This window comes from Tachysurus vachellii, chromosome 9 (genome assembly GCF_030014155.1).
Source record: "Tachysurus vachellii isolate PV-2020 chromosome 9, HZAU_Pvac_v1, whole genome shotgun sequence".
NCBI classification, from domain to species: Eukaryota; Metazoa; Chordata; class Actinopteri; order Siluriformes; family Bagridae; genus Tachysurus; species Tachysurus vachellii.
Window position 1 is genome coordinate 17,137,093 of NC_083468.1, and position 60,948 is coordinate 17,198,040.

General features: G+C 38.0%; 4 protein-coding genes across 8 annotated transcripts in view; 1 reads left to right on the forward strand and 3 right to left on the reverse strand.

Annotated features, from left to right (window-relative positions):
• Window positions 1–2,316, reverse strand: part of si:ch211-216l23.2 (uncharacterized protein LOC565061 homolog) — a 10,439-nt gene extending 8,123 nt beyond the window's left edge. Inside the window, exons 1-2 of the mRNA XM_060877986.1 lie at window positions 2,088–2,316; window positions 1,673–1,744 (exon numbers count right to left, since the gene is read on the reverse strand). Of these exons, the coding sequence (XP_060733969.1) occupies window positions 1,673–1,744; window positions 2,088–2,314 (299 nt within the window). The 5' untranslated portion in view covers window positions 2,315–2,316. The remainder of the gene's footprint in view (window positions 1–1,672; window positions 1,745–2,087) is intronic.
• Window positions 2,317–2,742: 426 nt separating this feature from the next.
• On the reverse strand, window positions 2,743–15,604 carry rspry1 (ring finger and SPRY domain containing 1). The gene is made up of 15 exons (XM_060877989.1): window positions 15,272–15,604; window positions 14,083–14,581; window positions 12,312–12,364; window positions 10,530–10,642; window positions 9,754–9,880; window positions 8,668–8,726; window positions 8,458–8,524; window positions 8,239–8,370; window positions 6,982–7,097; window positions 6,756–6,899; window positions 6,458–6,569; window positions 6,088–6,190; window positions 5,782–5,934; window positions 5,542–5,646; window positions 2,743–3,793 (listed from the first exon to the last, which is right to left on the reverse strand). The coding sequence occupies exons 2-15, from the start codon at window positions 14,316–14,318 to the stop codon at window positions 3,697–3,699; spliced, it is 1,617 nt and encodes a 538-aa protein (XP_060733972.1). The 5' UTR covers window positions 14,319–14,581; window positions 15,272–15,604; the 3' UTR covers window positions 2,743–3,696.
• A 4,579-nt stretch (window positions 15,605–20,183) lies between these two features.
• psme3ip1 (proteasome activator subunit 3 interacting protein 1) lies at window positions 20,184–29,283 on the forward strand. Of its 4 annotated transcripts, XM_060877993.1 has the most exons (9): window positions 22,361–22,458; window positions 22,754–22,832; window positions 22,948–23,069; window positions 24,704–24,802; window positions 25,231–25,351; window positions 27,405–27,539; window positions 27,877–27,971; window positions 28,406–28,561; window positions 28,941–29,283. In XM_060877993.1, exons 3-9 carry the CDS (start codon window positions 22,955–22,957, stop codon window positions 28,943–28,945), a joined length of 726 nt encoding a protein of 241 aa, XP_060733976.1. In that variant the 5' UTR covers window positions 22,361–22,458; window positions 22,754–22,832; window positions 22,948–22,954; the 3' UTR covers window positions 28,946–29,283. The 4 variants fall into 4 exon arrangements, with proteins under 4 accessions (XP_060733975.1, XP_060733974.1, XP_060733976.1 ...); XM_060877992.1 differs by lacking the exon at window positions 22,361–22,458 and adding an exon at window positions 20,184–20,215 and having other exon boundaries at window positions 28,406–29,283; XM_060877991.1 differs by lacking the exon at window positions 22,361–22,458 and adding an exon at window positions 20,196–20,305 and having other exon boundaries at window positions 28,406–29,283.
• Window positions 29,284–29,472: 189 nt separating this feature from the next.
• cpne2 (copine II) lies at window positions 29,473–60,340 on the reverse strand. 2 transcript variants are annotated; one of them, XM_060877987.1, is made up of 16 exons: window positions 60,040–60,340; window positions 52,206–52,408; window positions 50,337–50,516; window positions 49,831–49,905; window positions 49,662–49,733; window positions 49,487–49,570; window positions 48,938–49,027; window positions 48,331–48,429; window positions 46,209–46,295; window positions 45,676–45,735; window positions 42,225–42,358; window positions 42,032–42,086; window positions 41,438–41,489; window positions 41,154–41,287; window positions 30,741–30,977; window positions 29,473–30,172 (listed from the first exon to the last, which is right to left on the reverse strand). In XM_060877987.1, the coding sequence occupies exons 2-16, from the start codon at window positions 52,377–52,379 to the stop codon at window positions 30,065–30,067; spliced, it is 1,641 nt and encodes a 546-aa protein (XP_060733970.1). In that variant the 5' UTR covers window positions 52,380–52,408; window positions 60,040–60,340; the 3' UTR covers window positions 29,473–30,064. The 2 variants fall into 2 exon arrangements, with proteins under 2 accessions (XP_060733970.1, XP_060733971.1); XM_060877988.1 differs by lacking the exon at window positions 60,040–60,340 and adding an exon at window positions 59,921–60,016.
• Window positions 60,341–60,948: the final 608 nt, after the last annotated feature.

Sequence of the window (60,948 nt, forward strand, 5' to 3'; positions counted from 1 at the left end):
ATTTCTAATTATATACTTTATAACCTGGAAACCATGCTGATAAACTTCAAACGGAGAGAGAGAGAGAGAGAGAGAGAGAGAGAGAGAGAGAGAGAGAGAGAGAGAGACAGAGAGAAAGAAAGGAAAGTTTATACATATTCTGTATTTTTTCAGATATTACTTGTTACTTTATAAACAAACAAACAAACAAACAAATAAAGAGACCACAAATACTATGTGAAATATAAAGCTCTAAGGCTTTACGGGTAATTTTAGTGTTTTGTAGTTTGTGATGTGTTCAATACCCGTCTATTTTAGTGTTGTGTCGTTTGTGATGTGTTTAATACCCGTTTAGTGTGTTGTGTAGTTTGTGATGTGTTCAATACCTGTTTAGTGTGTTGTGTAGTTTGTGATGTATTCAATACCCATTTATTTTAGTGTGTTGTGTAGTTTGTGATGTATACAATACCCATTTATTTTAGTGTGTTGTGTAGTTTGTGATGTATTCAATACCCATTTATTTTAGTGTGTTGTGTAGTTTGTGATGTATTCAATACCCATTTATTTTAGTGTGTTGTGTAGTTTGTGATGTATTCAATACCCATTTATTTTAGTGTGTTGTGTCGTTTGTGATGTATTCAATACTCGTTTATTTTAGTGTGTTGTGTCGTTTGTGATGTATTCAATACCCATTTATTTTAGTGTGTTGTGTCGTTTGTGATGTGTTTAATACCCGTTTAGTGTGTTGTGTAGTTTGTGATGTGTTCAATACCCATTTATTTTAGTGTGTTGTGTAGTTTGTGATGTGTTTAATACCCGTTTAGTGTGTTGTGTAGTTTGTGATGTGTTCAATACCCGTTTATTTTAGTGTGTTGTGTCGTTTGTGATGTGTTTAATACCCGTTTAGTGTGTTGTGTCGTTTGTGATGTGTTTAATACCCATTTAGTGTGTTGTGTCGTTTGTGATGTGTTTAATACCCATTTAGTGTGTTGTGTAGTTTGTGATGTGTTTAATGCCCATTTAGTGTGTTGTGTAGTTTGTGATGTGTTTAATGCCCGTTTAGTGTGTTGTGTAGTTTGTGTTGTGTAGTTTGTGATGTGTTTAATGCCCGTTTAGTGTGTTGTGTAGTTTGTGATGTGTTTAATACCCGTTTAGTGTGTTGTGTAGTTTGTGATGTGTTTAATGCCCGTTTAGTGTGTTGTGTAGTTTGTGATGTGTTTAATACCCGTTTAGTGTGTTGTGTAGTTTGTGATGTGTTTAATACCCGTTTAGTGTGTTGTGTAGTTTGTGATGTGTTTAATACCCGTTTAGTGTGTTGTGTAGTTTGTGATGTGTTTAATACCCGTTTAGTGTGTTGTGTAGTTTGTGATGTGTTTAATACCCGTTTAGTGTGTTGTGTAGTTTGTGATGTGTTTAATGCCCGTTTAGTGTGTTGTGTAGTTTGTGATGTGTTTAATACCCGTTTAGTGTGTTGTGTAGTTTGTGATGTGTTTAATACCCGTTTAGTGTGTTGTGTAGTTTGTGATGTGTTTAATGCCCGTTTAGTGTGTTGTGTAGTTTGTGATGTGTTTAATACCCGTTTAGTGTGTTGTGTAGTTTGTGATGTGTTTAATACCCGTTTAGTGTGTTGTGTAGTTTGTGATGTGTTTAATACCCGTTTAGTGTGTTGTGTAGTTTGTGGTGTGTTTAATACCCGCAGGAGAGAACAGACAGCCGCCTGCTGCTCCTCACACTGCGCGCCCACGACGACATCAACAACCGGCAACTGAGGGACAACACAAGCTACCAGTTATAACCAGTTATAACCAGTTATACACTGTACACCTTCATCCAGTGTAAACACCAACAACACAACTACACCAGTGACTTGTGCTTACTATACATCCTACTAGCAATGTAATGTGTCAGTTAATTAGGCAAATAACATTACAGTTATGAAACGTTATGTGGGAAGATAGATAGTCAAATATGTTCCTTTTAAAGTTAGCTAACAAAAAGCTCCATATTGGTCACTTATAACAGTTAATATAAGGATTTAAATTAGCTACAGCTAGCTGAAGGGTCCAGTAGTGCTAGCTAACATCAAGATGCTATTTAAAGTAACATACCTGGTGTCAATGGCTTGCAGTTCTGATAGTAGAAACAAAATAAACACCCTCGAAACTTTAGCAAAATCAGGAGAAATTAGATAAAAACGGAGCGCAAAATTTAAATAAATCATTCGCTGGGCTATTTTTCCAGCAATGAAGCAAGTCTTCCTCGGTCGAATTTGCTGAAGGGGTTTGATGTAGTGTGTAGTGCCACCTGCTGTACGACGAGGGCAAATACTGAACATCAACATCTAATGGATCAACTTGCACTCTCACCATTATTCAGTGTTTAACCCATCCACCCACCCCTCAATCCCTCCACCCATCCACATTTATCCACTTTATTCCGGTCGATGGATCAGGAAACATTGGGTGTAAGTTGGAAATATATCTTGAATAGGACAGCAGTCCAACACAGCTCTTAAACGGTTCCACAATTAAAACTTGATTGAAAATTTAAATTTTTAAGATATTCTTTTACTCAAACCTCTCACTTTTTACTCATTTATCTTAGCCAAGACCTGGGGCCTATCCCAGGTGTAGAATTCACCCAAATGATTAAAACTAAATAATCCATGTTGATTTTTACGGTTTTAAATGTAGCTTTCAGCATTAAAAAGTAGATTTTTGAGTGAAACCCTTACGAAACCCATAGATAATTTACAGCAACCAATTATGCAACACGTAAATCAGACGTTTATTACAAACATTACAGGTCAGAAATAGAAATATTCTGAATTCAGTCCTTTGCAATCTTTGGGAGCTCATGTGATTTCAGCCTCATTAACTGCTTCTCAATGTTAAAATTGTACTCTCCATGTCTATGACAGAAATATGTGCATCTTCCTTACACAACAAAAGTAAACAAGGCAAATGTCTGCATGAATTGTTGATCCAACTGCTGAACAGCACTGCACCCTGAATTTGTGTGGTTGCAAGTCAAAGATTAATCTTTGCAGTTTTTGAATAGTTTTGCTTTTGATACCAAATTGTATATTCGTTGTATACAATAAAAATGTGCATAATCCAACTTAAAATCATCACAGCTTCTCCATTCATTAAGAATTCCATCCCATTGATAATGCAAGGGACTCATCCTACAATTGTTTCAAGTACAACAAAAACAGAGCAAACGTTCCCAGAAAATATTACGTTCTCTCTGTGTCTCTGGGAGTTGCATCAACCGGAAGGGGAGGTTAAGGAACTGTGGTCTGTGTGGTTTAAACATAAGAGTCACAGATACATACAATACATCTGAAACACAGATATGTAGGCACCTTTAATTAGTGCCCATAGGAGGGGAGTCCGAGGCAGATTCTTGTGTACAGAATGCATGTACAACTAGACATGCATTACTTGTCGTGTTCCTGGAACTGATGCTTTGACCTTCGGAGAAACCTTTCCTCACTGACTGGGAGTGACCATCTTAGAGTCCACATATTTCTTCATTTCTTCTTCTCTCTGCAGGGGAAAGCCTCAAGCTCTCCTTCTTCACAGCCTTTTGAGCTGTAGCATCCCACCCTGAAACACCCTTGTGATTCTATCGGTCAGCCTGGATCTCTGGAACAGAACTTGGATGGGATGGAAGCTAGGGGGAGTGTCCGTGTCTTGTCTTTATGAGTTGATGTCAGGACACATGTGAAATGAGTCTGACTCGTGTCTGAATGTCCTGACGACATAGTGGGCACGTATCAAGCTGTAAGGCACACTCCATACAAATCCCACTATGGAGAAAAAAGAATCATTTTGGTTTTTCAAGACAGTAAACAGTCAAGACATTGTTGTAAAAGATTTGCTTTAGGAAGTGTTTACCATAGCTACAATGACACAATGATCAATATACACAATTAAACCAAAGGTATTAAACACAAAATTTGTATAGGTCCAGTTAGATCCCATGTATTGCTTACAAATGTTTGGACAAGCAACTATCATGCCTGAATGTGGACAAAAGTTACATTTTAATTCTTGACTCCATTGATAATTAGTGCGAACAAAAAATAAAACCAGTTGAAGTGCTTATATTTTGTGTCAGAGGAAAAAAGTGGAGGTGTCTGTTTTGAATTTAAACCAGGGAGAATAAACACTACTTTTATCATTTGACCGTGAACACTTTATTATTAAATGAGCCGTCAAAAATCTATAAATATCTTTCTGAACCAATGGCTACGGCCATGGAACCTTTGCCCCTGAACTCCTTCAGATAAATAATTGACATTAATGTTATCTGATGAGTAGAAGCAAAGGATCTGCTACAGACGCTGTTCTGGCTGATGTTTGGAACACTAGGGTCACTGAACTATTTGTCCTTTTATATATTTATCTGGGATTGGATCTGGAAAACAGTCTGGCGTTTGATGAGCCAAGCTTTACATGGAAATGGGTTAGACAGATTGTACAAAAATTGTAATAAATATGGCACCAATATAGCTGGTGAATCTAAAAAGGGTCAACAGAGGGTCAACAAAGGGTCAACAGGGTCAACTAGAAGGTGGCCAGTAATGTGTGTATACTAGGGCTGAAACGATTAGTCGACATTAAAAAAAAATTGTCGACAGATATCTTTGTTGTCGAGTAGTCGTTTGTTCTCACGTGTCCTAATGTAAGGGGCCTGCAATATCGCGATTTGACCGCTACGGCGCTGTAGCGCTAGAGTGTAATGCAGCCCTAACAAATGCGGTAGAAGAGAACTTTTAAAAGAAGCGCAAATTATGACGGAGTGCAAGCGAATGCGAACAAGCAAGGTGTGGGAAAGTTTTACAAAAACTTCCAACCAAAAATGCAGTTGTGTGCAATACATGCAAGGCAGAACTTGCGTTGTGAACTCTGCTGCAGGAAACATTTGCTCACAAAAAAAGAGCAAGCTTGTCACGTGAACATGTTGATATGCCTATACCTTTCTTCATTTTAATTCAGCACTTATTTGAAAATCCAAAAAAGGCCAGTGCAGAAAGGACACTGTTACATACTGCTTTTCATTAAACTGAACACTTGTTTTACAAATGAAGCTCTTAATACTGCTGCCAAGATGTTTACATTCAAACATATATATATATATTTTGTTTTTGTCTGTAATGCAGCTTTTTTTCATTTGTGTAAAATCTTTTTTTAATTAAAAGATAACAGAATATTTAAACAGTGCTTAAAAAGAGAATGACCTGTTTAGTTGGCTCAAAGTTCATTAAAACAACCATTTCAAAAGCTGAAGTGATTTTCTTTTTTTACATAATAGTTAGAATATGTATCTCAATGTTTTAACTAATTGAAAAAGCTGAATAATCGTTCAAAACGTACTGATTAGTCGTCAATGACATTGACAATAATCGATGATTAGTCGATTAATCGTTCTAATAATCGTTAGATTAATCGATTATCAAAATAATCGTTTGTTGCAGCCCTAGTGTATACAGATTTCAAACAATTCTATGCCCTTAACCCAAAAGCTATATCTCTACAGTCATTTGCTCTGTACCTGTGTGTACATGGTCTCAGCTCTGTATCTGCCATTTGGTCACAGCAGAGGGTACAGCAGTTGTCTCTGATGCTCACCTGCCTTAAAAGGGCTAGGCGTCTGTGTCTGAGACAAAGTTAATGGGGGGAAAAAAAAAGACAGACAATCTTATTGAAGGAGTAATACGAGATGTGTGTGGCTGTAACCTACTTTCTATATAACAGCCTCAAAATGCAAACGGCATTAGACAGCTAAATGTACCTGGGCAGGATTATCTTCTCATCAGATGCAAGAGAGGCAAATTCATTAAAGGTGCTGAACTTTACAGATGGGGGGTAGCGGAATGGCTTGGCACCAAAGTTGAACTCACATTGTTGGTAGGACATGAAACTGGCTGCTGCAAAGAAGCCAGAACTGAAGAAGAAGAAAGACACAGAGGGAATCAACAAAACACAAAAACACAGTATGTACACAGCACTCCTTCATTAATATATTCAGACAGCAGAGTGTATGCTGACCTTTGCTTTCTTTTGAAGTAAAGATTAAACAGAAGACTGCTTTACTTACATGGCAGAGGAGAACACCTGCTTTTCAGGAGGAAGTTGGTGTCCATTCAGATAGAAAATCATCTGCTTCTTGCTGAGGTCCAGTAAAAATCCTATGGCATCACCTGCAGAACAAAAACATGTTATCTCCTCTTCAAAAGGCTTTTAAAGTGGCGAACACTACTGATGGACCTAGTCAGTCATTTCATTTTCTCACCAGCAATATAGCATTAACTGTTGAGTAAAACCTGAACAATGGCACTGACAACTACATTCTGAACTGCTCAGCTGTTTGTTAAATACTGCAGTTCAACTGGGAAAATGTGCAATATTATAGTTTATCATGTACGCTTTCCTAGTAATATTATCTGAAGAGGTTGTGACATACTGACCTTCTTTCCAGCAGGGGTGGGAGTGTGGTTTACTACGTGCATTGTACCAAATCAGCTGCCTGCAGCCGTCATATGCACAAGAGTACTCATCATCTCCAATCCCATAGCCCTCCTGTAACACACACGGACACGGTAAATTACAGGCAAAATATCAACAGCAGTTAAATCTCCTGACTAACACGGCGACAAAAAAAAAAGTAAGCATTAATCTGGATCGTATTCACTGTTGAAAATCCAAATCAGAATCTAATCTGGCTTCTACAAAAATATCTTAAGGTTGAATTAGACGGGAACATACATGGTTGAGGAACTTGCTATCCTTGGTGGCCCAGCCGATCTGCATGACACCCGAAGTGATCACCGTGACCTCATAGTACCAAACGCCAGAGTCCACACAGAATGTACAGCGCACACTCTCAAATGATGATGCGTCGCATCGTGCCTGAGGGAAATGTGAACAGTCATGAACGTTTGAGAATTTCAGGAAGCTTAATTAAAGGAATCACTTCTTGCTTATTGCTCACCTCCAGTCCACTGGGAGAGATCTTAAGATATTCACTGACATCATTGCTGTTAAGCATGGCGTTGATGTTGTTCAGATTGACCTTCTCATAAGTGAAATGTCGACCCTCTTTTAGAACTACGACAACAGACAAAACTATTTGGTTATGTTATGTATCAGACTGCTGTTCTTTCACAGGTCTACATTCTGCACTGTACACCCTGAAATCAATTTAATTTTTAGTCACTTTTAGTCCATCACTTCTCTGATATATTTTATGTTTACTGGTGGCCTAAAAATGTCATTGTGTAAATAAATAACAGTGAAATTAAATGTAAGATCTATAAAGTAAGAAGAAACGTAATCACTAACTTTTTAAAAAATGGACGGTTAATATGTTACATTTACGGTAATATGTCATTTGATTAAAAAACAGGCTGTCGGTTAATTTTAGCTTATTTATGTGTATACTGGGTTATATGGGGGCGTCATTTTTCTCAGAAGATTTTTTGCTGTTGTTTTTCAACACTAACCAAAGACTGTGCAACCTGGATCATCAGAGTAAATAATAAATAAAAGCAGCATACTGAAGTCTGATTCAGTATAAAAATTTGCTCATGACTGAAGGAAAAACAAAATGAATCATGCAGAAAAGGGCCTGTCAGTGACTCACCAAGAAGATGATCAAAATGATGGGACTTCATTCATTCATTCATTCATTCATTCATTTTCTACCGCTTATCCGAACTACCTCGGGTCACGGGGAGCCTGTGCCTATCTCAGGCGTCATTGGGCATCAAGGCAGGATACACCCTGGACGGAGTGCCAACCCATCGCAGGGCACACACACACACACTCATTCACTCACGCAATCACACACTAGGGACAATTTTCCAGAGATGCCAATCAACCTACCATGCATGTCTTTGGACCGGGGGAGGAAACCGGAGTACCCGGAGGAAACCCCTGAGGCACGGGGAGAACATGCAAACTCCACACACACAAGGTGGAGGCGGGAATCGAACCCCGACCCTGGAGGTGTGAGGCAAACGTGCTAACCACTAAGCCACCGTGCCCCCATGATGGGACTTGTAAATACAAAATATGACCTTTTTCCCCCCTTAGGTCAAGTTTTAATTGTTTAAATTCCCACAAACAAATGTAAACCTCAGTTTAAAGTTGTTCAGTGACGTCACTGAGAAATGAAGTGAATAACTGCAAACTTTGGTGCACATAGTTTTAACCACCAAGCCCCTTGAATGAAAGCTAGAGCACTTACACAGGTTGTCCAGGCTCCACTGTGCGCAGAAGCCGACTTGGCGTTTAAGGTAGTCCAAGTGATCTGCCCAGGACTCCAGGACTGCTAGACGATTGCTGATACATGACTCTGACACAGTCAGTTTGTTCTCACCTGAAAATGCAAGAACGATTACCCATAGCAATTCTTCACAGATAAAGGCTGTGAAAAGAAAATGGGAGAAAAAAAAAAAAGACTTACTGGTTTGGGAGAATTTCTCCAGAGCAATAAGAGCAAACAGCATTACAGTAGGGTGAGCCTCAGAACTCTGAAGATATAAAATGAACATAGCAAAACAAAACAAAAAAAAGCATAACACACAGGTGAACCAAATAACTCCTCTAAAGTCAGTGCCCTGTGAACCATATTGGCACTATTTGTAAATGGTGTGTCATCAAAATTGCTTCTCACCAGGCTCTCCAGTAAATACTCCAGGGTTCCTGGGCTGAGGAGCGCAATGCTAGCAGGACCTACAAGACAAGAATACCAACTAAATCACCTGGGATTATCCAAGAACCATTCAGCTAGCAAAGTGAAATTAAAAAAACCTTTTTTCGACTTTGAACCAGTGGACAGCAAGACAAGGGCACAAATCCCAGGGTACATGCACTGTGAGTATGTGTGTGTGTGCATATTTAAAGGACTCGGCAGATCTGTCAGCACTGAAGACAGTCAGTCTCTGAAGCACACTACAGTATTCATTTTCATAGCCAGCAAATAACTAACACAGCTATTTCTCTGTAGTTTTAGCATCAGTGAACAGCACAGAAAATGAATGTACATCATGTGTCCTGTATGAACATGTATTGGTGGGAGGTGTACTGGTTTAAAGGAGACACCAGTCAATCGGTAGTGATATACAAATTCAGTCTCTATTTCCGTTGGTAGTCTGGGAAAAACCCTTCGATTATGTCAACTAAACTGTATATAGTTCTGAAAACATGAGCTCCTGAACTGAAATGTGTTGAAACCTGAACTGTTTCTCTTTTGCATGCGTCTGAATCACAAGCAAAGTAATAGTGGGTTAAAACCTGGATAATCACAACTGAATTTAAAGATTTAATTCTGACTGCAGCAAGAGTAAAAGACATTTTGAGAACTGGCATCGGATTACAAATTAAATCGATTACACTTATGTCCATTTTGCTATGGAACGGTCTTGCATTCCCAGTGTGAGGGTATCAGCTAACAATGCCTCCAACATCATTAGTCAGACTGACTACTTCAGCAACATGATCTATACAAGCCTCCTTAAGCTTGCTAATTTCCAAAATATCAAGAAGCTGCTTATATATGGTCATGTGGAGATAATGAGCCCCAATCGAAACTCATTGGAACTGATATGGACCTTTTAGAAGGCTATTTAGAACATTATTTACTGCCATTTTTCCCCCATGTATTTTTACATTTAAAAAATTGCATCGTCACATACCAGACACAGATGCACAATACGTGCTTGGACCTTTTTGTGTGTGTTTATGTATAAGACCAGTTTACCAGCAAGTTTCTCAGCGAGGCAGCCCAGTACTGCAGTGGTGTTGCGGTGCTTAGCAGGGACGAGGGCATCCTGGCGAGCCACAGTGCCACTCAGACTCAACATATCCGACAGCTTCTGCAGAGCATCCTGCACAAAGGACCTTGTTACAGCAGGCTAAAAACAGTGCTTACATAAGAGATCATATTTAAGGGGTCACCACACAAGTATTGACACCTTTTGCACCTTTTGTAACTGTATAAACAAAAGTGATGTATGTGCCATCAAAAGCAATACTCGGAAAAATATACAAACCAAGAACAGTGTCTTTTCCTAAACAAACAACATAAATAAACAGACACTCACTGTCCTTTTGCTCATGTCAGGAAAAACATTACAGTTGTCTGATAATGATCTTATAACGTTATTTTCCTTTTGAAGATAACAACAACTGACTGCTCCCCCAAGTTAATGGAAACGTTTCCGTATCTAGAACCCTATCTAAGTCCCACTGATTTCTGTTCCTTTTTTTTTTTTGGTGAAGTGGAAAACAGATTAAAAAAAGTAAATATAATAGCAGCCCACTGTAGGAAATAACATGAGAGAGAGAGAGACTTCACAGAAAAGAAAGTCACTACCATAAATAAATCAGCTGGATAGCTACTGTGGCATAGTTAGTGTAATTAAAAGTCATAGACATGTGTTGTGAAATGAGCACCGTGACTTTATTATGCATTTTACCTACCGCCTAGTGATACTTGTGGTGTTGATGGGTGTGTTAATAAGCATTCATACTCACTTTGGTGGGCAGAGGACATTCGTCCAGGAGCAGCGTGATCACAGCCGGACCCAAGGGGTCATCCAGAGGAATAACTCGGATCAAAGACTGCACCACCTCTAGCCACCCGTCATCTGCAAAGGTACAATTTAGTTTATGATGCACCCAAATACAAAAAGGTTTGTCTTCTGTCTAAGACATGCCTAGAAAATTAACATTGTTCATGTAAGCCTACATAATGGCTGATAATGATGTGTCATTATTTCCAAAAATAAAATATGAATCATTATACTGATATTCAGATGCTAAATGCTGAATCACTTCCACTTCAGTTGCTTTTCGCACCAACTATGCTAATTAACATAGCAACATGTTCTGTTCTAAAAGTGAAATTATTAGGATGGACACCACGCTCAACTGCCCACAGAAGAAGCAGTCAAATGATGACAAGTTTATATTTAAAGTTCCAGCCGGAGCAATTGGAGCTTGGGAGAATTATAATGTTGTTGAATTGAAATGCCTTATCAAATTATTCTAGGTAAGAGTGGATGGAGGTCACTGGTCCCTCATCTGTCTGACTTGTCTGGAACACTCTCTGTCTATACCTTTACCTCTGCTGCTCTCGAATATTTTTGTATTATCATTTGCCTAAGGTAGAAACTTGTACGTATACAGTAGCTACCTTACTGTATGTTTACATGCACAATTTCTTTCCTCCTGTTCTAGAAAATTATCACATGCACACCAACGAATAAAAAAATGCAAATACATTTTGTAGTGTCCACATCTTAACTAAAACTAGCTTTGTCTCTCTCTCATCTACTGTGATACTGTGGCACCTGATGCCACTGTTTGAATGCTGACCAGGGCAAAAGATGAAATTTTTTCCACAAAAATAAAAATAATGCATTTGCACATGCTAAAGCTTTGACAGCACATTTTGCCTCTAAATGCACACTACACTCATAATTTCACATTCCCTGCTGATTCCCTATAGCATCATCAATTGCCTCAAACTGACTTTAAGAAGCATTATCGTGTTCTGCTTAAGCTGCACTTGTCTCCTCCACCAATCTGACCAGACGCCTTACGTCACTACAGCCAAATCACGTCAGCTCCCAATGCAACAGATGCAAGCATAAATAAAGTAAACAGAATCCCTGACAACCGGACACAAGGAGAAGCAAGAACAGAAAGGACACAGTTGTCAAGAGCATCTCGGACCCTGCCAAATTCTGCTCCACTATTAGATCAACTATTTAACTATTAAGTTAAAACCTGATAAATAGTGAGCCCAACAAAGAGCAAGAGAGCATTGAGTGTATTCCATAATCATCATAGCAAAGAACACGTCATTGCCAAGATAAATTACAAAAATAATCATATAAAATCGCCTTTATAAACTACTACTTTATAAAGGCAGGGATAAAAAAAAATTAAATAAAAAAAAAAATTAAAAAAACAACTACAAACTAAATAGTGAGCAATAATAACAAAGAGCACAGGATATATAAACATTGGAACTATAGTTTAAAATCAGCAGCCTAATGGAATTCTAAGTGCTGGTGAGTCACAAATCATCTTCAGCAACTACAGTAAATCTAGTTTTGCCATGATTACAGTAGCATCAGTTAGAGCTAAACAGTTTTGAGTTACATAATAATTATTTAATCAGTGAATGGACAAAACACAGCATGGATACAGTTCGCAAATAAATAGATCACACCAAACAAAGCCCTGAAAGTGTGTGTAGGTGGGTAAGTGATGGGGGGAAAGTGGTGCGACACTGGATTTCTTACTTACCGGTTTCAGCCATCTCATGCAATGTTATCATGGAGTAAGGAGGCTCCTGGTCACTGAAACAGGAAAAAAAAACATGGAATATAAATTAATCAGAAATACACGATCAATAACAATAATAAACATAAATCATTTATTAAAGTGATGCCAAGGGAACCAAATAAGATGAAGAAGTGAGGGCTGAGGTTGCTTATTCACAGCCTCTAAATATCACAGTCTGTTGTCCGTTTCACACTGAAGACAGAAAAGCGTCAGTCTATGTACATTTCAATAAAATCATACAAGTCCTTCTCTTATTTACAAAAATCAATAACAACAACAACAACAACAACAACAATAATAATAAGTCGTTCTTTGAACTGTCATCCACGGTAAACATCTACCTAGAACATCCTATTCATTCTTAGCTGGGAACAAAACATTAAATCCTAATACTGCAATAAGTGTACATGAAGGAGAATGATGGACAGATTGTGAAGGAGAGAGAGAAAGGATTTCCCCATTCATCCCCCTGATTGCTCCTGGAATGGTAAATCTGTGGGGTGACAGAGGAGCTCCTCTCAGGGGAAACCCTCTGAGACACAAGCCCCACCTCACAAGACACCAAGATGAGAAAGGAGCACAACTGCTCAGCATTGTTTAATATCAGCTGGGGTGTTATCCATCCCATAAATCAGAGAACTCTGTAAGTGAAGGTTTTATCTTAGTGCCAGCATCTTGGCAAGAAAATGAGCTAAAAGAGCAGCTGATAGGAAGAGGAAGAACGAGCAAGGAGGCAAATTCCCTATGGCTTTTAGACATAGTGACTCTGCTCAATGCTAGAATAATAAGGATGTGAGGGCTGAGGTTGCTAATTCGCGGCCACTAAATATCACAGCCACTTGTCCGGATCACACTGTGATCACTGAAGACAGAAAAGCATCTGTGTCTGTGTACATTTCAAATAAAACCATGTACACATTCTCTTATGTACAGAAATGCTTTATGGTAGCACAAAAGCATTTCTAATAGCACAAACATCTAATTTGATAGTGGCCTAAACTGAAATCTCTAATCCCAAACCAAAATAAATTCATTTGCAGTGAATGTTCACCACATCAGCGTAGGCATGTGGATATCTGTGTAGGCTGTCCAAGTGAAAAGGTGAGAAAATATACATAGAGGGAATAATGTGCTGACAAGCTGCCAGTGCATTACAGCAAACATAAAGGGCAGCTCATGGTGAATCACTGTCTAGTCTTTGGCAATAAATTAAAATGAAAAGAAAGTCTGTGCGAATAAATGAATAATAAATAATGTTTAAAGATAACACTGAGTGTACTGTACTGCTCTTTGAGCTGAGGAACTGAAAGCTGCTTTTTGGAATTATCACAGAAAGCTCTAATATACAGGCACTACCTCTTGAGAATAAGCATATAATTCTGTTTTTTCAGACTGGTTCAGAAGCAAAGAAAAATGTATCCCAACATACATGAGATGATGAATGATACAGAAAAAACTTTCCTATAAACATAGTTAGAATATTTTACATTGCATTAGCAATATGATTTGAAACATATTATTTAAACTTGTGGTAAATTATACGAGATAATCTGTGCCACAGCCTACATTAATTTTAGAAATAGTTGTTATTTAGAATTTTTTTTGCATTGTAGAAGCCTCATCTGCAACCTGAGACTGCACAACAGCTAATATAAGCTCATTCTTCAGGTTTCACAATGCTAATTTAATCAGCACATTTTCACTTCCTGTAGAAAAACTAAACTTTTCTCACTTGTCAACAAGTGTCCTGATAACAGCCAGTGTATCCAGCACCAGACCGTCAACGTTCTGCTTTTTCCGGCGTGGCTCGTGAGGGCCGCGACCTCGTCTGGGTGGTCGAACTGGGTCTCGTGGCCGACTGCCCCTAGCCTCAAGGGGCTCAGAGTTCTCCACCCGTCCAAGCTGCCTCCGAGGCGGCACTCCCTCCTCCACGTCACTGTCCTCTCTGCACACACAACTGTTTCCCATGGCTCTGTGACCCACAAGACTGCGCCACAACTGGACAGATCACAGCTGTTCGGCAGTCAGTTGCAGAACCCGTGCAAGGCTCCTGCTGGCACAGAATGCAATTCAGGTGCCTATTATCATATCACTTGGGGAGGTGCCTCGGGACAGGCTGCGTAGGGACGTCTATCATCGTGCTACTGCAGACCATCAGTACCCGAGTAGAACGAAGCCACAGAGTCAGAGCTGCATACAACAAGCATCATACAGCAGTGAGCGCTTCAATCCTGTGGAAAGAAAAGAAAAAACAGCACTAATTATAGTGTAGAACTGAGAAAGCTGGAAACGAGTTCAACCTGCCCCACCATATAGTACTCCAGATACATCCACAACAAAGACAATAAATACTATTGAAAGACACTTTGTGTGTCTTTGTATTTGTATTTGTTATTTAGAACAACAAACGTGTGAGTAGTATAATAGTAGTCATCAGTAATACACCCAAACACGGGATAAATAAAACAGTCTTCTGCTCTTAGAGTGTTTGTTAGTGTCACAGTTCGTGATCAGACTGACTTTCTGTTGATCTTTCCAACACCACAGATGAGACTTATTTATGCTCGCGTTTAAAAGTTTTTAAGTGTGACAACAACGAGATAAGATGTACACAAACTGCATAAGAGGTCAGCTAACACAAAGCTAACTCAGTGTGCTATACGTCTGCGTGTAAACCAGACGCTCCACCTTAAGCTATGAATAACAATGACTACTACTAGCTCGAGTGCTAACTGTATCTCACTGTATCTAAAGCTAACAAACTAGCCGCTTAGCCACCTTCTTTAACATATACGTTAAATTTACGGTTAGTAAGTTCTACCAAATCTCTACAATCATTTGAAACAAAAAGGAAACGAGCAGTAAAGACGGAGCAGTAAAGACGAACCAGAAGTTGTATCGGAACAAAACGCGTCACTTACCGGATAAGAAGCAGGCAGAAGCTCAGTGAGTGACTGCGGCCTAAACCCGACTCATACAGGAAGTGTATCACTGCGGCTAACGGACTGCTTACCGTTAGCACGGTGCTCTAAACGACACCAGTCGTAAATACAACAAAAGCAACGTATCTTATATTATATAGGAAACCAATCAGTTTTCGAACGTGGTCGATTGACAGACATAATACGTTTCTTCTGTCTCTGGAAACTCGCTTATACAGAAAACCCCAGATAGCTTTAGCTGTTCTTGGGAGCCATAATTCCTGTTTCTGTTTCTGTCATAAATGTGTAGAGACTCATTCAGTCACCCGCACAGAGGAGCGGCACAGAGAGGGTTGCCAGGTATGCAACAAATTATACCTCCTTTCAGTGCTATGCTCACCGAGACAAGCACACACACACACACACCTCCCTTAGTGTGAACGCGTTGTGTACATCAGCATTAACAGGTTGTTTTTTAATGTTAATACATATACTAAGGTATTATAAATAGAAAAAACAGCCGACAAGCTGTTTTGTGTATAGGAATTGTTTGTTATGATTTTTGTGGTAAACTTTACCTCCAGGTTTACCTCAGAAGTCTGGTTATTTACAATATTTTTTTTATATATAAAAAATAAAAATTCAACTATTTGTATCATTAAAGGCAAGGATTTTTATTCAAATTTAATTTTTTTTTAAGATTTAAAGCTTTTATTGTCATATGCACAGTAAGGAAACAAGTTTCCCAGTGCAATGAAATTTTCTTTGCTGTCCACAGTAAATGCTCAACAAGTACAGAAAAAAAATAATAAACTATGTAAAAAATGTAAATTAAGTAAAAAAAAAAAATCAAAACACATAAATCAAAACATAGTATAAAAATGAAACTATGCAGCAGATAGACTATGTAAATATAGAAATATCGACTGTTATCTGTATGTACAAGTGTACAATGTTGAAATAAAACATGTATTGTAAAATGTAGTAAAATGCCTTTGTCCGTATTATAAAAATATAATCAAATAGAACATGAGCAAAAAGAGGGATTTAAAAATGTAAAAAATTGAATACAATACAATGAAATCAAATAAAATAGACAGAAAAAAGGTTAAAATATAGTGGAGTAACAAAAAATATAATCAAATAGAATATGATCAAAAGAGGGACTTAAAAATTAAAAATACAATCCAATGAAATTAAATAAAAGAAAATAAATTAAAAAAAATATAAATAAAAAATAATAAAGAATTAAAAGAGTAGAGTAGCAAATTTATTAACCTGCAATTCATTACTACAAGTTTTTACTTCAATTCAAGCAGCCTTACTGAAAAGAAAAAAGTATCTCTTAAATCATCCTGTCTTTAGACATCATATCTCTATTAATGGCAAAGTTGACTTTTTGTTATTTTCATTCCCCTTCTAAGAAAATCAGGACTCATAGTAAAATACAAGGTCCAGAGTTATAATTCCAGCAGTGTACTAGCATTCAGGTCAAACATGACTTGAATGCAGCAATATTTAAAGTGAGTACAGCAGACTCTAATGTTGTGATTGAATACATTTTTATCGCTGAATTTCTGAACTCTGACTATACAAAAATACAGAAAATACCCCCTTGATTTGGAAGGTGTCCTCAATCCCAAGTTCAGCATATGGCATCCTGTCAACACGGCCGTTCATATGTTAACTGTAAAACAAAATATCACTTCACTGGTTCATTCATTCATTCATTCATTCATTCATCTTCTACCGCTTATCCGAACTACCTCGGGTCACGGGGAGCCTGTGCCTATCTCAGGCGTCATCGGGCATCAAGGCAGGATTCACCCTGGACGGAGTGCCAACCCATCGCAGGGCCAGGGCACACACACTCATTCACTCACACACTAGGGACAATTTTTCCAGAGATGCCAATCAACCTACCATGCATGTCTTTGGACCGGGGGAGGAAACCAGAGTACCCGGAGGAAACCCCCGAGAGTGCAAACTCCACACACACAAGGTGGAGGCGGGAATCGAACCCTGACCCTGGAGGTGTGAGGCGAACGTGCTAACCACTAAGCCACCGTGCCCCCCGGTTAACAATATTTAATATAGATCAATAAACATCTAAACATTCGTTGGTTAAATAACATGAACCATACAGTTTGCTTTTATAAATAATATCATAAACTCAGGATTACTGACATCAGCTTGCCTGGAGGTGTCTTTGTTTTTCCCACTTTTAAGTTTGAACATTCTGAGCTTGGAAATTATGTAATTCTCAGTTTAGTCATCTTGCCCAGAGAGGTAGTTTAGAACTGAACAGATCTATCGTTATGGGGGATAATACTAAATAAAATAAATGTGGTGTTTAAACATGTACGCCTATGTATTTACATCTACAGCATTTAGCAGACACTCTTATCCAGAGTGACTTACATTTTTATTTTTTAGTTGAATATCACATTAGAATGAGCATATATTTGATTATACTCCAGCATTTATATTTCACAAGATGTGTGTGTGTTTTCTTGTAGTTCATTTTTAAATGGATTGTCCTAGGCCCAGGTTATATGAATGCACAGGCCTAAATCAGAATTAGCACTGTCTCTATAAAACGCTGAACCTGGCAACACTGAGATTCATCACCACATGTGATGCCATCACATATTTCTTAGACACAGCTGCAGCCAAGTGTTACAGCTGTATGTGTGTAGCTACTGCTGTGATCTGTAACCCCTCCTAACAACCACAAACAAATATTATAATTACCACCTGAAATTATTAGCACTTACTATGAAAGCAATAGTTATGTATTGAGTCATGACAAACTACACCCCCTCTGAGACTGCCAAGGTGACAATTATTGGTAATAATTATTAGGTAATAATTATTTGAGGCATTTTTCTATATTAAGATTTTTATAATAATTTAATTGCTACCTTGCATTATGAATATATATATAATTGTTTTCATTTTGTAAGTTTTTTTATGTTTAGTTTTATATATTATATACGTATATATATATATTCATTCATTCATTCATCTTCTACCGCTTATCCGAACTACCTTGGGTCACGGGGAGCCTGTGCCTATCTCAGGCGTCATCGGGCATCAAGGCAGGATACACCCTGGAACGGAGTGCCAACCCATCGCAGGGCACACACACACTCTCATTCACTCACGCAATCACACACTAGGGACAATTTTCCAGAGATGCCAATCAACCTACCATGCATGTCTTTGGACCAGGGGAGGAAACCGGAGTACCCGGAGGAAACCCCCGAGGCACGGGGAGAACATGCAAACTCCACACACACAAGGTGTATTAAGCTGTTTGTCTGTCATTTATATTATGTGTGTGAGTGAGTGTGTGTAAGTGTGTGTAAGTGTGTGTGTGTGTGTGTGAGTGAGTGAGTGTGTGAGTAAGTGTGTGTGTGTGTAAGTGTGTGTGTGTGTGTGTGTGTGTGTAAGTGTGTGTGTAAGTGTGAGTGAGTGTGTGTGTGTGTGTGTGTGTAAGTGTGAGTGAGTGTGTGTGAGTGAGTGTATGTGTAAGTGTGTGTGTGTGTGTGTAAGTGTGTGTGTAAGTGTGTGTAAGTGTGATTGCGTGTGTAAGTGTGTGTGTGTAAGTGTGTGTGTGAGTGTGTGTGTGTGTGTAAGTGTGAGTGTGTGTGTAAGTGTGAGTGTAAGTGTAAGTGTGTGTGTAAGTGTTTGTGTATGTGTGTGTGAGTGTGTGTGAGTGTAAGTGTGTGTGTGTGTGTAAGTGTGTGTGTGTGCGAGTGTGAGTGAGTGTGTGTGTGAGTGTGTTTGTGAGTGTGTGTATGTGAGTGTGCGAGTGTGAGTAAGTGTGCGAGTGTGAGTAAGTGTGCGAGTGTGAGTGAGTGTGTGTGTAAGTGTGAGTGTGTGTGTGTTTAAGTGTGAGTGTGTGAGTGAGTGTGTGTAAGTGTGAGTGTGTGTGAGTGTGTGTAAGTGTTTGTGTAAGTGTGTGTGTAAGTGTGTGTGTTCCTCGTATGTGAAAATATACTTGGCAATAAAGACCTTTCTGATTCTGATTCTGATTCTGATGAGCAAAGGATCCAAAATATGCAAGAATTTTGTCTCTAGGCCTTACGAGTCAGCAGTTATGAACATGAACATGAACATAATTGGATATTTGAACTGTTGGTGGCGCTAGAGGGTTTGAGCTAGACACACCAAAGTTGCTATAGTAACTTCTAAGACTGGCCTCTACATGTGTGCCAAATTACATAACTTTCCTACGTACGGTTCTATGGGCTGCCATTGACTTCAATGGCGGAAGAGTAATAATAATAATAATAATAATAATAATAATAATAATAATAATAATAATAATAATAATAACGATAACAATAGGTGTCTACGCCCCTTCGGGGCTTGACCCCTAATGATAATAATAATAAGAAAACTAACGATAACAATAGGTGTCTACGCCCCTTCGGGGCTTGACCCCTAATAATAATAATAGAGAGGCATTTTCTGATAGACCCACAAATGTGTGCCAATTTACAGTATTAAGACAAGAGACGTGCTAGAGACCTTTTAGATTTTACATTCTTATCCAGAGCGACTTCCAGACATGCTTTGAATTCTCTGTGAATGAATAAATAAATAGAAATAGATCCCTATACTGGTTTACTAGGTCACAGACTAAAAATACTATCAGTCTACACACTAAAGGTGGTAAATCAAAATCTTTTGTTATTGTTTTTGTTGTAATTGTATTGTTTTCTTCTTGGTATTCTTTCATGAAGTCCCATAAACGGCTGCTACTGTAGCACACTTTGATAAAGTAAGACTAATTAAAAACACTTTCAGATTAAAAAAAAGACTTTTCAGAAAACTACATACTCCATGACTAGCAGTGTTCTCTCTTTATAGGAACTGTATTTGTTGAGCAGCGGTTGTAACTCGGACACATTTACAGTGACACAAGTGCGGGTGGTAAATATCTACATTCTCTCTATTTCTGTCTTTGCGTAAATCATGGAGAATTAAGAATTAATTTCGAAGCTTATATACCAACTCTTTGAGGTAATGTACATAGTGAAATGTAGTGCCGGGTTTAATCAGTTTGTGTGACGTGTTTGTGACATTTTTCATGCAGTTAGCAGTTCTTAGCCGTTAGCTAGCGTGCATGTAAATGACTCTGAATAGAATTACACTGGACTTTATATAAGCTGCTCTTTCTGATCTAAATGTGATCTGATAATAATATAGCTCATGTCTTTACCCTGTAGGTTGGTTGTGATATTTTATTTAGCCTTACTGGGCGTGATTTCTTTGCACTTATTAACTGTTTAAACTGTTTGAGTTCCTGTGTGACTGAAGTCAGTCACTAAATAATAGATTGACTTTGAGGCTCAATTGATTCCTTGGCATTCTTGGGGTTATCTATAGCTCTGTGAGCTTAGGAGTTTGTTCAAGTTTCATTATGTATAATAAGCTGTACATTACACATACTACACTGTTTAACTGGTTGCACAGGTTTCTGTTATTTTATTGATTCTAATAATACAACATTACTAGAACCAGGACTCGTTCACAGCCCCAAGACTAAGAATAAAAGGATCAGAAAATGTTTTTATTAACGATTTAAAAAGAAGCTTTTATTAAAGAAACATTTAACATTGATTGCCCTAGGATAATATTCCCTATAGATATTCACATCTTCAGCCTTTTCTTTTCTCAATAATACGAAAAGCTGTATTTTTGTATTATTTGCTTAAATATAAAGGGAAAAGAGTGGGATGTGGGAACAAAAAATTCTAGCAGTTTTAATGAAATTTGCAGATTTTTCGCAAACATTAAATGTAACTATAAAAGTACACATAATAAATGAAGTTTGAAGTTGTAAACGTTACCACATTATGAAGGTATACGAAAATTAAAAAATACATTATGGATTTGGGGTATGTTGTTAAAATAATCAACTTCAGGGTGGCAGTATTAAACACTCATACACACACACACCCCTACACCTACTGCTCTCAGCAATAACACTAAAACCACTGACAGTGACTTCTTACAGTGGCACCTGTCACAGAGTGGGTTATATTAGGCAACAAGTGAACGGTTAGTTCTCAAAGTTTATGTGTTGAAATCAAGAAAAATGGTCAACTGTGTAGACCTAGCTGTCTGGAGCTGTCTGTATGATTGGATCACAGCATTTCAAAACAGCATGTCTTGTGGTGTGTTCTTGGTATGCAGTGTTTAGTACCTACGTAAAGTGGGCCAAGGAATGACAACTAGTGAATCAACAACAGTGTTATGAGTGCACAATGCTCAGTGGTGCACATGGAGAGAGAAAGCTAGCTTGTCTTATCCATTTCCACGGAAAAGCTACTTTAGCACACAATGCTGAGAAAGTTAATGCTCGATATAGGATATAGTGTCAGAACACACAGTGCATCACAGCTAGCTGAGTGACCATGCCGACCCCTGCCCATTGCTGAAAGCTCCTAGAACGGCCACATGAGCATTAAAACTAGACCATGAAGCAATGGAAAATGTTGGCCTGGTTCTTTAAAATTAATTTGGAATTCCCCAGATCTCAAAACTATTGAGCATCTGTAGGGTCACTGATCTGGGGTCTGTCCGATCCATCAGAATCAGGTTTATTGGCCAAGTGTGTTGACACACACAAGGAATTTGGTTCCAGCTGTTTGTGACTCTCAAAAGTACAGACATAAATAACACTATACTATACAACACAAGACAAAACAGACTGTACAAGACAATGCAGATGTGATACAATAGATATTGAGTATTAAATATGAATACAGAATAAATGACTGATCAGTTATGTACATAAAGTGTGGGAGGCCCGATAGCAACTTGCAGAACTTTAAAGGGTTTGCTGTTAATGTCTTGGTGTCAGATACAACAGCACACCTTCAGATGTCTCGTAGAGTCCATGCTTTGATGCGTCAGAGCCGTTTTGGCAGCACAAAGGGACCTACATTGTATTAAGCAGCTGGTTTAATGTTATGGCTGATTAGCGTGGATAGATAGGCTTCACCTGCATCATGCTTCTCTGTCATTGACTGATTGTATTCCTTGCATGTTCTCTATAACTTTCTTTTCCAGCAGTCAGCTCTAATATTATTGTCCCTGACCTGGAATTGCCAGGTAGTGAAATCAGCCACTAGAGGGAACTGTTTACCTGCAGTGTTCCCTATGCCATTGTAAGCTGGCTTTCTGTAAACTCCCATTCGTGACCTAACAATAAAACGCAGTGCTGTGATATTTTGCGGAAAAAATACTGCTTCTGTAATAACTAGTTTAGATTGTTGAAATGATTTGTATTACTCCATTTAACACGTGAGGCTGTTGGGCTCTCAGCGATGTTCAGCTCTGACCATGATGAGCAATACCGTCTCTTCCAGTACACATAAACCAGGCTTTAGATCTGATTTCTGATATTAATGTTAGCACAGATTTCTCTTATCACTGTGTTCTAAGCCATCGTGTCTCTTTCAGCTCTGATGTGCTGAATCTGTTATCGATGACTTCATGAAGTGGATCCATTTTTCCACTTGATACAGCTGATTACATTGAGGTATGTTCTCCAAGCTGAGCTGGATTGTTCTGAACAATCTGAAAAAGTTGTGGATTATTCTTTTTTACTGATTTGTAGACTTGTTTTTTTTTATTTTGTTTTGTTTTTTTTAAAGCACTGTCATGGCGGACGGGGTAGACCTGAGCCGGAAGTTTGTTTCAGAATCAGAGATAGAGGAGAAGAGAAAAAAGCGGCAGGAGGAATGGGAGAAAGTTCGCAAGCCTGATGATCCTGAAAGTAAGTAACGTGAAAACACATTTGAAATCAAATTCTGCTGCCTTTTTTTTGGGTTGATGTGCTTGTGAAAGTTTGTGATAGTAGCACTCAAAATCACAAATTTATTCTCACATATCATTCATTTTCAAACTACAGACGGAGTGCACGATTCCTACATTATTTTTGTGTGTGCACGTTAGCAAAATGATTTAGTAAAATGAAATCATTTTCTTTGCTACTAAAATTTAAGTGAGACAAACAGAGTATTTTGCATGCACGGCATGTCCTTTTAGCATTAACTGTTCAGATAGATACAGATTAACTGTTCAAAAGATACAGATTAGAATGAGACATTAACATTGGTAATGTTGATTCATCACAGTGACTCAAATCTTTAATCTTTTGATTCTGTTCACCAAAGTGATTTGCTCACTAATTTGTACACACACACACACACACACATATATATATATAATGTGCATGTTTACAAATTAAGTTAAAAAAAATGGTGTTTAACTTTTCACCTCAAATGCAATAGCAGATCTATTAAATCTTCCTATATATTTTTATATATACGACATTTACCGTAATTTACCCTTTCAGTTGATTTCATTTTATAGTGAGGTCATCATCACTCATTATATATTCATAAAGTGGGATTATGCACCATATTATTATGCAAAGATACAAAACGTTGCCAGAGCTCCTTTCTCCTCCTGTTGAACAAGTAAGACTCCCATCAGAACTGAACGAATGATTTTGCTGCTTATTTTTTGGGTCGATGTGCTCATGAAAGTATTTGCTGACCCATTTATTCATATCGTTCACGACTGACAAGTTCCAATTCAATCATATGGTTCATGTGCTTCTTCATTCAGTTCATAATGAGCTGATGATCCAGTACAATCAAAGTCACCACAAATGACACAAGAAAACAATTTGTTCACTAAAAAGATTCATTCAAACACAACGATTCGTTAGTGAATGAATCACATACATTTTTCATGACATTTCTCATTGCAAGCACTGATTATAGAATGGTTTTATACACAGTAAGTTTTTCTATCTGACAAATCATCATCAACCCTTTTCTCATCATCATCACCACAAAACTTTGAGTAATTTGTACGATATTTGTCATGTACGAGCAGCTTTCACACCTGAACTTGGCTCATACCAGCCGGGTATCTATTTAGATATTATTTACATTCAGTCAATGATGTACAGTGAGGGGGGAAAAAAATTATTTGATCCCCTGCTGATTTTGTATGTTTGCCCACTGACAAAGAAATGAAGGTTGTGCTCCTAATCTCCACTCATTACCTTTATCAAAGATACCTGGGGGCCAGAAATCTTGTTGATTGACAGGAGATCAAATACTTATTTCACTCATTAAAATGCAAATCAATTTATAACTTTTTTGAAATGCGTTTTTCTGGATTATTTTTTTTTCCTCGCTGTAAATGATGAATGAAAGACATTTTCTAGTTTTTAGCCCCATTCCTTCCCATATGCATTTTAATCTCTCAAATAAGGAGAAAGGAAGCGACATGATCAGAATTCCAGCATTAAAATGTGACTCTGTGGCTTCAGTATTTCTGAAATGCATCTTTGTATGTTTTGTGTGTGTGTGTTTATTTGCCCCGTTCCTAAAGCCGTCCCCGAGGAGGAGTATGACCCTCGATCCCTGTTTGAGAAGCTTCAAGAGCAGAAGGACAAAAAACAGGAGGAATACGAGGAACAATTCAAATTCAGTAAGACCTCCGTCTGCTCTCATGTTTTCACCATGCCGTGATCTGTGTTTCTCTAAGTCGTCTCTGTAGATTCGGACCTGTGTCCGTTTAGGGTCACAGCTCATATGCGTGTGTGATTGTGAGCGACGTTTCAGTCAATTCTTGCAGGCACAGACAGGAGACGGGCTTTCGGCAGCTCCGTTACTTCTTTGTATCCCTGGAGACGGACCCGTCCTCAGTCTCCCTGGCGACCAGCGGCTCTCAGCGCTGAGTTAATTTAAGGGCAGATTGCTTGATCTGTGGAATAACTGCAAAAGTCATCCATTTGGGCGGTTTTTAAAAAAAAAAATGTTAGCAAGGAACAACCGGTATTTCGAAAGCACTTCCTGATGCTTAAGTGTGTGTCTGTGAGTCTGAGGAGACCAAACAGTGCAGATTTCTCTCAACAGAAAACATGGTAAAAGGCTTGGATGAGGACGAGGCCCACTTTCTGGATGAAGTGTCACGGCAGCAGTGCCTTGTAGAGAAGCAGAGGAGAGACGAGGAGAAACAGGAGCTTCAGGAATACAGGATATCCTTTCATTTTGTTGCACGTGCATCACAACTTTGCAAATACTGCCAGAGTTCTGAATCTGCTTGCTTCCTACTAACTAATGGTAGAGACAACGGTCAAAACACAGCAACTGTCAGCTCATAGGAAAGCCTCTTGCACCTTTTAGCACACCTACTTTTGAGCTGCACATCTGAGACTGGTTTAAGAAGAAATGAGAACGAAGTTGGCAAACACATTAAGGAAGACTTCTTTTAATGCAATGTTAAGACTCAGCAGTTTAGTCTTAACATTGCACTGTAGTCTGTTTACATTCATTTGTGTCTAAATGAACTGTAACCCAGTTTAAATAGAAAGCATAACATTTAGAGTCTAATGTTTTGCATGTTTTTATGCCTCTACTATTAAATCATGCCAGAATGAATGTCTCTCGTTTGTGAGAAAGTCCTGCAGTCTGTTATTTCATAATTCAGGGTGGGATTTGACCTGGCAGCTCTGGCTGTATTAGACATGATGTGGAAGTATTTACCAGCAGTGTGTTTCAGTGATGAGGAAAATCAGCAGCATCCCTTTAACCAGCGTGTTAACTGGCTCACGCTGATGTATTCACAGCTCCCTGCCCTTTAAACCCAGGCTCTAGGAGGTCTTTAGAGTTTGTTTATTTTAATGGAATACGGGTACAATTGTTCATTCTTTCCCGCTGCCAGTCAGACATGCGAATGCATTTCGGAGGACGCGTTGTCGTGGTAACAGAGCCGTTCGGCAGGCATGCGGCAGTGGTGACGTGTAATCGCACAGCAGAGAGCTGTGAACTTTTGTTCCTCTGGGTAATATAACAATATGGCCTAATTTAACCGTCTTAGCCTCGAGGGGTAGCAGTTTTTCTTAGCCACGTTTTCAGGGCATTTTTTTTGAGAACTCAGTCAGAGGGGATGAGGATTTGATACAGTATCTATGGTAGGGAGAAAAGGAGTGGTCTAATTTGTCAGCTTTTTTTTCACCCATGTGCCTTTGGTGTGGAGTGGCATTTAACTGAAATGGCATTTGGATGCGATTCGTCCTGTGTTGTCAGATATTAGGGATTTCAAAATGTTTACAAATGCAGTTTTAACCAAAATGTGTTTTTCAATGGGACTGAAAAATGGAATGCTGTATTTAAGATTTGGTTAGAAACGATTGTGGTAGCTACTTGAGGAGCATTTCATAATGCCACGTTTACACACACCCTGACTCGCAGTGACCAGAGGTCATTAGTGAGAGCTGCCGCCTTCCAGCAACTCAAGCAACTGTTGGCTATTAGATGTGGCCGTGTCCAGAAACATGACAAACCTGACAATAGTTTAACTTTATGTGCATGTGATCAGCAAACTCTCTTATATGATATGATGTACATATCCACTGAAGAATTTTATATACAAACCCCCCTCTCTCTTCACAAGGTTTTATTTTAGCGTCAAGAAAACTGATTTGTTCTCAAGTGGAATACTAGTTACCTCCCACTGATCAACATTATTACTATGGCAACCAGTTGTAATGCCGCCTGGAGACTTGCAGTGATAAAATCACTGTATGTGTGAACGTAGCATAATGCAGTCTGTGCTGCATTATGCCTTTTGGGCTGTGTATATTTTAATAAAATAGTAGGTTTGGGAAACATGTTAATGTTGATTAGGAGTTATTATCAAGCAAGTCTAAATGCAATGTTGCACATTGTCAGTGAAAATACACGGACATGCTAAAGGCATAACGAATTTATTCATACTTGTCTTCCAGTGTCTTTATCTGAGCCTGATATTACTGGAACTCAAAAGCCTACATGTATTAATTCAGCTTAATTCGGCTTATACAACTTATTCATACTTACTTGCCTTTTTTTTTTTTTTTTTTTTTTTTTTTAAACATGTGTTTATTTACAGTAGCCTTAGTCAGAATTAAAAAAATTCTAGACATGACTAATTATAAAGGTAGTTGAAAACATCCAGTGGTTAATTGATATGCTCACAGAATGAGTGTGTATACGAGTATTTATTTGCGTAAGTATATGTATATGCGCTCCTTAACTCTTAAGTCTCAGGCTTTGAAAAAAATGGTGTCCAGTCAGAGTCAAAAGAAGGAGCCAGAGAAAAAGGCTGCACCCAAACCACCAGAACAGAAGACCAGCCATCTGTCTCAGGCACACCTACTGGCTGGTGCAGTCAAACGCCGCAGGTGAGGAGGACGGATTCATGGGATCTGGATGCAGGGGAGATATGTATCTTCATTTCTGACAATCTTTGGAGCTTTTTTGCATTTATAATCATATTCATATAGGCCTGCTATTGTCTTTAAATATTGGAACGAAGCAAAAAAATTCATCTCTTTCTCTCATAAAAGCCACTTAACCTTTCTCGGGCTCTAATTAATTTTGTTCTGATTGCCATGACTCACACAAACTACTTTACATTCTGACATTCTCCTTGTGGGAGCGTCACAGAGCTGAGAGGGAAATCAAAGCAGGGATTAAACAACTTTTTCGCTGGTGTTTTGTTTCTTTCACTCGCTTCAGTTCCTCTCAGTCGTCAGAAAGCAGTAAGAAGCAGAAAGTAGAGGAGACGACGATGACAGCAGCAGCAGAAACAACTGGTAACGGCAGTCAGACAGGTGGGCACGCTTTGGGGCTCAGTGACTAACATGAGCACATTTTATTCATTCGTTATATACATTATACATACTGGACTAGTTCAATTCATGGTGTTTGTGTATAAATGACTGTGACCAGCACTACTGAAGCACTACTTAATTATGCAATAAGTAGAAATTTATTTAAATATTATTCATCAGCCATATGAAGAAGCTATTTTAATTATACATTATTTATTATAGAAAAACTGAAAAATTATTCTGCTTTGGTATGATTTTTATTTCCTAACTGAGAACTTGGATATACTGTTCTGCCTATAAGCAAATATTTAAATGTTTTATTATAATAATATTCACAAAAGTTTTAAATTCAAATAGAATTTTTATATTGGATGTTAGAGGTATTAATTAGGTATGACATGGAGATGTTTATTAGAACATGTGTCTGTGTTTAGATCAGGAAACAGTGGGGCAGAAATCGGTGCCTAGGGCAGGAGTGACACGGGGGGGCACGCTCCATCGACCCTCTGCAGCCATGTGTGTGGGCATCCTGCCAGGCCTCGGGGCCTACTCGGGCAGCAGCGACTCCGAGTCTAGCAGTGACAGCGAAGGTAGCGTGGAAGGAACCACCTTTCCCATAAAGTGCCACAGACTCTTCAGATAGACACACTGACGAACCACACGGTCATCCATTTTATTTCTCCCTTATTGTATCTTGGCTCCTCCCCTGTTTTTGCCCTTTTAGCCGTCCGGATCACAGTTGCTTGATCTCAGTTGATGTTAATGTTGACGGTATAAACTCAGTAATTTGCCTCAGTGTCCCAGTTCTAAAATTCTGCAGTGCTGGATGTTTGGTTTTAATAAGACTTTTTCCTAATCTGACTTAAAACTAATTAAAGGCTCCTTTAACAGTAATTGGCACTGTGGTCATTGATGTGTTGTGTGTTGAAATGACTCCTCCCCATCATCCCCGTATTACATTCCATACAGTTTAAATCCCTGCACCTAAACCTGGCGATGACACCCTACGCGTCTCCATGGCTTCTACCGAGCTGCTGACGAAGGGGATGACGACTGACGTCTGTGGATTGAAGAGAAGGCTGCTTTATGTCACTTAATCGGATATCTTCAGTACCATCATATGAGAGAATCAGACTGTTCTGAGCAGTGCTGGGTTGGAAGATGTATAAAAAAAAGTCTTTCTGAAAGTCCATGCTTGTTTTTTTAAGGCTGCAATGCTAAAAATGCTGGATATTTTATGAACTGTTCCCCTATAAGGATATGAATGTGCGTGAAACCTGGATGGAACATTAAAGCCAAAAGGGAAATGAAATGTTTGTCGTGTATTTTTTCCTCATGGACTTTAAAATGAAAGTCACTTTAATCAAGAACTTGTAACCAAATGAAACCTCTCTAATTGCAGAGGCGTGCTGTGCATACTCCATTACCCATTCTATAAAAACTAGATTGCAGGTTAATAAGCTCTTGCATATGTCATATGATGTGGTTTTAGGACACGTGCTTTACGACTAGCAACACCTCAAGTGAAATTTATTGACCTGAGTACTGTAACAAAAAAAAGACTGACCAAACTGTATAAAAGCACAAAAGAACATCACCATAACCATGGTACTATACAACTGACAAATTACAAAGCACTACAGAAAAGATAACAATTACAAATATGAAAGATAATATCTTTTAAAACACATAAATATACATTCAAAGGTTTTCACCCCCTCTAGGAATATTTAACAGGTGTTCCTTTGCTCTAGTTCTCAGTTGCTTTTGAGCTTGAAGGTTCTTTTTTCCCCCCAACACATCCTGCTTGTTCGTGAGCTGCTCCAGTTTGTCAGGGGACTGGAGTTGACAACCCCTGCGTTAGAGGAGTTAGTGTCTGACACACACACGTACATAACCTTACATTGCATCTTCTTTTAGAACTTGGCATTTGTAAAACCAATAAATAAAAACATTTATTTATTAAAAACAATTATTTATAGAAAGGCATGCGCTTTGTCCTTCAGTAAGGTCAGTGATCTTTTTTTTTTTTTTTTTGTAAACAGTAAGTAGATTTTGGCAACATGCAGTGTGAACTCCACACGTTAAAACTTTTACTCCGGCATCGTGTTTCTAGGCGACAGGTTCCTCTGTTTGAAATACTGTGTAACCTGTTGAGGCAGCTCGGCCAATACTGATTTGGCTAAAGTTTCCTTCGGAGCCTGTGAGAAAAGCAAACACAAACAAACAATCAGCTGATGCTGTGCCAGAAACAAGGATTGCTCATTAGGTTCCTGAAGCTGCGATGCCCTTATCACTCAGGCAGATGCACTGTTTACGTAATGAAGTAGTGAATGTGCTCAGTACTTGAAATGAATTTCAATTTGTAGCAAAGGATGCCACAGGGAGCATTGTGTGTGCTCTCTCGCACTGTTGAGGAAGTCACATGGTCTGCAAAACACCCACTCCCACACCCACACGACACTGTGGAGCTCGTCCAGAACACCAAGGCACCACACGCAGCCTCGTAGCACCCACAGTATTGATTAAGTGAGTAAGCTAACACATTGAGGTCAAATTACATGCTGTAATATTGACAGCATGGCACCATAGAGCTGTGACTTGCAACCTGTCTCTGCAACAATAATGTAGCTCGGTGAATAAAAGCTGCGTGCAAAAAATGTGTCCTTATATAACAGTACCAGGGGTGAAAAAGCTTGTGAAGTTTAAAAGGGAGCTTGTGGTTGAGATACTGAGAGAAATTTCATCAGAAAAAGAATGAGTACTCACATTGCGGAAGTCCCTGAATGGGACAAACTGTACTATGTCCCTGACTGCCTCTTCTCCAGTGTAGGAACGTAATACACTGCTGTCTCCATCCAGAAACTCCATAGCTGCAAAGTCGGCATTTCCCACTCCAATAATAATGATGGACATGGGCAGTTTGGCAGCTTGTACGATCGCATGACGTGTCTCGTCCATGTCACTGATCACACCATCGGTAATAATCAGCAATGTGAAGTATTGCTGTAGTTCACAGAAAGAATACAGTAATATGGCATATGAGATAAACAACTAAATATTATCATAATATGCACAATAAACTATTTATACAGAATAACTATACATTTATATATTAAGGACTTGTGTTCAAAAGATCAGTACTCCACAAAAAATATTAATTAAAACAATAATATAATACTCCTAAAAAATGAACAAGCAAAAAAATAATCCATCAGATTTCTGTAATGCTTATCTTAAGCAAAGCCCAGAGCCTTCACACATACTACAGACAGTTTGTAGAGATGCCAGTCAGGCTGCCCAGATGAAACCCCTGAAGCACATGTGAGAAGATGCAAACTTTGAAGAGACAGGGTGGAGATAAAAATCAAACCCACAACCCCAGAGGTGTGAGGCAAACATGCTAACCGCAAACAATAATAAGCATGCAGTGTATATGGGTTATAGATATTGCATTATAGAGATTTGCATGTTATTATAAACATCTTTTCCAACACACTCAGAAGAAAGTGACACATACATTGAGATCACAGGGACCCAATGATTGGCTAGTGTCACTACAATTGACAGGAATGAGAGCATAGAAGAGTTATTTATTTATTTAGTTTTTGGTTTTTTTTTTACCCCAGCCTCTTTGGGATTTAAAGTTTGGAATCACTTTATGATAGGGTGACAGTGACAGTTAAGGGCCTTTCTCAAGGGCTCAACAGTGGCAGCTTTGCAGTGCTGGGGCATGAACCCTGAACTTCCAATCAACAACCCAGAGACCACTTGAGACACTACTGTCCCAATGACTTCCCAGGGTTAAAAACTCTGGAGTTACTCTGGTGGTGTATCTGTCACTAAACTCATAATTAGAAGTGCTATTATTTAGCAAGCTGCTGACAATAAAATCGTTTAGGACACCACACAAAGAGAAGCTTGTGTTATTGGAGGTTGTGTCATTCATTCATTCATTCATCTTCTACCGCTTATCCGAACTACCTCGGGTCACGGGGAGCCTGTGCCTATCTCAGGTGTCATCGGGCATCAAGGCAGGATACACCCTGGACGGAGTGCCAACCCATCGCAGGGCACACACACACACACTCTCATTCACTCACACAATCACACACTACGGACAATTTTCCAGAGATGCCAATCAACCTACCGTGCATGTCTTTGGACCGGGAGAGGAAACCGGAGTACCCGGAGGAAACCCCCGAGGCACGGGAGAACATGCAAACTCCACACACACAAGGCGAAGGCGGGAATCGAACCCCGACCCTGGAGGTGTGAGGCAAACGTGCTAACCACTAAGCCACCGTGCCCCCTAGGTTGTGTCATTCACTGCTTAATGAGTTAGCGTACTATTCTTGATAGAAAAAACAAAACCGGATACTTGCAGTATATACAGCTTACAGGCATCTCATTATGGCTTTGTCATTAATTTAGATTTATGTGCTATATGTGCTTATGCATGGTAGTCTGACATTACTTTTTAAACCATTTACCAGGTCATTATGGCACAACTGCTGCACTATTCTTACAGAAATGTAAATGATTTAACGAAAAAAACATAGCATTTTAGTTTGCCCATGTGAGAATCTCTGCACAGTGTTAAGCAATCTGCATTTCAACTCTCGATGTTAATTGACACAAATTTAAAATTTCCTTTTCAGTATGCACCTTATTCACTAAAGCTTACAACAAATGCTGATGGCATGGCACACAAACAAATCAGCACATCCGATTCATGAAACTGAATTAGAAATGAAACGTAGCCATGATTAATTAATTAACTTTACCTATATGGACACAAATCTCTGTAATTTGATCAATTGCCTGCTAATGAATGATGTCAGTCAGAGCATCTTTTCAAATTGCTTGTCTTGCTGCATGACAGGGCAGCAACACACACTCTGCCCTCTTCCACATACACAAGTCCACAGATGCCCATGATTGGCTAGTAGTACTGCGATTAACAAAGGAGAGTGCATACCGACATCTCTCACCTCTAGAGCACGACTAATATGGCTTTGTTGAATCCCTGCAATAGATGGTGCTGGTATCATCATAATTTGAACTAACAATTTCCTGACAACAATGTGCATTAAAGAAACTGACTGTCATTTATATATCATATGCATACATCCCCAATTTACCATTATATACATTTCTTGTATATACCAGATCCCCAATTAACAGATACAGGTGCTTCAAAAGTGAATGGAGTAAAAGTAAATCATTTATAACTTGATATAACATTGAAGCTGAGTTAGTTAAACAACTGATTTATTTATAATGTATTCATGTGTATATTCAAGTTATTTGTTCCCAAAATAAATAGGTTAGATTTAGTCGAAATCAGACTTAATTAAAGTTTATTTTAATAAAAATATATTAGCCAAGTTTCCATTCTGAACAACAGACAAATAACGACTTAACGATAAATAACAGAACAATAATAACTAACAAAGTCAGAAAAATAGACTATCAAATTAAATGAAATTATGTCTGGTGTGTTTTAATAACCTCAATAACTGTGTGTAACTGTGATGTTCCTGTGTGAGCAAATATCTTTATCAAACTTATCTATTTATCTACTTACACTTGCTTATACAACAATGGCAATAATGATTTTAATTATATAACATGAAATTAAGCATTTTTCAAGCTGTTAAAATGTTGTGCTCAAATGTATACACACCCTGACCAGCCACCAAAGATAAAACCATTACATAAAGAAGCTGTCAGTAGAATTTGGTTGTACTTTTTGTTTTTGCCACTTATATTTGATGATGTGCACCTTTGATGAATGAGAGACTGTTTCTCATTAGTAGATCAATGAAACATGACAAGAAGTTTTCCACATAGTAAAAACTTTATGTTTCTCAGTGAATATGAAACAGTCTATCAGACGGAGGCTAGTAATAACACTGAACAGACACAACAGTTTGTTTTGACACTTTTTCCCCCACGTTTATTTTTCACAGAAAAAGTGATAGCTGAATCACCTTTTGTGCTAACATGGGGAAAAAAGAGCGGGTCACATGGCACACACAGTTACCATAACAACGCTCTTATCAGTCCTAGTAAAACTAAGTTACTAACCAGCCTAATCTAAATACAATGTAATAATAATAATAATAATACTAACAAACAACAACAAAAATAATAATAATAATAATAATAATAATAATAATAATAATAATAATTATTATTATTATTATTATTATTATTATTATTATTATTATTATTATTATTATAGCATTAATAAGACATAAATAAAAATGGGTTTAACTTTGGCATTGAGGAGGTCGTTTGGAAGGTGATTAGTAAACCAATGCAAGCTAGAACCGGTAAGAGCGTTGTTATGGTTACAGTGTGCACGTCTCATAAGCTGCTTTTTTATTTTAGCACAAAAGGTACTCTGGCCATTGCTTTTTTTTTCCCAAGTGTGAAAGCTCCCTTACATATACATATCCCTCACACACAAGTTACACTGTCCTTCACACAGACTCACAAAAAGGTTTTTTGTTTTTTTTTGCACTTCTGTCCCTTTTCTTCTAAAGCGACATTTCATGAATATTTCTATACATTTATGAATGTTAGATGTGTGCTATATTGAGTGGAATAGTAATATATTGGGGTTCTGAATAGGGCTGTATTTGTTCCTTTAGACGTACCACTTCTAAGCTCTATGCTGGAATGACACATGGAAGGTATATAAGAAATTCTACCATTTATGAGACAGCATTTAAAAGACAGTTCTGAGAAACAGGAAATATTTTTCTTTTCTTTTAATTAGATGATAACCACTCGTATGATTGACAGTCTAATATGTAATGTGTGTATGACTGACTGCTGTATGACTGACTGCTTCTCTACTGTTTAAATGAAGCTCTGCCTCTATAAAAGGCTTCACAAAGCACAAAGCAAACACATCAGAACTAAATGCAGGCGAATACCAGAGTACCTTGCAAACCTTGAAACAGCAAGCAGATGTTGGAATCCAATTAAAATTACAAGTTCAATTGGTAATCACAACATTCAATCCAGCACCATAACCCTTCTTGAGTAAGTTATAAGATATGAAAGTGTGTGTGGAGGCACATGATGAAACATCCCCTACTCACACTCCAGCAGGCAGAGAGTGAGGGAGGGTGTAAGTGCTAGAGGGGAATTTACACTGTCACTTTTTCCTCCTCCTGCTGCTTTCCACACTTGCGCTTCCATGACACTTTGATTTAGCACGAAGCTTTGCCTCTGCTCAGCATGCCGGGTTAATGAATCTGTTTTCCAGCTGCATAACTGCTGCTGCTGCACTGACATACTGCATTTGCTCATCAGTGTCCCAGGGCACTACAACAGCAAGGGCTCTGACATCCAACCCTACACCACCCACACAGAAATGTCACGACAGATCGTACTCCTCTAACTTGCAGAGCTGCCTAAAGTTAAAAAAAATCATTTGGGCAAATGGAATGAGAACCCTGTAAACTGTCTAGCGTAATGTTTTGTAAAAATGTTGTGTTTTGTTGCCTCATTGCATTTTCATTATACAAAAAATGAAAGGAAATGACCTTTTTTTTTCCATTTCACTTAACAACAGTATGGCTAAATAAAAAGCTGTCCTGTGCAGTGCAGTACAATGTGGTCACGTGATATATATATATATATATATAAAAAAAAAAACAGCAAAGAGGGTCAAGGCCATACTTCCCTGCCTTTAGGGAATAATGTGATGCTGGGAAGTGGTGAGAAATAGTTCCCACAGGCACTGATTCAAGCGTATCCACTGTCCTCAGGACACAACATAAACAGCAAGCAGTTTCCTGAACCACAGTTACTTGTCCTAGGTGTGACATGCTCTGGGCATGCTGTGGACCACCACTCAGGGGGTAGGGGGTGGACTTTGGGTCTGGATCCCCTTGACATGTTTTATGACAGTTCGAACTGTGAATTCATAAAAGACATTTACATCACAGCTTATATACATATCAAATAATTGTTCTGCACAGAAAAAAGATCAACTAAATCATTGTTACAAATGTATCACATGGCTTGTTTAATCATATTAAACAACCCATACTAGCAAGTGCTATAGTGAAAAACAGAAATAACCAGTACAATTAGTATTTTTCCTGTTTCTGCTTGAAAGGTACTAGCTATGCTGAACACAGTGTCTTGACTTTAAAAAATGTCTACCCAAATATTTTCATAGTTCTTCTGCATCCCTTCCTGTACCCATGGCTCTCTGAGCTCAAGGATATCGAAGTGATGGTCAATAAAATACTGGAGGTTCTACTGCAGGAGAAGAAAAAGTAATGTTTTATAAATTGAGAATTTAGAAGCTGAAATTTGTCAGTAACATAATGATTTCTTTCAGCAAAATGACTTCTTGGCTATGCCAATGTGTCTTGGTTATGCTGAAATCTACATTACCCATAAGCCCCAGCAGGCCACACGACCAAGTCCCACTGATCACTCATACCTGGTCTGTGTAACTCCTAATAAGCACCTTTATTTAACTTAGTTAGTTAAACTAAATAAAGTTTTATTACTATAGTTAAGTCATAACAACAAAATAACCTATATTTTGAAATATGAAATGTCTTATTACAGTTGAATGTGTTATAGTCAGTTTAATCAGTCTGCAGGATCAAAACACTTAGTTTTGGGTGATTTTTACTGAGAAAGTTTTGTTACACAGATCTGGCAACCCCTCACAGAAGCCTATAGAAGCCTTGGGCTCAAAGGAGATTTTCATGCAGGCTGCGCTGTGCATCAAAATCAGATAGCATTAAATGAGCAAACAGCATAGATACAACAGTGAAAATCTGTGATTTGATTATTTGGTGTGCTAAAATATTGAATTTTACCAAGAGTTATGAGTTTTATAGATAGATCTCTACATGCAATATAGAAACATTTCATTGCCTTGATAATGAAATATTAGGGGAAGTCTGGCACCCCATATATTCCAAAGACCCATAGGATATTGCCTGTGATTAGAAGCAAATATCTTTTCTGTGAGACATGATATATTAGAACTAACAATTTTTCTGAAACCCTTTTTGTTCACTTTTGGACCTAGTTTATCATTTATCATGTAAGTAATTATTCCAAGTGATTGATGCAAAAAACTGACTGATCTCCCAACCACCTTTCAGCTCACTGCGCTCTCCAAGCTGCAGCAGGACTCTACCACCATTTTTGTCTCTGGCACATTTCAAAAGACACACATGCATGAATGTTGTCCAAATAGGACAAAAAGCATGCGTAATAAAAACTGAAAGCAGATACAGAGAAGACCAAGAACACAAGCAGACAAAAACCTCAACTTCCTGCCCCCTCCTCATGCCCTCCTGAGGCCGCTCTGAACTCCAGGACTTTAATGTGCAAGAAACACGCTCATTAGTGACTCGTTATCTCAGATATACACACTGAGGAAGACAGAATGTACAGATGCATGCAGTTACAGTTTCCACTCAAAGTCAGTGCTCAGGAATGAGACAATAGTTAATGCAATGCTAAAAATGAATCACTGTGTAATATCATGTCAGTAAAGAATCTGTAATACATCAATGAAGGAATCTTGTTTGATTAGTTTCTATCCTGACATGCTTAAAGACAGAATTAAACCCTAACAGGAATTTTTGGAATTACCAATATGGAAAGTTAACCCTTCAATTACATCCTATAACATAATAATAACAATGTGTTACTCAGTCCAGTACCAATATTTACAATCTGGTGAAAATTATATTAAATTTAAAGCTTTGTCTCTTTTCTTGCTTTTCTTTGTGTCAGTACCAAAATTACAGCACTGTTCGCATTCTGTTGGTGACAATTCATATTCTCCATCTCTCTTGCTCTTGTTTGCTCTCGCCATTTTTATCTCTTGTAGGTGACAGGGTACAATTAGGGACAAAAAGCTCCAAGGTCTTCTTGAAGGAGGTTAAATGATAACTATTATGTCTTCCTAGCAAGCAAAGACACACTGGCTGTAGAGTATGTGTTTGTCTTTGTGTTTAGACAGTGAAAGGCCATCTTACTGTGTATTTTATACACACTTGGGAAATGCTGTTGCTGACTAATGTATGCATGTAAAAAACGTGTGTCCACTGATTGGTCTGAAAAAAAATTATTTAATGTGCTTTGAAATGTTCAGAATGACACTCCAGCAGTTTGTGCAAGCAAGCAGTTGTTTGCTAGAATTTTTACTTCATGTTGATCTGTACTGTATTGATCTGGATTGGCCAGTGGATTATATTTGCTCAGTCTGCTCAGTCAGTGGCTCACTGTTCAGAAACAGAAATAAAACCCTCACACCATCTATCTGTGTGCTTGCTGTAAAAAATAACACGCCCCAACGTCTCTGCTCGTATAAGGAAGGAAAAGCAACTGTCCGGCAATCAAAGCAGACCTGAGGGATCTGCGTCATTAGTCATTAATACCCATGAACAGTGGAGAAAAAAAGAAAACATTTGTTCACCCGAATCAGCCACTAAATATATCTTTAATTGAAAAGGAAATGTAATGGCTGTTCTCAGCTGGGCTGATAATAAGACTGGGAGAAACTGTGAGCACTGAGTCTGTTCAAAGTAGCTCAGCAGACTTTGAACTGACAACCCCAGGCGCATTTTGTGAGATTTCTTATTCAATTTGGAGCTGCCAATCAAGGGTTTAGTTCTGGAGTTATTCAGCAAACACAACTATGTTTAAAGCTACCTAGGTATGTTCACATACCTAGGTGCTGTTACTAAATAAACAGAAAAATCTGTTTTTCAGATCCTCTTCACAGGGTTTGCATTAGGATGACACAAAATGGTACACCACTGATTGTTGGGTGTTTGGTCTGAGTGGTGTATCAAGTATCAAGTTACTTCTAATGAGATCTCATTGATAATGACAACACCTGAAGACATAAAGAGAACTGTAGATATGCTGGAAAAAATTAGTACAGAATTCTGGCTTTGAAATCAAACAAAACTGCAATAATGCAAACTATTTGAAACATTGGTAACATGATAAGGTTTTTCCTAACCAGATATAAACAAGACTGAAATGCCTAAATTAATTCAAACATACACTGTAAATACACTTGCTTACAACAGAGCAACAAATTAAAAGACACCGCCAAAAGAAAAAAAAAATACACATACTAAATTCACTACACTACAATTCAAAGAGTACAATACAATTATCTACAATTGCAGATAAAATACACACAATAAAGCAAAACAAAAACAATAAAACAAAAACCACTATTGTTTCTACACTGTCACTGAGTACAAATTGGCGCACTCACTAGCTTCCCACCAAATTACAGAACATAGATATCTTCCCACTAGTTGTAACTCGACATGCCTGTCATCACAACACTGACTGTTGATTACTGCTTGAAATCTGTGACCCAAAAATATTACCAGATTCTGGATATCTTCTCTACTTATGCAGGCACAATTGTACTACAGACTATTTTTAGTTCCTAGTTATTTCAACAACGTTTTGCTATCAATCTTGACTTATATGCAAATATACACTTTGCATCTTGAATTTTCTCTTTTTCTCATGCTTTGCTCATGCTAGTATGTTTGTCTGATCATCATGCTGAATTCTGTTCCTAATTTTTAACTTTGATACGTTTCCCGACATTTAGCATTTTCTGTTTGTGAACGACAATCAGCATCAAACTCCATTTTCCAGAACAATCCACAGCCTATTTTACACATTCACGTTTATCTGATTTGTGATCAGATTACACCTGGTTTTAAATCATCCACACAGTCTATACATTTAGAATTCATTGCATCATTGGCTTCTTGACAGTTTTATGCTCCTGGTTTTTGATACAATTTGTTTCCTTGTTTTTGTGATTTTGTCTATGTCTTCGATATCTTCTGCATGCTTTTGACTATTGTTTAAGTGTTTTCTGGATCACTCTGCTATTTAGCATCTGTAATAAAAGCATCACCAGCTGTTTCTGCCACCTGACAATCAGCTACAGTACTGATGTCTACAAAGTTTTTTTTCTTTCTAAGCTCTGGAGTACATTCTTAATTCCTAACCACATGCCAGACAGTTGATTATAACAAACCTCATGTTTTTACCATGTCCCTGATTACATCCTTCTCAGGTATACTCTGGGATATTTTCTTGACACATCTTTGGTCTTCATGTTGAAAATAAAATTGCACATCTAGCATATACACTATATCATTTTTAAATGATGAAACGTATCTAATTCATGAAATACAAAAATAGATAGGACTAAATTAGGAATGGTGCTAAAAGGTTCTAAATGCCCAAGAAACCCTTGAGCAGTTGTTTCAATGACTTTTAATTTAACTTTAATATAATTCCACTAAAGTTCATATCCTACCATTTCAAGTGTTGACCTACAAAGGACAAGCAAATCACTGTCCCATAAAAGCATGCTGCACTAAGTTAAGAGACTCAAAGAGCCCATTTAGAGCAGATACTTAAACCCTGTATGTTACAGGATGACTTTACCAGCTTCCTCTAGTAAAGTGGAAGCTGACAGCGCACACATTGGCTCTGAACCCACACAGCAAGCCGAGTTTGACCAGTGAAAAGCTGAGGGTCTAGCTGGATCAACAGAGCCACATTGTTTTCATTAGGCTCTGCTGTGCTCTCAAAGTTTGGTTACACATTTCTGCACATGTCGCTGTCACCCAGAACACTGCCCACTTTTCACAGACCCACTTGGCAGTGCTTGGAGTAGCACAAAGAAAAACACTGTTTCACCAGCAGAGGCGGGTGGAAATGGTTTCTGTAGGGATTTCAGAAGGTGGGTGTGGATCCGATTGCAGTTTCTGCTCATGTTCCAAAAAAGGAAGGAATTCTGGAGCCAAGATGAGATACGTAACAGGATTCCATGAAAGTAATTCAGTTTTTAACTAACATTTATATATTTACATCACACGCCGGTTTTGACTTAATACAGTATATGGACTATGGTATAAGTCCAGAAGTAACTGTGATCACAATAATGATTAAAGTGCAAATGCCAAAAAAAAAGTCTATTCCCTTTTTAAGCTGAAATAAATGAGGTCTCATTGTTCAAAGCTAGTCAAAAGTGATAGTAATAATAAATTATACAGTTAAGAAAAAAAAGGCATTTGTGTTCCATGACGATGTTTCTGTAAAAATGTTGCAGAATGTTGCTCTCACCGCTGCCGTGTCCTGCTGCAGGGCCTGTGAGGCGAAGCGCGCCACGTGGTTGATTATAGGGGCGAAGTTAGTTGGGCCATAAAAGCGGATGTGAGGTAAACAGGTGGAATATGCCTGAACGATGCCCTCAACACCTGCACACAACGCAAATGGGTAACCATTACCTCTCATTACATAAACATAAACAAGATTAGAATATTAGGACTTCACCAGTTCTCATGTCATGATCTGGAGCACAATCAAAACTGCTATTTTTTTATTACTATAAATAAAGATTGCCTCACCTGCACAAAATGGATTGGTAGGGTCAAAGTTGATAGCAAATTCATGGGACACCTGCAATATTAGCAGACAAACAACAACACATATAACAGCATAAACACTTGTGCTTTTAATATCCAACATATAGAGATTTTTTTATAGATCATGATTAAAATAGTTCCCCATTTAGACTAGGTGGCTCCACCATCCTATCATTTTTTTCCCTCTTTACATAATGAAATGAACCTTTATTTCCGTCATCTAGAATTCTCCTTAAAAAAAAACAACACATGCCTCTATTTCACTCTTCACTTTCTCTCTCTCTTGCTTGTCTTTTTCATCACTCCAGTGCCATGGCAACCCAGATGGGATGACAGTTGCATAATCGCTGGGATATGCATATATTACACATTTTGTTCATCGCTCCATTTCTGAATTCACATCAAGCATTCCCAATCTCGCCTGCCATTCAATTTTCCCTCTCTCACTTTAATTCTATCTCTAAGCTGGTGCCAACACCAAGGCATACAAATTCACTCTCACATGAGAAAAACAACACACGCACATGAACACACATGCACAGACACACACTCACACACACTCAGACACTTTCGCACCTTCCAGTCAGGCGGGAGTTGAGCACCAAATCCAAGTGCAGGAAACATTTTGTTTCTGTGGATAGAAAATAGTAACCATATGTCTACCAACCCCAACAATGTCTAAGTAATGAACAATTGACAATACTCATTGAAACGCAGTGAAACACTTCTTGGAATGAATAAAAGGATTTTGTGAAGCACAGGCACTTACGAGTCATAGTCCTGTATGATCTGTCCCACGGCCCAGATGGCAGAGAGATACTCGTTGCTGCCCATTGGGTTGATGTAGTGTAATGAGGACGGCTCCCTGGGGTTCCCATTTGAAGCTGTGAAGTCAATGCCAACCTAGTGGTATGCACACATACATACAAATATTTATTAAATATCTCAAATTAACTGTAATCAAGGATGTTAATTCATGAAAATATTTCAGAAATTAAACATATTTCATGCACTCTGGGAGCTCATCCTGTATTACGATTATTACTGTTGTATATTAGACACATTAGGCAACAATTCATTATCAGCCTGACTGGGCTGGATTACACACACACACACACACACACACACACACACAGCAATACTGTGTGAGCCTCCTTTAGTTGGCGCTAGATCAAATGCTCTCAGACATAGGCAGAGCTGTCTTTGTTAAAGGAGGTTTACAAGTAAGCGCTGCTCAAGCTGAGCTCTGACAACTCTGTCCTCAGGCAGCATTTATCAACCCACTGTGAGTGGAGTGCAAACCCGAGCCATCACGATCCACACTACACACCTACTTACAGCACCAACATCAGCATCACTCCAGAGGCTCTACTGCTAGCTTGTCAGGTGAAGAGGAGAGGAGGGGAGGACAGACAAGAGAGGAACAAAGAGGTGGTGAGACAAAGCAAAATTGATGGAGAGAAGGGGATAGATAGATAGATAGATAGATAGATAGATAGATAGATAGATAGATAGATAGATAGATAGATAGATAGATAGATAGATAGATAGATAGATAGATAGATAGATAGATACTGAATCTTTTAAGGACTATATGTAAACTGATAAAGTGCAACAAATAAATTGTGTAGCTTAATTGTGGTAAATAAGCCTGACTACAATGTGGATGCTAATATTTGTGTGAAAACACAAGGGAATAGACATGGGTAAGAAAGAGACATAAGGAGAGATGGTAATACAGATGGACACAATGTGGGTGCCATTTCAAGTGCTGGCCTGCGGGTGAACAGGTCATGGCTGGTCCTGAAGTGCATGCAATCGGCAGGGAAAAAAGGGCTGCAGTGTGATACTCACATATCTCGGACACTTTCCTGCCACTGTATGAGACATGTTATAATCACACTCAACATAAATATGTAATCAATCTACAGGGAATAAGTGCAAATCTTCAGGCATGGTTTCGACATTGGACATGATTTTAGTTGCTCTTGATCTGGATGAGAGTGAGGCTTCAGTAAATATACTGTGTTTCACCAAGGACTTGGATTTACAGTACTTTGTACTCATATGTGGCTATAATAACAAAAAAATCTGTATTTTACAGCAGCCAAAATAATTACAGCAAGTAACATGATATTTGTGCTAAACCATTTTGCTACATCTGTGACTCAATCTTTATTACATCATCTACAAAGCATGTTTAAGATCAATTCTATGGAAATCTTTCTTATAATTCTAACCATACATATTGAAGGGGATCTGGTTGTCTATTAATCTGATACACTTCAGCTTCTTTTTAGCCCATTGCCTTACAGACCATGATGCACTGCATATATATTTTTCCCATCACCTACACGGCTTAAATGCCCACGCAGGTAGATGTTCTGTTCCTGCTCCCACAGTCTGCTTGGCTACTGCTGATCCTGTGACCTTTGCTCTTCCAGTGCTGCTGAAAGTGATGATGTGCTGGTTAACAGCTCCATTACCAAGCTTAGTGCACTCTTGTACTGTTAAAGCAAACAGACTATGCTTGCACTGTAGGAAACCAAAGACTAACGGCACATCACGGCACAGAGAAAGACTAGTTTGTTTTCATTTCAACTAACCAACTAACAAACCAACCAACCAACCTTCCTTTCTCCCTTTCTTCATCGTTCCCCCCTCTATCCTTGCTTTCTTAATATTCAATTCCCCTCTTTCACCCTTCCTTCCTTCTCTTTTTTTTCCTTTCATGTTCTTCCTTCTTTCCATTCCTTTTCTTCCCTTCATTTTCTGTACATCTTTCTCTCCCCTCCCCTCTCTTCACTTCATTTTCTATCCTTTCCTCCCTTTCCTTCCTCCCTTCCTACAGTACCTTCCTACCTCCCCACAAAAAATAAGCAGTTTAAGAGAACTCAGGACAATTAATAACTGATTTCTAACAAGTGAATAAATGGTACCTAATTTTTTCTACACCAAATACCATTTCATTTTCCAAGAAAAAAGCATATGACAAAACAACAAAAACAAAGGGAACATTATCACAGTTTTTGGCCAGCGTAGCCCTGGAAGTACAGCCAAGGATGCTTGTAATCATGAGCAGAACATCAGTACATCTGTGGCACACTGGAGCTTTTGAAGGTATGAAGGTACAGCAAAGCAGCGTTCATCAGAATTCGTGCAGCTCTCAGAATCTCTCTCTTGTCAGAGCCCTTTCAGTGGCATCACTATAGCAACCCTTTCACTCACTTTCTGTGTCATTTGACCGATCCACATAAAGGACCATGAGCAAGAAAGCAGAGAAGCTTCACTCTCCACCATGCACCACTCAAAGAGCAGAGATACATATGGGATCAGAAGATTAAACATGTATATAATTATATAATGTAATGAAAACATAAAATGCACCAGAGTGTGCATGGTTTAAGCACAGAGTACGTAGAACATCATCAGCATGTGCATTCATTAAAAACGTGCCCAAAGTGCTGTGAACTGTGGAAATGCATTAAAGCACTGAGACGTGTTCTTTTGCCAGTCAGCTGCTCTTATGGTCTTAGTTAAAGATACTCTCAGTTTGAGCAACACACATCAACAACCTATTTCATCAACAGTTTCAGTGCCGTTTTTTCACCTCTCTATTTAATTGCTGTCATCAACTCTGGCTGTTGTATGTTTACATATGTTTACAAGAATCCTCTCATTGTTATATGCGCTTATTTGCACAACAGAAAATTACAGACTGCACGCTGGGTGGTGCTCTTTTATGTCCTGTAGTGTATTGTATTGTTTGTCTGCACTGTCTTGTCTTGCTCACTATGCACTTTATGTGGCTAGGAGAACTGACTTTTCAGTCCTTAGCTCTGTGTTGTTCTATGTAGCACAATATTCCTGGAGAAACGTTGCTTCATTTCACTATGTACTGTGTCAGCCGTACATGGTTGAAATGACAATAAAAGCTTCTTGACTTGACTTGACCAATATAAACAAAGCTAAATACAATGTACAATGATGCTCTTGGTCTCAGTAGGGAATTTATGTCTGACACAGTACAAGTATGATATCGATACGTATATTAAAGAACAAGAAAAAACAACGTCCATGAAATGCATACTGTAAATTCATGCAATATTACAAACAATATTACTACATTTTACTCCCTTTTAAAAGAAAGAATGGACAAATACTGACACAGAATGCACTGATTTTATGTTTTACTAAAATGGAATCTGGGGCAAACTCACAGTGAACATAAGCTGACAGCCACCCAGGATGTAGTCCAAGAATGAGTAATCCCTCGTAATCTGAGGAGCATCAAACAAAGACGTGGTCAGTCACACACTTCTCCACAAAGCATCCTTGTGTGTAGAGTAACACAAGAGCAGACAAATAGTACAATGTGTACACGTGTTATACAAGCTGAACTCCTGATTACTGCAAATAATTGAGTCATTTTACCACTTGGCTGGACTCATGTGCAGGAGCAATTCCACTTACGATTGATGGCTCAGGAGTAACAGGTGCCTTGTGCTGATATTAATACTATATGTTACTTACCAGGGGAGTTAAAACCAACATGTTAATCTCTGCCTATGGCACAACAAAGCCCTAATTATTGCTAGCATAATAAAATTAATTACAAAAATGCATAAGCAGACATGTAATGTGTTTTATAAATTCTTTAATGTTTAAATGTAATGTCAAAGCAGCTTTGTACTGCACGTATTTTAACTGCTTAATGCAGAACTGGCCTATGGAAGTGAGGGTGCTTCTTCACCTTACAGGACTTCAAAATGATGATTCCAGAGTTCTTGTAGTTCTTTTTCTTCTTTTGTTTCTTGGGATTGATGCATTCAAACTCCACCTGCAAACCAGAGTTTGTCACGTTGTATGGGAGTTATATTTAAGAGTGCAAACCTTAGAGGCACATACAAATTTTCTCATGTTCACAAGTAGATAGTGTCAGTCAGATGAATGCATTCAGGAGGCTTGGGCTATCCTCTGTCTTTGGGCTAAATCTGTGTGAGTAATGAGTATCTAAGAGAATTCTTGACAGATAAACTTTTGTTGTCAGAAATAACAACCTTTAGGATCTCCTGTGTTGAGTCATGGTAGTACAATGCTGAGATTAGTAAAGAATAAAAATACAACAGGACAGCTGTTATAGAAAATTCATAAAAAAGCAGAAGACCAAAATTGATTCATTTAAAACAGCACTATTAACTATTAACAGCACATCCCAATGTGTTTTATTCTTCTTATAACACAGCAATTTGCCAAACAAACTATATACAATATGATGACAATGAAACAAGATATTTTCTACTGTAACTTCATATATTATATGCTCCTGCTATAAACTATAACAGCTTCTTCACCTCGTTTTTCTAAAAAAAAAAATGCTTGTCAAAGCTTGAAGACCACAGCTTTATTTATGGATATTACAAATAATGAACACTGGAGACCTTCCAAAACACTATATAAATGCCTACTCACAGAAAATGCCACTGACAGCTGATATGGTGGATATGATTAATGAACTATTACAATCTTCTATTGATGCTTCCATGACACAATTCCCTGTGTAAGTTGTTAGCATAGAAAGAATACTGTATTAATATAAAGCTTACAGCTAGAGCTATTGTCACAGCTGTGCTATTATAGAAATGTAAAACACCATCTGACCAATTTGAATTGAGCATTCAGCATCGCTGTGGTATAATTATAACTACAGAATGTAGAACATGGTGGCAGGGCTAGAATGGGGTGGTGGTATAGGCAGATAAAGTTTTAAAAAAGGACAAAGGAGTCGTTGTGTGAAATTCTATTCCAAGACATACAGTATAGCAGCTATGTGCAAAAGGCCAAGCTGTGGTTGTGCCTACTTGTTTCCTGTAAGAACACCATGCTTGTTTCTGCAAACAAGGCAGCAGTTAAACAAAAGTGATTTACATCTGCAAAAAAGAAGCAGTTATCTCCCTGTGTCTCTCTCATTCTTTTTAATTCCTGCTCTTATTCTTTCCTATCTCTCCCACTTAGTCTGTCACACTCTCCACATTTGAGTGCATCTCTGCTCATTCGCACTTTCTTTCAGCTTCATTATGCCAGATAATTAAACACAGTCAGTGTTTCCACAATGTGCAGAGGACTGAGTGCAACAAACCCAAGAGAAATGATATTTCCTTCTCTGTACATGTGCATTATGAAAGTAATGACTCTGGTATTAGGGAAATTAATTGCTGCTGGAAGCTTTAATAGGATATCTGCAGGTATCCTTTGTGTTCATGGTAAGCCAATACTGTAATTCATAGACCTTTTAACTGCTGTACCAGAATTTAAGAACAAAATACTAAAATAAAGTTGATATACTGAATATTAAAATACTAAAGAGAATTATAATGCTTAGCAAAAGTAAAACAAATACAATTTACAAATGAAAACAAATAAGACAAAAATAAATAAATAAATAAAAATTTTAACAAAAAAATTTATTTTAGCAGAAAGGAAAGTAGCTTCAACTGTTTTTAAAGGGGATATTTATTTATTTTTTATTTGGATGGGGGGTTTGGGGTGATGATTTTTATTTACATATAATACTTTCCTCAATTTAAGCTACAGTATCTGAAATTATGCATGTAATTTAAAGGTGACTGTAGCACATGAGCCACAATGTTAACCTCTGTATAACTGCCTTACATTAATGATTTGCCCAAAGAAATGCTGTGTTATATATATAATGTGATTTTTTTAAAAAGATATCTGTGTATTAAATCTGAAATGAAATCTAATATTTTATACTTGATGAATATAATTATGAACATTTAAAGCCTTTCATTTTGTATTGTTTTAATTCTGTGGTTATTTCTGAGAAAGTGTGTCATGCCTTAAGTCCAGCTCACCTCTACAGAGTTCTGTGCTTCACTCATCTTGGTTACTGTGGTCAGAAATTCTCCAATGAAGTCATGGCCTCCATCATTATCATAGTCATAGCATATCACCTGAGAAAATAAATACTCAAGACTGAAACAGAATAAACATAAATCACTGCTGGTTTTCAAGTGCTCTTTAAATACATTTCTGATTAATTAGCTAGTCAGATATTTTAACTAATTAACAGTAAGATTACCACTCATTCATAATAACACAGGTTATAGCCAGTAACACCGTACAGTGAAAACACCAGGATAAATGAGAAATTTTGGGATTTGGATGTAAAAACTACTGAAGATTTTCTAATGGCTGGCATGTTTCTAACAGTGTCTTATTATCTACCATCAAGGGATGTGGTAGCCTAGTGGCTAAGGTGTTGGGCTACCAATCGGAAGGTTGTAAGTTCAATTCCTACGTCCACCAAGCTGCCACTGCTGGGCCCCTGAGCAAGGCCCTCAACCCTCAATTGCTCAGTTGTATTAAAAAAATGAAATAAAATGTAAATCACTCTGGATAAGGGCATCTGCTAAATGCTGTAAATGTAAAAGTTACCATTTACACGAAGATACGACCTACCTTGATGTTTCTGTCCACATCACCATTGCAGAGAGAAATCAGTGGCACAGTGAACGACTTCCATACAGGGTCCAGAGTGTTCTTAATTACCTGCCACACAGCAGATACAAATACTACTTTATGGCAAAACTAGATGTTCATCAGCAGATAGATTTATAGAGTAACTGTCAAGGATCAATATAATTTACACAAACAAAAAGTTTGGTGTTTGGATCAAATGGGGACTGATTGAATACGTTTTCCTCTTTTTACCTTGGCAGTTTGATGAAGGCTGAAATTGTCAGCACAGATATTTATGTTCATTTATTACTCATCCAAGTCATATCTTTATTTTAAAAAATAATTGTTGTTATTCCCAATATTTTATATATTATGTGATTGCCATTATTGAACTATGTGCTCTGATTATTTTGGGGAATTTCTTTTATTATTAAAAAAACCCTCCTGTACAGAAAACAGTTACTTTTCACTGACTTTCTGGTCAGTGCATATTTCATTTAACTGTCTTCATTGAAAGGTAATAAATACACAGTTGATGATGTATATTACCTCTGTTCTGTGGACCAGCATCCATTTTCCATCCTCTCCTTGTTTGTGGAACTCCAGGTAAGGGTCTGATTTACCAAAGAAATCCTGGTACAGAGTATAAATACGCATCAGAATAATCAATAACATTATTTCAGTTCTACAACTCTATGGAAAATAATTCGTAGATTTTTCTTACTTTTTTATCCAACTTTCTCCCAGACATGGACAGGGTAATTATTCTGTTGTCCGATAACTCTTGGGCTGTTATCTAGAATAAATACACAAATTTAATATGATGTTTGCAAATTCTATTGGTACAATAGACTGGTGACCTTAGGACTTTAGGTCTGGAGTTTAGGTCTTACTGTGATGGCTCCCTTTCCTGCTGGTTTGCCGTTGGCCAAGATAAGAGACCGATGAAGTTTCTTATTGGACACAATCTGTGTGGTGCAAGGCATGCTAGTTAAATAAGCTCAGAAGTAGATGGATAAAGAGCTCTTTAATCAGTCAAAGGTCACCACAGAGAGTGTGATTACAAACGAGATCTACCAAAATCAATGCTGGCTCATTAGCTAATGATTAAGGAAAGCATGGTGTGCAGAGATGTTTGTTCATTTGTGCATGATGCATCATGTTGCTAACTGACTGAAAATGTTTTGTATTTTTGTAACCCCATATCCTATTAAATTCAGCTGTTTACAATGATTGGCGATTTAAAATGTGTATTTTGCTTGTTAAGCCAGAATATATTTAGGCCAATCTCTGAACATCTCTCTGCCAATAAAGACTAACATCTGCCAGTCACTTTAAAATAAACATATGTGATACAACAAGCAGTGGATTCTGGAGATGTAAAGTTGTGATGCTGTACCACTCCCAAAGTGCAGATGAACTCCCCCAAAAAGTCGTGCTCATACAGTTGGCTGCTGCACTTGTCCTCATCAAACATGGCAAACTTCAGCTTCTGGACCTCCTCAAAGTGGTAGTCCACCTGGAACTTCACTCCAAACACAGGGTTCAGGTTGTTCACTGCTGTCTCTGTCCTGCCCAGCTGCAGGGACGCACACACACACACACACACACACACACACACACACACACACACAGAGAGTTACACAGTTATTTAGCACATTTCCTGAAGATTTGCATCAGCATTTTGGAGCAGTTATCCTTGCAGATAAGTTGTGCTTCAGACAGTTTGTATTTCGTAGGGAAATGATTTCTATTGATCTGAGCTTTCTTTCACTGCATTTAGTTATAGCTCTGTGGTGCAGTGTAACATACTTGAAGAGAAAATGAGCAGACTCTCCACATTTCTGAGGAAAGGCAAATGTGCATAGCTGACACAACATGGTGATATTAATGGTCATTAGACATTAAGGGAATGTTGGGGAGAGATAGAGAAATAGAAAGAGAAAAGAAGGAAGGGAAAGAGACAAAGAATGAGATAAAAGACAGTCACAGTTCAACTATTTACTGACCAAATGCTTGCCAAGAGTCCAAGGCAATATGGAAACACATGAACATACTCACACACAATTGCATATGCGTGTACACCCAAGCAGACCCCTAGATGGGACTGAACATATGGACTGAGATGTGATGCTGTGTACAGCTCTGAGGAAAAACATATTTTTTGCCACCCCTCTGTGTGTGTGTGTGCTTTTTTCCTTCAGGAAACAACAAATCAAGCAATAGTATTTTTCCTGTAGCTTTAAAGAATAGCTGCTCTGCTTTCATGAACATAGAGAACTTCCCTTTCCCCTAAGAAATCCTTATCACCAAATTTACTAATGTTATTTTCCTCTTGAAATGTGTTCAAGTCTGTGTGTAGAATTTATATATAATATAGTTCTTATAAACAGTTACTACAAAGACTAAACCATTTGACCATACCGATATAGTGAAATGGACTTCTTTATAGTAACCTTTTATAAAAATGTTAATAACGGCTAATAACTGTCCATGATGATAGAACGACATATAATCGATATTTATCGATTATATTTATTATGAGTTATGTGTCAGCTACAGTAGTGTTCATCTGCGTGCATCATACACACACACACACACACACAGAAAATACATTTTACTGATCCACAAACCCATTTGGCAGAAGCAGAATTTCAGAATGTATTACTACAATGTTTTTGAAGCCTAATTCTTCTCCTTTTTACGTCCCCTAACCCTTACTCACCACACTCCCCCTTTATCTCTCTCTCTGCATCTCTGCTTAAAAAGCATAAGCCTTTTGTTTCCATGTTGTTGCCATGACTACGGCGAGCTGAAAAGCACTGATTTTATGTTCAGGCTTGCACTATTGACTGTTAGTGGGTTAGTAGAGATCCACTCCAAATCACAAAGACACACAACTTTCTCTAACTCACGTTATGGCCTCCGGAGCACCCGCTCTTTCTTGAAGTGTTTCTCTCAGAATTACTGAGCAAGTGTAATGTTTTACAAACCTTTCCTTGTTTGTCTTGATATCTGTTCCTTTCATCTTCCCTCACATTATTCAATTCACCCTCTTAAAAAGCTCTATTCGTTCAACACCCTCCATTCTATCCGGCTTTGTTATCGCAGACATCTCTTCTCTGCTCCTCATTCTGTCCATCACATTTATACAGTACCTATATTAAGATTTCAGATTTCCTCCCATTTAATCTTTGTTTCTGCCCTGGCCCCTAAACTACACACAGTTCTACTGAAGGACGGTAAGAACACATCAGGGCTGCCGCACCTCCACCCAGTTACTGTCCACCTCCTGGAAGAGAACACAGAATGGGTCGGACTTAGAGGCAACGTCGCGGTCCAGCAGGTTTAGGCAGGACACCGAGAGCTCCACTTTGGTGACACAGTGCTGAGGGCCAATGGCAGGGCCAGCATTGGGCCCCGAGCCCATTGTGTATGCCATGCAGGCTGGAGTGCCTCCTCTCCCGCAGCCTGCACACACACACACAAACACACAGAGAAAGAGAGAGAAGTTAGTATGCAGGAATTACAGAAAATAGTAAATCAAGTTTCTCATGTTGCCTTCATTAAATCTTTATATTCACCTCATTGCACACGTTTAATTTGTACACATAATAAAATTAACAGCAATAGTCAACAGTTCATAATGTTAAAAAATGGTTCAATAGCACGCATCCTTTCAGTTTAGAAACGCCACAGCTTATTTGTTACGGTAACTTCAGTTACTATATTTGACAGTCAAAACTGACTGATCTGGATGATGAACAAAACATTTCACTGGACTGAACCCAGAATCTGAAAAAAAAAAAAACATGCATCAATCACATGCATCTATGTGAACTGTGTAACTGAAGCCATTGGGGAGAAAACAGGATAGTTTCCCCAGATTCCAACTGCAAAATTCTGTTGTGCAAGACAATAGTGGTAGTGTGAAGCACTACAACAAAACAAAATACATCCGACTTCAACTTATCTTATTTATACCTATAAGCTTTTTATTAATTTATTTTATTGATTAATTAATGGAACACAGTTAATGGAACTTAATGGAAGTTAATAGAACACAGAATTATCATGAGCACAAAAACTTAAGGCTAGATAAGTAGCTAATCTTATGAGAGAATGGAAAACAAAATGCATGATTAACATCAGCTTGCCAGATAAAGCAACTTCATAAGAAGGTGTTTTTTTAGCATTTGTGTATATATATATATATATATATATATATATATATATATATATATATATATATATATATATATATATATATACACGTATATATGCAAAATTGTTACTTGCTACAGCTTTAACAGCATCGCATATGGCTAAACTGACCAGATTAAAACCTCTCTCCATCTCTCTCTCACTCTCTCTCTCTCTGTCACTCACTCACTTACTTTCTCTCTCTCTCTCTCACACACACACACACACATCTGCACAGATATAGATAGCAAGAAAGAAGAAGAACGTCATGGCAGGACATGAGAAACACAGCAAGAGCTCCTGTTGCTAAGAGACTGATGTACCAATGGCTTTTCTCTCTGTGTTAGTGTCACTAACCACAAATAGGCTATGACCACCATACACAGAGAATACAAATACAACTGATTAATATTCATGTTTCATCATTACTGCATGTTACCTGTGTCTAATTACATTTAAGACTGTACAAATACAAAAACAAAAAAGGGTAATCCAACAGTGCTAATCAATAACAACACAACTGAAAGAAACACTTTAAACAAATCACTGATAGTGAAATCACCAACTAGAAAAAAGAGAAAGTTTTCCTGCGACTGTGACCTAGATAATATGGTGATGTTGTCTTTGTGGCCCCTCACCACATAGTAAAATGGGAAACATATCAACCACAAGGGGAGAAGAAAGGAAGGAACCAGAAACAAGAACAGAACAAAATTAGCAAGATATCTACGATAAAAGATTAACTAGGACTTTTAGATTGTACTTCATTTATCAAAACATCCAACATGTTAAGGAAGCTTGTTAAGAAAGTGCTAAAGCATGTTAGTGATTCATTTAAGGTATGGGGTGTGTGTTTTACCCTAATGTATTCTGTCCTGTTTAATATATTTATCACTGAGAAATAGGCAAAAGCCGCACATTGCTTTAGGTACAGTATACGTGGATTTAAAAGAATATGTAATGAAATAAAGCATAACATTCAATGTGACATCCAATGCATTTAGCCTGAGTTCATACTATGTCTGGTTTATAATCGCATCGATCAATTTCATCCAAAACCAAATGTTAAGGGTTAAAGACTTTACTCAAGAGCATAACAGTGTTTTTTTTGGTAGTCCTAGTTTCTAAACAGTAGTCCAAAACTGGATCTGGCAAACCAGGTCAGGTATGAAGCTTGCAGAAAGGCCGAATTAATGAACATAAAAACATTAGATGTGGTGCAGTGAACATAAAGTGCTGTGTGACATTCATTCATTCATTCAACTTAAGCATCTGTTTTATTCTGGTCAGGCTCACTGTGGCTCAAGTAGCATATTTCACTTTGGTCAAACATTCTGCAAGAGTAAATGGGTGTAGGGAAAAAAGCATTAGTCTCATGACCATGACCTTAATGAGCCATGAGTGCTCATCGAAATGGAGTTTTGATTCACTGATTTATGAAAATCAATCTATCTCTCACCACATAGCGAAAATGATTGCTATAGATTCTAGTTGCTTAGTATTTTAGAGATCACTGGCTAGCTACAAAATAGGTGACAATAGCAAGATTTATGTGCACTAACAGCTGCACAGAGTATCATTTCTTAATTATTGCCGTATTAGCTTTAAAATATCGATATTGTGAACAGCTAAAATGTGCAAATGAGCCCTAAAATTTTTATTGTTTTCTAAGAATTTTATAAAAAAAAAAAAATCCGGTACTGTGGATAAGCTTACTGTGGATAGGCTTTATTAAATCTTAACATAAGATCTAAAAAATGATGAGATAAACTATGCCTCCGTGACACAAAAATGTGCATTGTCACCAAGCATGTTTTCATGAAGGCAATTAGTTACAAAACTGAAAAGGAATGCATCTCATTTCTGCAGAGACAATTCTCAATAATAGAACAATTGAATTGATCCTTACAGCATAAGCTTGGATTAGAGGCAGAAAGATGCAACAGTGAACATAGCAAAATGTAGACGTTTATAATGTAGAAGTTTAAAAAACCAAGCGGTACCTGTGCAGATATTTAAGTATCTATAGTACAGATAGCAGATCAGTGTCACAGGATGACAAAACTGTATATAACAGATTATAAAAACAGAGTTGCAGTCCACACATAGGCAGATGGATGGATGACTAAACAGACTCATCTTAGTAAAGCCAAACACACTGATAAGCAGGAGAAAAAAAGAGCCATGGTTGTTGTTTGATGAATGACATTTGCTTTCCTCTCTGTGCCTAAGATTTAAAGGTCATTTAGTTACAGTATGAGCAGGAACTTATAAAGAAAATGAAAACTTTCATGCTAACTGAGCTAACAAATAAATTCTTATTGATAATATTTTTCTTGTACACTCCTCACTGAACTACATGGTACACCATAATGTGCTCACAAAAATGCATGCAGATGTTTATAAGGACCTTCCATTGACATAATTATAATGCAGGTAATTAATGCTATGACTGCTATAACGTAATGCTATAACTTTACTGTGGTAACAAAAAAAACAGCTTTATTTGGTTTTAGGAGAATAAAGAAAAAAGAAGCAATTTTCCTCATGGGGGGAAAAAAGTCAAAACTGTTTTCATATCATTGAGTGAAGACATAAAAACATGTATAAACACACTCACAGATGGGATTCCAAATTTCAGAGAAAAACAGCATTTCCTAAATTAACAACAGGTGTTATGCATATTGCTCCAACACATAATAGGTTCTATACTTGCAGTCTCTGCAATTCCACAAATTCTGCTCAGGTCTATATCTTAAAGCCGAGATCCTGGCGATTGCTGTTGATTGATCCTGTTGTTCTCAATGATGAACTCAATAGACCCTACTTCCTCACATAATTTGAATAGATTTTTTTTTATTAGTTTCACAATTTATTAGTTTACAATTTACAGGTACGGATGAAAAACTAACTCTATTCAAAAATGTAAACAAAAACATGGTCACTTAAACCTACTTCAGTCAAACTACTACAGATTTGGGAGGAAAACTCACCCAGTGAGCCCAAACATCCCATACCGCCATCCGAGAAGTGTGTAACACACCTTGAGTTTTTCTCCAACTAAGCATTGTTTTTATATTGACTTCCAATGTTAAGTATGGTTCTCAGGATAATCATACATCTCCCATGTCTTACTTCAGGCAGTGACGTAATGGAATATTCTTCTCTAAATCCCAGACTCCAGACACAACAGAAAGCTTTAGGAACACACACACACACACACACACAGCTAGAATCAAAGCTAAAGTCCACCCATCTGTGTTCATAGTGGAAACTCTGGCTCATGTTTTTCGAAAAACATCACTTAGATTACATCCAACTCCATACTTACTCACCTGTCTGCCTACTGAATTACCTGATATCTCACACTCATTCTCAGCTTGGTACCTAGTGCTTAGGAAATACTGTACATAGACAATGCTCCAAATTCATTCAATAAGACAAATGAATTTAATTACCAATTTAATTATCAATTTATTTAATTGATATTTTTTCTGTCCAGATTTTCAGGTTTCAGGAGAACAGTTAATGGTAATCGGGTCTTCTGCTGCAGTCTAGCATTTCTGTTTGACTGCATGATGCCTTCATAATGGGATCATCATGTAGGCATCATGCAGTCAAACCTAAATGCTACTCCTCTCTAATGTGGCAACACTGTAATATTTAGCTGTCATTGGAAATATGTGGATCTCCAGTATATCGCTTTTACAGTTGTATGATAAAGCTTACACATTATATAACAATACATTATAAAACAATAAGAATGTGAAGGAGGGAGAGAGTGGAGATTAAAGTACATGAATTGGTGTATAATCCGAGACTAATTACATATAACTCCACATAACTATGCACAGCATTTCAGATCTAGTAGTTCGGGCAGCTGATTCACTACATCTCTACTGTATTTCTTTATTTGTCCTGTCTTATTACATTCAAGTAAACCTGCAAACAACAGACATTAATAATGTAAAACAGAGTTCTGCTGGCTATGATGCCTCCAATTCCAGGAAATGCTGCACTTAGACACTGCATGTCCTCCCTGTTGAGTAAAGCAATGAGGAATCTTTTAAACATAGGGCACTTAAAGTTGTTGCAATCACTGTTGGCTATCATGCTAACTTCCACCTCATGCCAGGCTTACACTGCATGATGAAAGAACACACAAGTTTGTCATCTGACTACTGCTCATACCACACGGCTTAATCTCTCTGGAAAATTGCCTGTATGACACCTTACAACACAGATTTGGATGGTATAAACACCCAAAGTTAAACACATAAAAACAAGCAGGCAGTGCTGATATTGGGGAGTTTTGTGGATGAAAGGAAGAACAGAGGATGGTGTTGTCATTGTTTAGGTAGTGCCGCTTTCATTATTTGTGTTTTGTGATCTTTTCTTCCTCTCAGTAATAAGTGTGGAAAAGAGGTGGTTGGCTGGCTTCATGTGTCTCAGAGGAAGCACATGTTAGCCTTCACCCTCCCCAGTTGGTAGATGTGATAGAGGAGAGCTGGCTGGGAATTGGTAAAATTGTGCCAAAACTGTGTTAGTATAAGCCTGGCTTAAATCCCATGTCTTTCATCAACACTTTCAAAAAACAGGGTAGTTAACTGCACCTTTCCTTGTCACTTATTATTTGTGCCTTATGTACAGTACCTGGAGACTGGGAAATATTGTGCTTTCAAAGAAGGATTTAAAGTACAGAACTTGCAATTAAAACTTTAAAAGGTACACAACATGCAACCTAAAGTAAAAGATGCATACTAAAATTAATGCATACTAAAATTGCAAAACACTTCCACCAAAACCAGCAACAAGCAAACCTACTATTCTGTTGTCCTGAGAGTGTACACCTCCCTCTAAAGCTCCTTCGTCCAAACCCAGGTACAGTGTATGGTTAACATGCAGCATCACTGAAAGTTGCAGTAGTGCAGACATTTGTTCTACGCCCAGTTACACACTTGTCTACAGATCAAGGAACTTAACAGATTCTTACACTGATTAAATTAGCAGAATCAGATTAATGTGCACTCAGCATCATATTTAGAGGCGTGTGAATCTTTCAGGTTTACCCAGCTCTGAATATCCACCCTGATGCTCATGTCAGGATGCATCACGTGCCCCATACAGTATAGTTTCCTTTCTGAATGCTTTCTTTACCACAGCTTTGGCAGTTTTGTAGTGTGAGCAGTTGTTAACAATTGCACAAACAGAACCTTTAGTTAAATGTCAGCCATCCACCTTCTCATTGCTGAAACATGCCACTGTGATAATTGCTATTTTACCCCTACAAAATGAAGACCACTTGATTTTAAAGCAATTGAAGTATTCCGTGAAGGAGGCTACTTGAATATAACCAGTCCATCCTGACAGGCTGTTTAACTCCATCAGGGCTTCTCAATAGCTAATAGCTATGCTCCTGTCCATTTAAAACTTTTATTGCTTAATATATGCCCAATAAAGATCAAGAATATCCGTTAGTAACTATTTCTACAATCGTATAGATTGCATAGAATTGCCTTTGCTTGCTGTATCATTTCAATTTCCCTTCACAGGGACTAAGAGGCCAAAACATGTTGGGGGTTAGTGGAAGAGCTGGCAAGACCTGCACAGAGCCCTACATCAGTACCTGATCTCACTGATGCTCATCTGGCTGAATGAGCACAAGTCCCTACAGCCAAGCTCCAAAATCTAGTGGAAAGTATTACCAGAAGAGGGAAAGTGGTTAGAACATCAAAAGGGGACATAATCTGAGTGTGATGTTTAACAAGCACAACTGGGTGTGACTGTCAAGTGTCTACAAAAGTAAAAGTGTGTTTGTTTTGCTGGCAGAAATTTCAGCAATAATGTGCTACAATAAATAGGCAAAATCATTTTGTACACATGTACACCTTTAATAAATGAACCTAATATTTGAATGGTTGTATCACATTATCAGGAGGTCCATCAAAACAGTAAACTGGGTCCACTAGGTGAAAAATGTTTGCAAATTGTAAATCAATCACATCACCAATAATAATTTGCACTGACAAACACTCTTTAGTCACCTTATACCTTTCTTTTTTTACAGTTATATAATCTTTGAGTGGTTGAAGTATCGTTTTCATCAACAAAGCATACAGTTGTGTTCTGTGTTGTAAGGTGTCACATCCTGTTAAAAGATCTTTACACCTAGACAAAATGCAAGCATACTCACAATGAAACTGTTCAGTGTACTGTTTCATTAGAGGGAGCACAGTTTACTAACCTTGGATGACATTGACAATACATGAAAAGGTTTATTTTTAAATTGACTCTTACACAGCGTCTCTGACTTGAATGTGCATGTTATTTAGAGCTTAAATATTCATTGTACAAAGTGTTGTCATTCAGCTGCACTGTTTCCACCAGTTGATGTGCACTTGGTCTGGATCAACAATTGATTTGCATTTGGACACATGCCATTAATTTAACGAAAAGTTCTATTAAATTATTATTAGTATATTAGTATCATCATTCGTATTCGATGGTGTGTACATTTCTTTGAGAAATGACAAAAAAATTAAAAATAAAAACACAACAAAATGTCAGAAAAGAAATCTAGGTCTTATTCAAAGTGTTTGTTCGTTGTGAAATTACAATTATACAAAAATGTGGAGAAGCAAGCTACTTTTAATTCCAGATGTTGGCACCTACTTGCATAAACATCTGTCCAGTTTGCTGTTTTGGTTTTCACCACAGCCTATTATTATGTTAAAGAAGATCAGTTTTGTTTTATTTTAAAAAATGATTATTATAACTTACTATTATAACCGTATCTCAGAAGCTCCTTTTCTCAATGCCAACGCCTTAAACACTAATAAACCTACACACTGCGCTTATGAATGAGCGCGTCCGGTATTTAGCAAACATCCAGCACTCACCGCTTAAAGCTCAGTCCTTGCGCACTGCCTACTTTCCTTCTGCGACTTCTCTCTTTCTTCCTTGCCCGAATTCTCTCGCTCTGGCTCGCTTTGTAACAGAGATTATAAGGTGTCCGTGTACAGTGATAAGATAAGCAGCCTGCTGTAAGGATGGACTGCAGTTCCTTTGGTTTATTTAGAGCTGCGCGCGCTTATTTCTCCACATTGATGGCTGCAGTAAGCGAGAGTTCTGCGGTTCACACGTTTCTGCCAACTCCACTAGCAGTGTAGCACACAGGGCTCCCTCTCTCTCTCTCTCACACACACACACACACACACAACACAAAACAACACTCACACACCCTTCCTGACACTGAATGTCTACAGGCCACTGTGCACGACTTAATCGCTGTTACACATTAACCTGAACCACCTGTTGAGACAAGTCATCTCTTTAATAGCATTTTTGTTTTCAGTTTATTTACAGCAGATTATTATAATTCTAATAATTAGAATTAATATCGCTCTAGTTTCTCTCATTCTACCCATCCAGTGGGGGTGAAGGTAGTGTTTGGATGTTTGGGGTGTGCGCGCGCGCGTGTGTATGTTAAATGTCATTAGCTGTATAGACCTTTTAAGCCCAGAGCTGAATTCTCACGGCTAATGTGCTCTTATGGGTCTTTTGCACACCTCAAAACCTCTTAAACCAACCCAAAGAATAGCAATCATTTCCGTCATGTCCGCCATTCATTCATTTAATCACGCTGACAAACGGGGAAATGAAACGTTTAGCTCTAAATGCGTAACGTGGGAAACGTGCTGTGTGTCGTGGCTATACTGCCATCTAGCGGTCGAATTAAAAGCAGCGCTACTGATGTGATGGTATATGTTTTATTGAGTCATTTGTCTCTTAATCAGTCGTTTACAGCA

Coding starts and splice junctions, on each gene's coding strand:
- rspry1 (XM_060877989.1), bottom strand. CDS start 14,318: ATGGGAAACAGTTGTGTGTGCAGAGAGGACAGTGACGTGGAGGAGGGA. Junction 8,371..8,457: donor GGAGAAATTCTCCCAAACCA/GTAAGTCTTTTT, acceptor TTGCATTTTCAG/GTGAGAACAAACTGACTGTG. Junction 6,570..6,755: donor ATAGCAAGTTCCTCAACCAT/GTATGTTCCCGT, acceptor TGTGTGTTACAG/GAGGGCTATGGGATTGGAGA.
- psme3ip1 (XM_060877992.1), top strand. CDS start 22,955: ATGGCGGACGGGGTAGACCTGAGCCGGAAGTTTGTTTCAGAATCAGAG. Junction 27,540..27,876: donor GGTGCAGTCAAACGCCGCAG/GTGAGGAGGACG, acceptor CACTCGCTTCAG/TTCCTCTCAGTCGTCAGAAA. Junction 27,972..28,405: donor TGGTAACGGCAGTCAGACAG/GTGGGCACGCTT, acceptor GTCTGTGTTTAG/ATCAGGAAACAGTGGGGCAG.
- cpne2 (XM_060877987.1), bottom strand. CDS start 52,379: ATGGCATACACAATGGGCTCGGGGCCCAATGCTGGCCCTGCCATTGGC. Junction 42,087..42,224: donor ATCATACAGGACTATGACTC/GTAAGTGCCTGT, acceptor TTCTATCCACAG/AAACAAAATGTTTCCTGCAC. Junction 30,173..30,740: donor CATTCAGGGACTTCCGCAAT/GTGAGTACTCAT, acceptor CTTTTCTCACAG/GCTCCGAAGGAAACTTTAGC.